The sequence below is a fragment of the Hydra vulgaris genome, chromosome 12, assembly GCF_038396675.1.
Source record: "Hydra vulgaris chromosome 12, alternate assembly HydraT2T_AEP".
NCBI classification, from domain to species: domain Eukaryota; kingdom Metazoa; phylum Cnidaria; class Hydrozoa; order Anthoathecata; family Hydridae; genus Hydra; species Hydra vulgaris.
The window spans coordinates 46,250,659-46,322,747 of NC_088931.1; the positions used below are offsets into that span (position 1 = coordinate 46,250,659).

Here is a 72,089-nt window from a genome sequence, read left to right on the forward strand (position 1 = left end):
AAACCAGTTGAATCTTGTTGTAGTTATTCTTTAAACTCTTCATATATTTCGTTTTGATTCCTTCGCTTTGGTCTTTCAGACCAAGTACATCTAAGCTGTATAGTACTTTGTAGCAATTAGGGTTTAGACAAAAACCGACTTTTTGAAAAACCGGTTTTCCAATTCCAAATTCCCCAAAAAACCGGTTTTCGAATTTTTCAAAAAAAATTGAATAACGAGATTTATTTCACTCATTGTATAATTATTATATTTATTTCACTTATCGTAATTTTTTCTAAGAAAATAAGATTTTAAAAAAACATAATATGTCCACTGAACGGTGGCTAAGTCTTGTTCTAATTTTGGACACAAAATTGCCTGCAATTGAAAATACGCATTCACTAGGTACTGACCTCGATTTTATAGTTTTAAGTGCATCAAATAATAAATCTTAGTTTTTGGTTCTTTTATGTGTTGCCTCAAATAATGAAAACTCAGCCCTCAGTGTTTTTGGGTTAGTGATGTTTTCTGCAGGCTCTTCAAGAAACTTTTTAATTGAATTTTCCATAACCTCTTTTTAAAAAGCTTTACTCTGATGATTAGTTTTTTCGATTTCCTCTTGATCTGAAGCGGTGTTTATAATAGAATTTTGAAATATTGTAGACAATAACCTTTCAGACAATTTAATAATGTCGGTTTTTGAAGCTAAAGGAAGTATACTAGATTTTTTTGCTGGACCAGAAATGTTTTCCGGATTTTGCAAAAAAAGTAAAAGAGATGCTAATTCAACTTGTCTTCTTTCTTGAATTCTTTCTTCTAAAGGCTTTAATAGATTCAAACTTATTTTAGACTTTATATTTTTCAGTTCATTTAATAGAAATGAAAATATACCTTCACTAGTTAATAAAGTGGCATCTCGTCGCTCTAAGCCTTCTATTGCTAGACGAATGGGTTCCAAGACTTTATGAAGTTCCAAAAGTGTAGGATATTGAGCTTCATTCCACATATAAGATGAACCAAGATCATTCAATGCTAAAACTACACATTCTTTTACTGCTAAAAAATCTTCCAACCATTTCCTCTATACTATTCCACCTTGTTTTGCAGTCAAGAATTAAATTTAACTCTTTTCCTTTTTTTAATTTTATATAATTTTGAAGAATGGTATTTCTTACTGGAGATTTTCAAAAAAATTTACAAATTTTTCTAATTTGTGAAACGGAATGTTTGCAATTGTCAGACAAAATAGGAATAGAATGCTCTTGGTTACAAATATAAGAAAAAGGTTCTTCATATTCGTCATATTTGTCTTCATCTTCATCATCTGATTCCTCACTTGAACCATTTACTTCGGATTCAGCTTCAACCATTTCTCTATGTTTATATAATACATCAGTAACTGCTAGGTGGATTGCATGTGAATAGTATAGTTGATTGATTATACATGATAATTTGTTAAATTTTATCATAACAGCAGCACCATCATTTGTTGCAGCAACAATGTCAGTTTCTAGATTCAAATTGAATATTTTAAGTCTTCCAGATATTAATTCCAATGTTGTCTGAGCATCACAAGAACCAGCTATTGGAGCTAATCCTAAATTAAAATCTTCTGCTAAGTGATGTACATTAATGTTTAAATATCTATGATTTTTTTTTTACTTTTCCACTCGTCTAAAGTTATAGAAAAAATTTTTTCACTCATTTTATTGAATCTAATTCTGTAATAGTTTCAAGTTTTGCTTCGTCATAAAATGCATGAATAAGGTCCATTACTCTAGAGTTTTTTTTTGGTAATGAATATCCTCGTTGTTGAAGAGACTCTCGTATGAATGAGCTTTTCGTATTGCTATTTATAGTAAACCCATCCATTGCAGCAAGTTTTGATAAGATTTCTTGTAAGCTACTCTTTTTTACTTGCATAAAGTTTAAAATATTAGTTTTTTCTTTTAAAAAAAATGAAGGACCAGTATCTTCTTTGCTGAACGTTTCTGCTTTATTTTCAATATCAATTTTATGAACTGATTTTAAGTGATTACGTAGATTACTTGTTGATGAACCTTTGCAACTCAACATTTTATTACAATATTTGCAGATTGCTTTTTCTATCCCTGACCTTTTAAAACTATTCCAAACTTCTGACTTATTCATTTTTTTTTATTATCTGGAAATTAAATTAAATTATTGAATAAATATTTTTGAAACAAAAATGCCTTACCTTTTTTAATTGTAACTTTAAATAATATTACCACGTTGATAAGAGCTTAAGCTCATATCATAATTATATTACCATAACATAACAAAATACTTAACAAACTAATCAAGGGAAACTATTTACTTATAAATTATAATATAAAACATACTTGATTTTTATAAGTAACAAATTTGATTTTACAAGTAACAAATTCCAAAAATCTAATTTGCAAAATAAAAAAACTTAGTATAGTATACACATAAAAATAAATACTACAACATTATATTTAAATAGATATAAATATCATAGTAGTATTATGTATACTATTAATATATAAACGATTTAAATTAGTTATTTATAAATACATAAACACAATATAATATCTTACACGTAAATACATTTTAAAAATGAATAATAAATCCTAATTATTTGAGAAGCATATGCATTTTTCGGGAAGCCATTTTGGAAAAACTTTCTAAAAATTTGTGTCAACATTGCGTGTATTTTCAGTCAAACAACTGTTTCTATTGGGTAATTATTACGTAATATTTTACAAAAATTATAAGGGATAAATTTGAAGAAGTGTGTTAAAAAAAATGAAACAGATTACACAAATAACGTAACAAAATGCTATTGTATAATAACAATATATAATAAAAATGGTAAAAAATAGAAAACCGGTTTTCAAATGTGTCAAGTTTATTTGAAAAACCGGTTTTTTAAAACCGGTTTTGAAAAACCGCCAAACCCTAGTAGCAATCATTGGTTGACATAGTAAAGTATAAGCAGTCCGAAGTACTTTGTCCTGGACCCATAGTCGTCCAACCAAATATTTTTTTCTTTTGCAATAGCTTCTCCATTGTTTCCAGTCCTAAAGCCTTTTAACTTGATTCTTGCAATATCCCCAGCACCAATAATAAGATGAATTTTATGATCATCATAGTTATCTTCATTGTCAAAATGTAATCCGTCTAAGTGTTTTTACTTTTTTTTTAAGACGGATATCATTGGATTTTGTAGCACTGTAAGCACAGTTCACTCCAACTTGTAAAGTTTTGTATCAAGACTGCTCTGTCCATTCTTCGAGTGTAGCACTGTGTTGAACAATGGAAGATTTTGGTGGACTGAGCTAGTCATTGTTTCAATGTTTTTTGCTTCACACTTGTTTGGCTCTAATTTTAGATACTTAATTAGCATAGGTGAAGCGTAAGAACTATCAGCTCTAGTGTCTAAGAGTGCTTTCACATTTTATTCACCAACCTTCACAGCAATTGTCGGATGAATAGTTTTTCCTTTGTACCCAACCATAAGGATGCCTTTTTTTGATTCATTTTTATTAACATCAACGCATATAGATGAATGATGCCTTCTTTTGCAATGATAGCAAGAACGGTTACTTCGGCAGCTCAATACTGCATGATTTGTTGAAGTGCAGTTAAAACAACGATGGTTTTCTTTAAGAAATTGTTTTCTTTGCTGAGTTGATTGGATTTTTGTACATTCGTGACTTCATTGATTTTGTGAACTGCAATAAATACACTCTATAATAATAAGTACACAATTTTCATTATGTTGTGAACTGCAATAAGTACACTACAATAAGTGCACAATTTTTATTATGTTGTGAACTGCAATAAGTACACTCTATAATAATAAGTACACAATTTTCATTATGTTGAAAATTCCATTTGATGTTTGTGCTTCCAATTAACGTGAGGTTTTGTAGTTTCGTTTTCTTTTCTGATAATCTTACTTGGTCATCTAATAGATAATTCTGGATTTTATAGTGTATAGTCACATAGAGTTTTGATCAGCTGTTCAAAACCCCACTCCTGCCATTTTGGATCAATTTGAGTAATATCCGCTTTAACAGAGCCAAGTTTGTCAAGAGTTTCACATACCAGTATTTCTGCTGTTTCCAATTTGTTTAATGTATAATGAGTTCACACTGACGTTTAATTTTCTGCAAAACTGATGTACCCACATTGGTATTTTTTATGAAGGGAAGATCCATAATATCATGACTAGGGTTTCTCAACCGGGATCCCGTTTTCCCGAGATCCCGGAGGTAAAAAACCATCCCATTATCCCGTGATTTCGATGAAATTTCCCGGGAATCCCGGTAATTATTTTATACATATTTTAAACATTTGTAAAGATATTAAAAATATTATTACTCAAAGTTTGAGTACTATTTACTTCCTTTTCCTTTTTGTAATGAATTTCTATAAAAATTAGGAAGATATATTATAGGGCAATTAAATCATCAATATTTTGCAGTTTTGGTTTGTGTCTAAGATTGATAAAATAATATTATTGAAATAGATTTGATTTACTTATTTAAGTTTTATATGTTGTAACTTACAGCGTATAAAGCTTAAATAAACAAACCAAATCAATTTATAAATCAAATTCAATAATAATATTTAATCTATCTTAGACACAAACCAAAACTGCAAAAAATTGATGACTAATCTTTTAAATAATCACAATTGCAAGAAATTACAATGAATAAAGGGTAGTCCTTGATATGTTAAATATAAAATAACCACAGACAAGTTACAAATACGTGCAAAAAAAGTAATTAGTTATGCATAAAAGTTGTTAAAAGAAAGTAATTAGTTACGCATAAAAGAAAAATAATAATTAGTTACGCATAAAAATGTGCGGCCATGGCGCAGTGGTTAGTGAGCTTCCTGGTTAAATGCACATCCGCTGTGCTCTGTGACAAGACTGTTAGGTCTTCTTGGGGCACCTAAATAACAATTTAAAAAAAAAAAAAAGTTGGTAGTTAGTAAGTAAAGTAATTAGTTACGTTAAGAAAGAAGTTAGTATGTAAAAAGTGAAATAAGTGAAAGACCAAGTAAGTGAAGTTTAAAATATATGTTTAGTAATTACAACTAATTTAAAATAATTTATGTAAATCTACTATTAGCACACTATTTCAGGATTTAATTGTAGGTAATATTGTTTTATATTTATATAAAATTTTAATCTATCTAATTAATAGGATAATAAATATACCGCATTATGTCAAGTGGATCTAAGGCATGGCAAAATTTTACAAAAAAAAAAAACACAGAATCTACCACTTGTAATATATGTAAAACAACAATAATATGTAAAGAATTTTCAACAAGTGGTCGAAATTGAAGTCACGAAAAAAAGTCCAAACGAAGACATAAATTTTGAAGTTAGAAATGCTCAACCTAAAATTACATCATTTATAAAAAATGAATCTATGGAAGATTTTGTTTCAAAATTGGCGGCTGTAGATGGCTTTTCTACTACTGCAAAATCTGAATTTATAAGAAAATCTTTATCTGATTAAGGAATGATATTGCCAAAAAACCCTTCACATGTAATGATTTTGGTAAAAAGTCAATACCATCTAGCAAAACAAGGAGTGGTTATGGAAATGACTATGCAAATTCAAGGTGGCTCAAGATTCTCCATGGACAAATACACATCTTTTAAAAATTATTGATATTTAAATTTAAATGTGCATTCATTAACTTGGCTTTGGAACTTGGGCATGATTTGAGTAGTTGGGTGGCTTCCAGCTGAAAAAATTATTGATATGGTTGAAAATAATTTATCCGAATTTAGTTTATCTACAAAGAAGGATATAATTTCTAGTGTAACTGGCGGTGCATCAATTATAAAAAAATATGGAAGATTATGTGAGATGGAACTTAACTTTGTTATGCACATGGGCTATATTTAGCAGTTTGTGATAATCTCTACAAAAAACAGTGATTTCAAATTCATCGGGCAGTGAATGTAATGCATCAAACAGTCAGAATTCTGATAAAAATAATAGTGAAGATGACGAATCTGAAGAAATTGATTTTGCAACTTCAGTGGATTTACAGTCCAGCCAAAACAACAATTTATTAAATTTACGAAATGTTGAGATCACTGACGAATTATTAGGCCGCATAAGTATTGCACAAACAATTCAAAAGGTCCGGAGAGTTGTACGAATGTTTCGTAAATCACTACTCAAAAATAAAATTTTACAAAAATACATAAAAATTACATACAATAAAGAACTCAAGTTAATACTGGATGTAAAGACAAGGTAAATTAGTCTTTGTTCAATGTTGGAGCAATTTATTGCATTAAAAACATGTATATTAAAAGCATTGATAGATTTTAAACACAACAATATTAACAATATTTCGGAGGATAAATGTTTAGTGGTGCAGACTGTAGTAAGGGTGTTACAACCAATTAAATTGGGAATTGAAAGACTTGGCCAAGGCAACTCATCCCTACTTGATGCAGAGGGTGTATTAGTGTTTATAATAGATGTTTTACGCAAAAAAAAAATTGTTTTTTGGTTAAAATGCTGCAGTGTGTGCATCATAGAATTATTGAAAGACGGAATAAAAATTTAGTTGGCTTGCTAAAATATTTAAATAATCCATCAAAATATAAACAAGAATCGTACATAGATTTTGTATTATTATTGCCTTCCAAATCAGTCCTTCAAGCTACGGCTAAAAAATTATTTTCTAAGCTATTTGTTGAGGATATAGATGGTGGTGGAAATTCCACTGAAATTGAAGAACTAGAATGCAGTAATGATGGGACTGAAACATTATTTATGGCCGAATCAATTTTGAAGACAACACCTGAATTAACACTTCATCAAAAATTGGATGCTGCCATTACCAACGTTAGTTGAATTGAGAGTCCAGAAGATGTATTATATGGCGTTAAAAATATTACAAAAGAAATGGATATTTTTGATGCAACGAAAAAGCATATAAATAATTTAGAAAATTTGTATAATGCTCTATTAACTATCCCACCGACATCAATCAATTCAGAAAGACCTTTTTTGGCGGCAGGTCTTTTTGTTACGAAAATTTGGTCATTGTTAAGTGATAGCGCTATTGACAATTTATGTTTTTTAAAAAATTAAATGGGTGTTTTTTTTGTATTTGTTTGAATTTACACATTTCCCCCACCTAATTGGATAAATTCTTGCTTGTTACCTAATCCCGGGACTTCCCCGAATCCCAGGAAATTAATCATTTTGTCCCGGAATCCCGAGAATTAGATTTTTACGGGAAATGAGAAACCCTAATCATGTCCGTGTTGACCAATAATTTCAGAAGTGATTCCATATTTTTGGTTCAACACAATTTTGGCTTTTTCATAACCACTTGCATTAAAAGGAAGTCCATCAATTTCTTCTTTTGGAATGCTTGATAAGAGTTTGCATAGGTATGATAACTTTGTTACAGGAGCATAGTTTGTGTTGTCAATTTCAATACAATTGCTAAAATAGAAAAATGTCCACAAAGACTTGTTTCCATACACAAAAAAAAATGTCAATTAAAACTTGCCTCATTGTTGATCAACTTGCATGAGACCGCGAATGACATCAACAACAACGACAATCAGTGACGCCAGAACGAGGCAAACAAACCTACGAGTATGATTGACAACAGCATGTGAAACAGCGCCTGACAGATTTAGCTGAACAGCGGCAGAGGCGATTGCAAAATGATCAAGATTGACATCAACATTTTTGACAAATTCAAATTTACCGCCAAATTGGCTCTTTACAGCCAAGTGGTAGCAACATGCGTCAATATGCAAAATTTTATATTCTCGATTTGACGGTGGCAGCAGATGAATTTAACATTTTACATATGAATTAAGCACGATTTTAGTTATGATTTTTACAGGAATCATATGAAAATCAGTTTTTACAACTTAACAACAGTTTTTACAACTATAAACTTCCTATACAAATATTGTAAATAAAGAAATAAATATTAATTTAAATTTGCAACCTTATGAATAAGTTCAGTTAACAGTTCTAAGTTTAAACCAATTGTATTATCACAGATTTTTTCACACAAACTTTAATCATTAATGGTTTTTATTAATTTTGAAAAAATCTTTGAAAAAATTTCTTGTGATTGGTCAAACTAAAAGTTCAATTAAAATTTTTTAAAGGCATTGTGGTGTCAGTCCATTACTCCTCACTTTAAGTTGTTTATCTGTTTGGCAATTCTTGAGCGAGAAAAAGATATAATGATGAAAAATAATTACAATTTCAACGAAATATTAAGGGTATGTGTTTTACATAACTTTTTTTTATAAAAATAAAGATTATTTTGCATACTACACAAACACACACGCGCGCACACACATGCACGTATACACACACATATATATTAACTATAGATATTTCTAAAATATATACTTATATATAATATACATATGTATGTATGAAAATTTTGCTTTAAACTCTGATGTTGCATATTGTTGCTTTTTTGTTATTTCAGTAATTGTGTACTATTTATGCAAATTACAAATCAAAAATATTTAGGGTTGAACATTTTTTGTCTTTTATAGTTTCCTATCTATTGTTACTTGATAAAAAGTTTATTATAGGTTTTTAAATTTAGCATTCAAAAAGGAAAAGCTTTAAAACAAATGAAAAACTTTGGTATCTTATAATATTTATAAAAGCAATGCGTTAAACATTCTAGTTTTTGAGTTCTTGATTTTACATTTTTTGTTATACGGCGAGGATCTAAAAGTGAAAAACGAGTTCACATTTTTACAAATTACAAAATCTTTATATACCTGTTTCTTTGATAGTTTTTTAAAATAATTACCAAAAACAGCTTTAGTAAGTTTAAAAAATTAACATTTTTAAGTTTAAACTTATTTAAGTTCATTTCATTTAAATATTAAATGTTTATATCGGTCACATTGTGTGATTCATATAAACATTTTGAAGATAAAATATATGATGCATATTTACAAATTTATATAGGGTAGGGTGGGGCAAGATGCCCCTCTTAACAAACTTTAGCGTATATAACAAATACTTTTACATTTTCTAGTAATTTTTCTTTTTAATATCATAGTTTACTTATAAGGGAAGACATTGGTAAGACAAAATAACTACTTTATTACTGGTGATAAACTTAAAGTTAAATAAAGTTAAAAAAACTAATAATTGTGCAAGGAGACATCTTGCCCCAGCCGTGGGGCAAGATGCTCCAAGAAGTGCATTTTGCCCCAAACCTTTAAAACAGTTGTTAAAAATAACTATCAGTTAAAATTAAAGCTAATAATAGTTCTTTATAAAAACTCTTTACATTTTATTAAAATAACTGAAGTATAAACACTGCAATTATTCTATGCAATTGTCTTGAAGATAAATAACTTTTTTTAATTTATATCACTAACATAAATGTTCAAATAACATATACATGATTATGATTCACAGTTGTAGCATAAGTCTGAATCATCTGGACCACATGAAAAATGGTACCAAGATGTATATTTAGTACATTGTGTCCAATCATCAAATGGTGGCACATTGTATGGACAAGAGCATATGGTGCATAGAGTTGTACCAGTGATAAAACTTTCAGAGGCAGAAGCCATATCTTTCTTCCTTTTCATTTGTTTCTTTATTCCAATAGGTCTTTCTGCTTTATGATTTTTAGGCTTCTTCACCTTTTTTGTCTTCAAATTTATTGATTTCATTTTTTGCTTGATCACCTTATTAAGTGCAGCTTTTTCTTTACGCAATATGACTGTTTTTTGCTTTTTTTATATATTGTTTTCATGCTCTTCTAGTCGCTTCTTGAAAGGTGAAGAAGTAAGGTTTTCAGCTGACTCTGTCTTTCTCTTTCATTGTCTTAAAACAGGAATTTCGGGACGCAGAGAAATCTTTTCCAAAATTTTTAAGGGAGACTTAAGGCCAAGATACTCATCAACAATTGGAAAAACTGCATCATCAACAGCCTTCAATTTTGCAGCAGTAGTTGTTATGCTCATGACATTTGCCAACTGTATAGGTGCAACAAGAGGCAAGTTAGGCAATTCACTAGATTGCTAACAGATTTTCAATGGCTCAGCTTCATTAGTGAGCAAAGCTGCATCAAAGGCTTCATCATTAAAAATAATGTCATTTATTGGGTATAAACCAGAGCATCTAAACCCATTGATTGCTTTGTCAATGTTTGCAGTAAAGTTGTAGGCAGTTGCAAAAATACCTGCCATGTCAAAAATGAAATTCTACGCCAGTTGCTTGCTGCTGTGGTCAATGGTTTAAAAAATATACGATCTAAAGGTTGCATCTTGTGTGTACAATGAGGTGGAAGAGTTATGAAATGGATCCCATTGTCACGACAAAAGTTAATGGCCTCAAGTGTTTTGTGACTGTGTTGACCATCAAGTACAATTAGTTGCTCATTAGTTTTAGATGCATGAGTCACAGCAACAAAATGTGTTAACCATTCAATGAATAAAGATGAATCAGTCCATCCACTGGAGCTAACTCTAATAATTGAGCCTGAAGGTGCACCAACAGCCAGCCTATCAGTCATTCGCTTATGGGGAAATATAAATAAGGGTGGGACATAAATGCCACTTGCCCTCATTGCACACACAACTGTCACAGTAGCACCTCCTTCTCTACTAGTTATTTTTGAAACTTGTTTTTTGCCTTTCGTTGCAATTATTTTTCCTGGCTTATGGACATTTGTGATTCCAGTTTCATCCATATTCCAGAGCTGTTTGGCTAAAAACTTATATTCCTCAAATAATGACTTGTATACTGAAAAAAACTGATTTACTTTTGGTTTATTGAAGCCAATGGCTCTGCTTATACTGGTGGCTTGTGGAGTTCGAATAGAAAGTTGTGGATTGCAAGACATGAATCCTCGCAGCCAATTCACTCCTGCCATTTTTTACTCTTTGTTAAAAGGATTATTGATTCCCATTTGTTTAGCAAAATCATATGCTAGGCGACGCACATCTATTGTTGTCAAGCCAAATAATGCTGTTTCCATAATCTGAACTTGTCTAACAATCTTTAATTCAAATTCTTGACTAAAAACAGGAAATTTTCCACCCAGAGACAAACCATCAGCTACTTTTACTTTTCCATCTCGATGACATTGTAATGTTTTTTTATTAATACTAAATTCTGATGCAACATTCTTTAGACTGCAGCCCATCTTTATTACATCTAATGCTGACTTTATTCTATCATTTGTTGCACCTCTCTGTGTTTTTCGCACATAATTTCTCACCATTATTTGTAATAATTAAAGATGTATCTAAAGAAATATTAAAACCTTAAAATTTTAATTATATAAACATACAAACACTTACACAGTATTATATAATTATTTAATACATTATTATTTTATACATTACTTAACATCTATAAATTAACTCTCTTTGAGTTAAATAAGAACTTACTAAAGTTACATGTACATACAAAATTACTCAAGATTATTAACAATAACACAATGTTGCATGCTAAACACAGCTCCTTTTAGTAAAAATTGTATTACGCGCATGTAATAATATATGAAGTTGTATTAATACAACTTCATTCAGCTGAATGCGATGCATATTTGTAAAAGTTTTACAAATATGCATTGAATTGCAGCAATAGCATGTGATAAAGCTATTTATAAATATGTACAATAGTTATCAACATATAAACCAACATATAAACATTGTCAATAACTAAATTAGTAAACGTTTTTATGTTCTAAACACACTTTAAAAATGGTAGAAATTCCGTAAAACCACGACGCAAGAAGCCTTTTGAGGGCATCTTACCCCACGTAACCGAGGACATCTTGCCTCATCTGTAGTGAGTGCAAGTTTAATACAAATAAAATTAATTTTATTGCTCAGTTATAAACTTTCTTTACTATATATTATTGTGGGATAAATTCTCTATAAAGCAACACATTTCTTACCTTAATCGCATAAGTATTGCCAATCCAATAAACATTCAAAATTAGAAGCTTACTAACAAAATACTCCAAAAAGTTATAAACAGATTTAAACCTCACCTACCAGTAATATAAAAAACATTTTTTATTCCACGATTTTGTTTTAACTTTATAAATAATATTATAGAGGGATAAAACATTACCGTTCTATGATACTCTCACATAAGAAAAAAGACTCCTTGCCCCACGGGTCATCTTGCCCCACCCTACCCTAATATTCTAATTTAGCCGATGGAGAGTGAAATTAAAAAGTTCATTGAGCATTCAAAAGGCGGAGATAAATATTCTGTTCGGTTTTTCTTTCTCAAAGATGAAAAAGGGCATAGTGCAAAGTGGTAAGTTAGTGCAAAGTGGTAAGTTAGTGCAAAGTGGTAAGTTAGTCCAAAGTGGTAAGTTAGTGCAAAGTAGTAAGTTAGTGCAAAGTGGTAAGTTAGTGCAAAGTGTAAGAAGTGAGCAAAAATTATAAAAACAGCGATACACATTTGAAAACAAAGCATGATGTAATATTATGAAAAAGAGATGCTATTGAACCTCTTGGTGAATCTAGTTTAATATCTGATACGCCTCCTCCAAAAATAACTAAATTTTAAAAATCTTATCTAGAATGACAGCACTTGATGGGCTTCCATTCAGAATTTTCATAACATCCGATGATCTTTGAAAATCATTAAAAGCATTAAATTTAAGTGATAAACTTCCAAAATCCGCCACGACTATACAAAAAATTGTCACTAGTTATAGCGAAACTATTCGAGAGTTAGTAATTAAAGAAATATCAGAATATAAATTAAATGGAAAAGGTTTTAGTATTACTTTTGATGAGTGGACTTCCTTAAGGAACCGGCGATACATAAACGTGAATCTTCACTCGGAGTCAAAGTTTTGGAATTTAGGACTTCTCGAATCAATGGAGGTTTACTTGCAGAAAAATGTGTCTTTTAAGTGAAAAATTGAATCAGTATGGTTTGTCATTAGAAAAGAATATTGTTTGTTTAACAAATGATGGTGCAGCAGTTATGCAAAAAGTAGGCAAGTTAATATCGGCTGCTCAGCAGTTGTGTTTGGCCCATGCAATTCAACTTGCAGTTGTGGATGTTCTATATAAAAAAGAAACAACCGAAGAAAGAACCTTTTGCTCGAATGAATCAATAGACTTTGACTATTAAAAAAAAATATTCAAAGGCACGAAAACGATGGTTCCTTTGAAAATATTTCAAATACATACGAGGAAAGATTAGTGATGGATTACGATATACAAGAACAAGATATAGAAAAAACACATAGTCAAATTGGTCCCCATATACAAAAAGTAAGGAAAATTGCGCAAATATTTAAACGTTCACCATTAAAAAATGAGGTGCTACAGAATTATGCAAAGCTTGAATTTCGTAAAGAATTTTTCTTAATTGTAGATTCCAAAACTAGATGGAATAGCCTATTAGCAATACTCGAACGTTTTTACAAATTAAAGTCATGCATTCAAAAATCAGATATAGATTTAAAACTTAATATAAACTTTACAGAAACTGATTTTGAAACGGTTTTCAGCTACTATCTCAGCACTTTTGCCGGTAAAATTAGCCGTTGAGTCACTTTGTTGCAAGGATGCTAACTTAATTACAATGCGGATGCAGCATTGACATTTATGTTTGACAGGCTATGTGAAATTAAGTCATCATTGAGAATTTATGAGTGCTTAAAAACAACGTATTATTGCAAGAAGAACGCAGTTGTCCGATTTAATTTCTTAACTGCATAAAGTTCTAGAAGATGGTATTAGAAACTCAAACTTATTAAGTTTTAACTTTCCACGTGCATCAAAAGCGAGTAATCTCAATTCACTTTTGGGCATTGTAAATCAGAAGGGACTTTGGAATAAAAGCATTGCTGTTGAAGAACGAGCCCGGGAAGTTCTTCACTTTGAGGTTAGCGAAGTTGAGATTGACGAATAAAAAAATTCTGAGAAATCAATGAAAAAGACATGTACAAGGCCATTTGTAAACAAATAAACTATAAGGTTGTAGGTAAACAAACACAACGCGCTAGTGATATAAACAAGTGCAATTAATTTCTTTGTTTTTTAAGAGGTTACTTTCATGGATTTAAAGATAAAGGTTCTACAAAATAGATCAATAAATTTGCATTCTTTTCAAGTTTTCGTGGTTCTTAAATTTATTTACTTTGCTTTAAAAGTTTAAAATATTTAATACCGGTTTTAATACCGGTATTACTGTATTATATTTTTATAATACCGAAATACCGGTATTGATTTTTTGACCTGTATTGGATACTCTATATATGAGGAACAAGAATGGAATTTGTAATACCCCAAAAAATTTGTAACACTCCCAAGCATGAACTTTAACGAACAAGGTCACTGCGTGGAGAAAAATTTTGAGCGCAGTACTATGAGGTATATGATGTGATCGAATTTTATCAAAAGTTTTTAATGATTCTTATATAGTTCTTAATAATTCTTCAATAGCTCTTATCTCGCCGGTTCCTTTTAATTTACACAACTTTTAATTAACTTGTATTATTCAAAAAAATTAACTTGTATATTCAAAAAAACTAGTGGCTAAAAAAATTTGCTGCTTTGTGAGTCGGTTCTAATTAAAATTGTTAAGTCGGTTGTAATTAAAACGATTTAATCTGCTGATTTTCATTGCAGGAGGAACAGCTCTTGATTTTTTAGGTTTGACGCTTCTCGTACCAGTAAATTTTTCTGGAGTTATTAAAGTTTTAGCTACTTTTTTACAAAGTTTTGATGATTTAAAACCCTGTTGTGGAAACCATTTTTTGGTTTTTAGAATTTTTGCGCGCCACCTAAATTTTTTTTAGATTTATAAAAATCACAACAACAAAAAAAGTTCATATAAAATCGAGTACAAAACTTATTGAGGAACATTTTTAAACTATGTCTTCGATCCTGTTATATAAAGTTTTATAAATAATACCTAAAAATATGTAAGATAACATATTTTTTTTATACAGAAAAGTGTGCTAAGTCATAAAAAAACTAAGAAGAAATTTTTTTTTAATTTTAATTTTATTATACAAGAAAAACTATTTTAAAATTTTAAAATAAAGACTTCTCGAAAGCGTTTGATAAAGTTTCTCACCGTAGACTACTTCATAAATTGAAAGCATATGGGATTAATGGCAATGTTCTAAAATGGATTGAGTCATTTTTGATTAGTAGAAAACAGCGAACTGTTTTAGGTGAACACTCTAGCGACTGGACTGATGTTCTAAGCGGAGTTCCTCAAGGGTCTGTACTTGGTCCAACATTATTTATCATTTATGTAAATGACTTAACAGATAAGTTAAAATCAGTTCATAAAATCTATGCTGACGATACTAAACTGTTACAAGAAATAAGACCTAAGTTTCACGATGCTGATTGCCTGATCCTACAAAATGATTTAAACATTGTCACAGAATGGTCAAAGGAATGGCTGATGGAGTTAAATGTTCAAAAATGTAAAGTTATGCACCTTGGTTATGGAAATAGTAATCATGAATATGTAATGAATGATGGAAATGCATCACTTACTCTTGAGGCAACGGATATTGAGAGGGACCTGGGTATCTTCATATCTAATGATCTAAAATGGAATCAACACATACAGGTTGCAACACGTAAAGCGAGTATGATACTTGGCCTATTAAAAAAGACATTTAGATCAAGAGATATGGAAGTTTGGAGTAAGTTATACACTACGTATGTTAGGCCGCACCTGGAATTCGCTATTCCGGTATGGTGTCCTTACTTAAAAGGTGACATCAAAGAAATCGAAAAAATTCAGCGCAAAGCAACAAAAGTACCTCATGATTTAATAGGATTACCTTACGCTGAAAGGTGTCGTCGGCTCAATTTTATTACTTTGGAAACTCGCAGGAGACGTGGCGACTTAATCCAACAGTTTAAGCTAGAAAACGGTTTTGAGAGTATCAATTGGCATAATCCACCAATTCGCAGATCATCTTCCAATGTCCTAATGCGTGAATTCACATATAATAATGCTCGTCACAATTTTTTTACAAATCGTATTGTCAATGATTGGAATAACTTGCCGTCAGCATGCAAAAAGGTTCCGTCAGTTAACGCATTTAAGAATAGAATTGACAAGTATTTTTTTTCTCCAGCTGCAAACAGTACATCTTTTACTGAAGATGAGCTGCACGTTTATTAATTAATTCGTGCTTTAGCAGCTACAAATATTGGCTTTTTAGATACTATTTGTCATAGATGTAAACTTGAATTAAATGAAAGCAATCTTTTTTCCCTGTTCCCAATTTTGATATCAACTTACTTGCTATGAACAACAATTGCTTTTTTTTTACTTAAAGTTTATATTTCACAAACCATAAATTTTTGTATAATTTTGTTTGTTTGGTTTTTAATTATTTGTCATTTTATCTACGAGGACTTATTTAAATATATTACTATTACTATTACTATTACTAAAATATAACTTTATTGCGTAATTATATTCTTTATAATTTTTCCTCAACTTTTCATTTTTTTTTTCACTTTAAAAAAATTTTCTTTTTGTAGCATATTAACGATTTGGCTTATAAAATTGATTTGGAGTATATACTTTCAAGAGCTGAATCTATATGTTTACAAATGCAGAAAACAGAAAATCTACCTGAAAATCTGCGACAACTTTGTTCTTTTACAGAAAAAAACACTTCGAGCAAGAATTTGGTTGAAAATAATGACCAGGATTTTTCCTCCTCTGTTATTGGTACTGAAAAAATAAAAGATAGAGCTAAAAATGAAGAAGTTGTAAAGTTGCTTAACGTCACAAATGTTGTATTTTAAATCTTTTATAAAATTTTATTTTGTCATCTTGATTTTACGCAAGTAGAAAATTAAAAAATAAAACTTGAAATATTTCTAAAACTCAAATTATTGGCAAGTTCAATTTCAAATAATTTTTTTTTTTTTTTTTAAATTTAATCTTTACACTTGTGCAGTTCGGTATGTTTTCATTATGCTATTTTCTTTTTTAAATATAGCATAGAAGAGTTAATTATAGTTAATTAAATATAGCATAGAAAAGTTATTTATTTACAAGCAGATATCCTTACCAAACTATTTTGCTGATCAGGACTGAGTATTTTTATTGTGTTACGATCACTAGGAAACCATCCAAAATTTACGTGTTCTTCCTACAATTAGTTAGAGTTTTTATATCAGCTAAAGAACCCCTCTTGATCCAATGTAAGATCAGTTTAACGGCATTGTTTTATTTATTACAGTTAATTAAGCGAAAATGGTTCGAACAATTTTCCTCCAATCTCTCAGGTGCTTAATACGCGGAAGGGCACGTTTATTAATTTTCGGAAAATTTTCTCACACGCCCCGAGCTAATTATGAGCGCGGGATTGAACTTACTGTCAGGGTGGGATCAAATTTTATCAAAAATTTTTGTTAAATCATGAGTAATAGCTCTTACCTCACCACTTTCTTTCCTCTCGTTTATTAATTTTTGTTATATTTAATGCAGGTAATTTGCGGTGCTTGAACTAGACTGAGCAATGAAAGCCCATAGAGAAATATGAAACGTTTCTATTGAAAAAACTTTTTATATAAAGGAGGATGAGTAATAAAAACAAAGAAAAACGAACAAATGTTCAGAATAAACACAGATTTATTTTAAAAAGCTTATGGACAATCATAGTCAACAGTAATTTTATCGTTAAAGTACACCTAAAACAAAACAGGACTCATAAGTAAACATGAATCTTCATTAAATACAAATGTGTTTTGTTTTAAAACAAATATGCATAAATATATCACTATTTAAAATGAATAATTATAAAATGATAGGAGGTATAAGATAAAGAAAAATTATTATTGCTTTTGTGTAACCATAATTTATGTAGTGGTGGTAATAAACCTCACCTTAGAATCTCGTTTATTATTACCGGCGTTTCTAAGACGCTCAGCACTAATACCTAGTTTATATCGTTAGATAAACATCATCGCCATTTATGCTTTGCCATCCGTTTATTAATTTTTTTTTATCTATCAACAAAATACTTTTCTATCAACAAAAAAATCTCTCAAAACTTTCATACGGCTGCTTGTTTTAATCAAATAGCGTTGGCTTTCTTTAAAATCTGGAGTAAATAATTGTAAATATACTTAATAAATATTTATGATAATAATCAGCAAACAAAGCTTTAAAGTTAAAATTATAAACGGAGTAAATATGTCTTAAAAATTAAAAAATATTAATTTACTAGTAAAAACTTCAACTCCCCCCTTTTTATCAGATTTAGAAAAAAATTTCCACCCACAGCCATCCCCACTCCTTTAGAGGAGAAATGGTGGTAGAGTTTTTTACACTTTCTCAGCTTTTATGTTTAGGGTACATTTTTTACATCTTAGTTTTTTATAAAAAAGCCGAAATTATTTTTGTTAAAAATAATTACTTGAAAAATGCAGAAAAATTTGCTCTATGATCTTAAAAAAACGTAAACAAGAAAAGTAGCCTAATAAAATTTGTTATAATATATAGTCAGAGGGGTAAACGAGTATATTTTTTTCATGAAAGCGTAAAATACATGAGAAAACAACTGTTGAGCTCATTTGTTCAGATGTGCTATGGAAAAACTCATAAAAAAAGAAAATTTAATTTAATTTACGTCATTTTAGTTGTTTTATAACTCTTCTAAAATAGTGCAACTTAAAATACATCTATTTCAAAGTGAAGCAAGTTGGAGCAGCTAACTTTTTGGCAACTTAAAGACTGATACAAACTCTTAAAAAATAATTGGCTTTGCAAAGGAATCTAGATCTGTAAAGACCAGAAAAAAGAACAATAAAATCACAACTCATATAAAGACATATTTAAATATTTTCAGGAATTAAAATTGAGTAACCATCTTTTTATGTAAAAAAAGCTATAAAAAAAAAAATAATAAAAAATTTTGTTGAAAAAAAAGGTATTTTCGGTCACTTTTAAACATATATAAACATTTTAATCTGTTAATTAAGAGTCATTTTATGCACTTTTTTGAGGTACTAAGTTTTGTAAAAATATAAGCACACAAAAATATCAATATGACATGGTTCTAACACTGATCCTAAAACTGATGTGATCTATAAGTATTAAGTTGCAAAGTTACGTTAAATTAGTAAGCAAGTAAGTAGTTCTGCATCTTTTCTCTGATCAGTGATTTGGGACGGTTTTAGCTTGGCAGCACAATAAACTTCTGTTTTCCGAATTTAGCATTTCGCATGGGAGAAAACGTTGCACGTATTGTTAGGAAGCATTTAAACGTTTCTGACCTTGATATAGAAATCACAACAATTGAAATAATAAATAATAAAATATGACATACCATCAGAAGAAGAAGTAAACAAATTGTGGTGATTGAACGCAACGAAGAATCTCCGATATCACGTGATTATAAAAATTTTATTGAGTAGATATTTTATTACCGGTATTAAGTAATAAGGCTGCATAAAAAGAATTTGTTTTTAGTTTAATAAAGAACAAAACAAAGCATTGTATGAAAACTGTTGTTGCTTTTCGTAAGGAAATTCTGGATTGTTCGAAAAATATAAAAAATATATTCAACTGAGTTAATTGAATAACGAGAAATTGCTGAGAAATAATAACATAAGAAATTTTATCAAAAACATAATCGGACAATAATTTATAAGCAAAGGAAAAAATTAAAAAAAGAGGTATTGCTTCAAAATCCTTCACATTTTCTCATCAGAGCACATTAGTATTTTGTTGGATATCCTCAAGATTTTGTTAGATATCCTCAAGCAGTATTAAAATACTGCTTTACAACGACGATGTCTGGTCAGCTAACTAATAATAATCATAAGGATATTTCCCCAACAATTTAAAAACATATTGAATAATCAATTTTTATTGGTTAGCTTTTTTTCTTTCAATAGTCGATCAAAATGTTCGAAAAGACGTTCCGCTAAATTTAAATCTGGGTTTTGAGAAATCTAAAACTTAAAAGTTTTTGATAAAATTTGCACGGTGCTTTACATTGATGTCTTGCTGAAAAATTCAACCACCACTCTTTCCAAAGAGTGGTGGCCTAAAAAACTCAACCACCACTCTTTCCAAAGAGGGGTCGTTGAATTTTCCATTTAAAAAGAATTTGAAAATAAAATACTGTTTTTCTCAGTTTATATCCACATAGACATTTAACTTGATAACATAACATAGTGTTCTGAGTACTATCTGTGCTTTGAGTCAAGTAACACAAATGTCTTTAACACAAATGTGTTAAAGACATTTGTGTTAACACATTTGTGTTAAAATGACTAAAGTACTAAAAATTACAAAAATTTAACATGTTGTTAAACACAAATGTTGTTAAACGTTGTTAAATGTTGTTAAACACAAATGTGTTAAACATAAAAGTGTTAAACATAAATGTGTTAAACACAAATGTGTTTAACACATTTGTGTTAACACATTTGTGTTAACACATTTGTGTTAACACATTTGTGTTAAAATTACTAAAGTACTAAAAACTATAAAATACAAAAAACCATCATCATTACCAAGCTCTCTAAACCTATCATTCACTAATACTCGTCGTCTTCGAAGTCAGTTTTCTTCTATTGAGTTTTATCTCTTGCAAAGTTCACCAGACCTACTTGCTCTCTGTGAGACTAATTTGAGTTCAGCTATCTCACCTTGTGATCTTAGTGTTGATAGTTATCTTCCTTTAATTCGTAATGACTCCGATCTTCTATTTAATTTCAAATATTAGGCTCTCAAAACTTCTGAAGAATCATTAACATTGTCTATAATAAGGACAAATCTATTATTCCACCACTCTTGCATGGCTCTCGTTTTTTTACCTCATCAAAATACAAAGCTGACTTATTTTCTTAGAACTTTTCATCAATTTCATCTTATTCCACCAATCACATCTTACCTCATTTAGCCGTCAAACAGGTTGGTCCATTTTTTAACATTCTTATCACTCCAACCTATGTATCTAAAGTAATTTCCTGCTTAGACTTTTCTACAGCTTGTGGTGTGGACAACATGCCTGTTATAGACTTTCAAAATTGTTCTCCGAAGCTGTCGTCTATAATTTTAAAACCATTTAACAAGTGTTTACCAGATTCTTGTTTTCCACCTTGCTAGAAAACAAAACTCTGATAAGCACTTGTTAAAAGGTTTACTGATTTGTTAACGGTAATAACTGATAGGTTTTATAGTACATTAGATAGATGTGGAGAGGTTAAGGATATCGCTCTAGGCATTTCTAAAGCCTTTGATAAAGTTTGACATGCTGGTCTTCTCCATACGCTCTTTTCTTACGGTGTATCAGGTAACATTTTTAAGATTATTGAATTTTTCCTTACCAATTGTAGTATAAAAGTAGTCTACGATAGACAGCACTCTTTCTCATTTCCTGCAATTTCAGGAGCTTCTCAAGGTTGTTGGCCCAATACTTTTTTAAATTTATATTAGAGATTTTCAGAAATTCTCACACCTAATGTGGCATTGTTTGCTAATGATACTACCATTTATTCTTGTCTTGATAAGAAGCCAACACTCTCTGATTGTTTGGAGGAAGCATTTGAGCTTGGAAAGTATCTCATTTCTGCTACAGCATGGGACTCTGAGTGGCTGGTAACATTTATGGTAACGATAATGTACTCGGTGAGTCATCTACCTTTTTTCTTCTAGGATTAACTCTTACTTAAGATCTTTCTAGGAAACCATATATCAAATTCATTGCAAAATTAGCATCTGCTAAGGTTCCATCTTTTTATCGTGCTTGCCACTTTCTTACTCCAGATTCTTATCTTTATCTACATTAGTCTCAAATCCATCCTTGTATGGTATACTGTTGCCATATCTAGAGCGGAAGAAAATGAAATAAAGATTCTTTTATAAATTATTTATTCGAGAAGTATTTTTCTCTTTTAACTTTCTGAATTATTGTGCATGGCCAACTTAACTAATTTAGGTATAAAAAAGTGTTTTTTGTGAAACAATTATAAGTTCTTTTATAAATTACTCGTTCGAGGTGTTTTGAAAATAAATAAAGTATTGATATTTTGATTGATAAAAAAATTAACAAACCATGATCTTGCCAACCTAGTTCAGTGGCTTTGTTCAAATAAGTCTTCTCTCAACTGAAACAAAAATGAACTAGTTATATTAAAATCCAATAAACCAAAAAATCAATAAAAACCTAAATTTTTGATTAAGTGGGCAGAAAATCAATACTGTAAAACATTGCTCCCACAAGGGGGTGGATAACGGTACTGTAGCACTGGCGGAGGTAAAGAGGGGCCAGTGCTAGTAGGTAGGTGGTAGAAACCGGAAAAATAGTAAATCCGAATAGTAACCGGAAAAATAGTAAATCCGAGTAAAATGTTATTGTTTTGAATTAAAAATAAAAATGAAAAAAAAATAAACTTTTGAACCAAAATCATTGTCTAAAATTAAAAAGTAGAAAACTGATATTTCAACAATTCGGGTAACCATCTTGTTTTTTTACTTATTTCATATATGCCGTTTTTACTTATTTCATATATGCCGTTTTTTTACGCTGATTTCGTTGAGCGATTCCTGTTCAAACTCACCTTCTTTATGAAATATAAGTTATTAGTCGTTAACGTTAGCAAGTAGACTAACATTTATACTTGCGCTAAGATCGCTATGGTCTTAAAACTGTTATGCGGACCGTTGTGTAAACTAATTCCTGCATTTTTTTCAAATAGCTTTTTTTTTCGTTAATTTAATTCATCATCTTTCACTTTAATCATTTTACATTAGTTGAACTTTGTTATCAAATCAATAAACTAAAAAAGGCAAATAATTTATTATGAAATTATTTGAGTTCCGACATATATATAATCCGATAATATTATGATTCTGATGTTCCAAAACTAAACTTTTTCTTTCTAAAAAGATACATTTGTTGTGTCAAAAAGGAAAATTATTTTTTTAGATTGTCAAATTAATCAAACACTATATCAAACTCAAATTATAAGCATAAATCTGGAGCTCAAAAGATAAAAATAAAAAATAATAAAATCAAAAGAATCTCTTGGTAGTCAATCGATAACCAAGATTTTCTAATATGGAAACAAAAATTCTTCTGATGGTAAATTTGAGGATTGCAGAGAGCATAACTGTAGCATTAATGTCAGAGCTGAAGATCATTTTGAAATAGATTCAATAGGTGAACAATCGGATGAAGGAAATGCGCATGCATCCACTGCTTCTAATGGACAAGACACAAAAGATAAGTCTAATGATGGTGGGACAGAAAAAGAATTAAATGCAGGTGATACTACTGATTTTAACGTAATCAAAAACACTGAGATAATTTTTGATGACCCTGGTACATGCCCCAAATTGATTTGATGGACAGCCCAAATTGATTTGATGGACACCAATGTATATTAACATCTTACAGGTTTGGGAAAGTTAGGCAGATATATGAAAAATTACCAAAAGATCTAAAATGAAGAAAGCTTTATGAATCTTTGTTTAAAAAAATGATAGATGAACGAACACAAGATCATTTTCAAAGAGAATGGTTAGCATGGAGTTTAACAAAAGAAAAAATTTATTGCTTACCATGCCGTATTATTTGTAATCAAAATAACTACAATTTAAGCAGTTTTAGCCCGTGAAGGATTTTCCCCTAAAAAGACACCATGGAAAAAGTTGTATAATATTTTTACCAATTATGAACTTAGTGCTGAACATCGAAATCAATATTTGGCTTGGAAAGTTTTTTGGAGTCAATAAAAGGAAATGAAATAGACAAACAATTACAGCTCCTAATACAATACGCGAGAAATAAGTGGAAAGCAACCCTGAAACGAATTATAGATGTCACATTATTTTTATCATCTAGAGGTTTAGCATTTCAAGGAGAAAAAACAACAATTGGGGATGTTCATAATGGCAATTTTTTAGGGATCTTAGAACTGATTGGAAACTATGATAAAGTGACACAGCAACATCTTGCCAAAGTAAAACAAAATCAGTTAGAATCGAAAAGAATGAAGGAAAAACCACATTATTTGTCTTGATACTCTCAAAATGAATTTATCAAGTTATGTTCAGACAAAGTTCTACAAAATATTCTAGATCAAAGATAAGATGCATTCTTTCATGGGTTGACAATTGATGCAACTCCAGAAATTTTACATATCGAACAAAATGTTCTTATTCTAATGTATGTATCTCAAAATACGAACATTAATGTATTTGAAGTAACCGAGCGTTTCATAGAGTTTAAGAACTTTAACTGGAAAACAGGAGAAAAATAACAGAATATATGCTTGCAACTCTAGAAAGACACTACATACCACTTCAAGATTGTCATTCACAAGGTTATGACAATGGTTCAAATATGTGTGGTAAAACAAATGGTGTTAAGGCCCGCATCTTTAAAAAAAAACAATCTGCTTTATTTTCTCCATGTGCCCATTCATTAAACCATGTAGAAGTCAATGCAGCAAAATTAAATCCTGATGTAAAAACCTTTTTTGGAAGCATAGAAAGTTTCTACTGCTTGTTCTCTCAGAGTCCTGCTCAATGGGATTTGTTGAAAAAACACATACCGTTATCTCTTCAAAGTCTTTCAGAAACAAGGTGGAGTGAAAGAATTCAAGCCATTCAACCAATCGCTCAACTTCCTACAAAAAAAAATTCTTTTACTGAACCAGATCAAGATTTCAAAACTTCTGTAGTTTACCCAGTGTTGGATTTTATAATTAATAATTTGAGCACACGATTTGAAGAAACCAATGCAATATGTAATTTATTCTCACCCGTTTTGAATTTGCAGAAAAATGAGGATGTAGACCTAAATTTAAAAGAGGCCAAACTTGTAAATGCATACAAGAAAAATTTGTCAGAAGATTTAATTAGTAAAATACTTCATCTGAAAAGTATTTACAAAACAGTTTTTGGTATTGAAAGTTCTCCCCTTCGTCTTCTGAATTCAATTTATGACAAACAACTTCAAGGCATTTTTACCAACATCTGTCTGACAATGACTTTATCATCAGCAAAAAGATCATTCAGCAAACTGGAAAATAAATTAAAATCATTGCAATGAAGCACAACCAGTCAAGATTGTTTAAATCAACTTGCCATATTATATATTGAAAATAATTTAGCGAGTTGATTTCATTGATGTCATTGAAAAATATTTTGCGAAGAAAAAATAGTTTTGCGGGAAAAAATTTTTTCCCGCAAAAAAAAAACGGGCCCAGCACAGGGCCTTGTTTTAGAGCGTGGAGGTCATGTTGTAAACTCAATCAAATATCTTGGTAATAAAATTGACTTCAACTTATCGTTTGTATCCTATCTTAGCCATGAAAATAATTTAGCCATGAAATAAAGCAGATCAAATGGAATACTGGTTAAAGTTCGCCATTACGTCAATCTAGAAACACTCTTAAATATATATTATGCTTGTCAAATATGGGACAATCGCAACACCGCATCTTCAAAACAAGGCATTAAAGATAATACGTTTTCATAATTACAAATTCAAGCCTAGTATGCTTTATCTATATCTAAGATTTTTAAACTTTATGACCTTGTTCAACTCCTAAATTGCCTGTTTGCCTGGAATCATCGATACAAAAACCTCTCTCTTACCTTTAACATCTTTTTCCCAAAAAGTACAAATAACCGTTACTTTCTTCAATCCATTAATCTGAACCTACTAGTCTTGAAACAAAGCAACTTATTTCACTTTTTTTAAAATCAACTTTTTCACTTCTTCCTAAATAAATATAGTTAGGACATTTTAATATATGAGCATGTATATAAGTGTGTGAGTGTGTGTGTGTGCGTGTGCGTGTGTGTGTGTGTATGTGTGTATGCGTGAGAGTGAGTATGTGTATTTATATATGTGTATAAAATACTAGTGTTATTATATTATTATTAAAAATTAGGAAATAACTTATCAGTCACTAATAAGAATAAAAATTTTTAGTGCAATTTTGACTTTAAAAATCGTCGACAACGTAAATCTAAAAAGTTTATTCTACACCGTAGTATAAAACTTATATAAGCGTATTAATATAGTAATAATATTAGTATCTTATTGAATTTATGATAAAATAGCTGTTAAAAAAAGCGCTGTTAATTTGACCGCAAGCCATACTAGAATTAAATTGTTTGTAAAAAATTCTGACCCACCCTTTCCCCGTTTATTCAATCTGAACTGACTTTCACACCTACCCCTTATTGTTCTCCCCCCCCCCCCCCATCCCCTCTTTTATTTGGCACGCGAGAGTAACGTGTTCCATAAGCAACCGAGAACTTTAGAAATGTTTTTATGAAAAAAGGTGGTTGTGGTTTATCGTAGGATTAGAAAAAGCGCGATGTCTGGATCATGTAGACACAGTCAACATGAGCACTTTTGTTCTGAGGAAGAAGATTTATCAATTGTTTATTCGTTATATAATAAAATAGATAAAGATAAGTTACAATGCTTGAACGAAGCTGTAGATGGTTCGGGGAAAACAGTGTTTAAATCGTGGACTGAAAGATTAGACACAACTAAAGTGTGTTTTCTTTTATAAATACTAATTTAAAAATTACTTTTTTACTTTTTAAATAATTTGTTTAATATTCTTATAATTACTAGTTTATTTTTGGGTCTTATAGTTACTAGTTTATTAGAGAATTTATAATTTTTATGATGTTTATACAACAAGAACAACAATAACAACAACAATAAATTTACTAGAAATAGGTTTTGTTTGTGTAAATAAAAATCGTATAATACTCTATATACCGGATGTTTCACTCTCTTATAAGAGAGCTAAATTATGGAAAGTGACTTAAAACTAAAAAAATAAAAAGGAGAAATAAAATATTTCTTTTTATTTTATTTATTTTTTGCTATGGAAATTGCTCCACCTTATAATAAGGTATGAATAAGGCTTATTCATTATGTAGTCTGTATAACGACTCTTAAATTGAGGTTTTTTTGCTTGTAGGTCTAAAAATTTTAGTGAAATATTTGTTAAAGATGTTGCAGATATGATGGGATTTGTTATTGTTGTATTGTTTTGGCAAGTATAGTTAGGGTTGTGTTAGCTAACACAGCTTGTGTTAGAGCCAGCACATAGCTCCAATTAGAGCTAGGTTTAATATTGACTATATTTAAGATGTCTTTCTGGGTTGCTTTTATATTTTTACTATTTTCATTGGTATATCTGTTATAATAGATTTCTTACTTTCCCTTAATTTTGTTTGCAGTATGTTGCAGAGATTTTATATTCAGTAATGTAAAGCTTTTTATTAATTTCGTTTGAAGACTTTTAATAATTTTTAAAAAGTTTATTTTTGCATTGAATATATTTTTATCTCATTTGGCATTCATAGTTTTGCCTTGAATTTATTATCTTATATTTTAAAAGGTATCAGTTATTATTATTTTCAATTGTACTTTTAAGCAACAGCGTATAATGAAAGAAATGCTTGCTGCCCCATGCCAAACTCTGTTGATGTAGTGGCGCTCCTTTGCAACAATAGGCTATAAGATAGTTGATATATGAAGCCCCCAAAAGCAGGCTATTTCAATGTGACACAGAGATGTTTATCTGAACATGCATTCATAGTTGTGAAATGTTGAATTTTGGCTGTTGTTTTTTAAATAGTTATATTTATTATTATTTAAATTTATATGTATATATAAATATATATATATATATATATATATATATATATATATATATATATGTATGTATATATATATATATATATATTCATCCTACTTCAGTGTGATGTCCTCCTATATATATGAATATATATATATATATATATATATATATATATATATATATATATATATATATATATATATATATATATATATATTCATCCTACTTCAGTGTGATGTCCTCCTATATATATGAGTGTATATATATATATATATATATATATATATATATATATATATATATATATATATATATATATATTTGAGTCTTATCTCTTACAAAGTTCACCAGACCTACTTGCTCTTTGTGAGACTAATTTGAGTTCAGCTGTCTCATCTTGCAATCTTAGTGTTAATAGTTCTTCCTTTAATTCGTAAAGACTTCAATAGTCACATGCTTGGCCTGGGCATTTACATTCGTAAGAATTCACCCATTTGTCGTTATTCTTTTCTTTTTGTCGTTATTCACTCTTTTTGATGTTATTTCTGATCATATTAACCAAGCCCTCTCTCTTTATCCATCAGCTAATATAGTTGTTGTCGGTGATTTTAATGCTCACCACTCTGAATAACTTGGCTCTAGTGTCAGTGATTCTGCAAGCATTAAAGCCCACAACTTTTGTCTTTCTCAATCCCTAACTCAAATAGTCAACTTTCCAACTCACTTTCCAGACAACCCGAATCATTTACCTTCTCTACTCAACTTATGTCTTGTTTCTGATCATAGTCAGTGCTCAGTTTCTCCACATTCACCCTTAGGTGCTTCTGATCACAGTTTGATCTCTCTAAAACTACTATCTCATTCTTCTTCATCAACTAAATCTCCCTATCACCGTACCTCTTACAACTACCTTACCTTAAAGCTGAATGGGACTCTTTTCGTGATTTTCTTCGTGATGGCCTTTGGGTAGAAATCTTTCGTCTTCCTGTCGACAAATGTGCTTCTTACATAACTTCGTGATTCAGGCTGGCATGGAATCTTTTATTCCCTCTCGACAATTCCAGGTCAAGCCTCACTCTCCTCCATAGTTTTCCTCACACTGTGCTGCTGCGATTGCCAATCGAAACTGTTACTTCCATATCTATCAGCAAAACAATTCTCCAGAAAACAGACGTCTGTTTATTACTGCTAGAAACCATTGTAAAAAGGTTTTGTCTAACGCCAAAGCTCACTATTCTTAGGTCATGAAAGTGCTTATCAAGCCTTGTTTTCCAGCCTGCTGGAAAGCAGCATCTGTTATCCCTATCTTCAAAAGTTCTGGATAGTGATCTGATTTATCTAACTACCGTCCCATTAGTCTTCTTCCTATCATAAGCAAGGTTTTTGAATCTTTAATTAACAAACACTTAATTTCTTATCTTGAATCTAATAACTTACTTTCTGACCATCAATATAGATTTCGATCTTCTCCTTCTACAGCTGATTTGCTAACAGTAATAACCGATAGGTTTTATCGTGCATTAGATAAAGGTGGAGAGGTTAAGGCCATCACTCTTGGCATTTCTAAAACTTTTGATAAAGTTTGGCATGTTGGGCTTCTCCATAAGCTTTCCCCTTGTGGTGTTTCTGGCAACATCTTTAAGGTTATTGAATCCTTCCTTTCCAATCATAATATAAAAGTTGTCCTCGATGGACAGCACTCTTCTTCTTATTCTGCAACTTCAAATTCTTATTCTGGTTCCTCAAGGTTCTATCCTTAGCCCAATACTCTTTTTAATTTACATTAACAACTTTCCAGATATTCTCACATCTAAGGTGGCATTGTTTGCTGATGATACTACCATTTATTCTTGTCATGATAAGAAACCAACACTCTCTGATTGCTTGGAGGGGGCATTTGAGCTTGAAAAGGATCTCACTTCTGCTACAGCATGAAGCTCACAGTGGCTGGTGAACTTCAATACAGATAAAACTCAATTTTTTTCAGCTAATCATTTTTGCAATAACTTAGATCTTCTAATAGTTATGAATGGTGATGTACTTGATGAGTCATCTAGCCTTCATCCTCTAGTATTAAGTCTTCTGATCTTTCTTGAAAACCATATATCCAATCAGTTGCAAAATTAGCATCTGCTAAGGTTGCATCTCTTTATTGAGCTCGACACTTTCTTACTTGGGATTCTATTCTCTATCTCTATAATTCTTAAATCCGGCCTTGTATAAAATACTGTTGCCATATCTTGGGCGGATTTCCTAATGATGCCCTTTCTCTTTTAGACAAGTTGCAAAAACACATTGTAAACATAGTTCGACCTGCTCTTGCAGCCAACCTCCAACCATTATCACTTAATTGTAGTGTTGCTTCTCTTTCTCTTTTCTACAAATACTTTAATGGGCACTGCTCTGAAGAGCTAGCGTCTCTTGTGCCATCTACTAAAATTTATTCTCGTGTTACTCGTCATTCAATTTAGTTTCATCCTTTTTCTGTGACTGTTCCTAAGTGCTCCTTATTTGTCTATTTTTATTCCTCGAACATCAGCTCTTTGGAATTCGCTTCCTTTATCTTGCTTTCCTGATTCATATAATTTGCAATCCTGTAAGTCGTCCGTCAATCGTTATCTTGCTCTACAATCTTCATCTTTTCTCTTCCAGTAACTTCCAACTTTAGTTAGTGGTTGCTTGCAGCCTTGTTGGAAGCGAAGATGTTTAAAATAAAAAAAATATATAAAAATATGGGTTATTCCATATGAAATTCCTAGTTTTTTAAAAGTGCCCTAGGGTACCACCTTAAATCTGCTTCAAATTCTGACCACCCACAGCTTTTATGAAATAAACACAATCCTGAAAATTTCAGCTTGATTGACCAAACCATTCCAAAAGTTATAGTTGAATTATTATTGACCAAAATCTGGAAAATTTGAGTATCTTGAGCTTACAGTAGATTTTTTTGAATTTTACCAGTTCATAACTTTTTAAATAAAATATCTATTTTATTTAAAATAGATATTTTATCACCTGAAGTTTTTAGGGTAATAGTTTTTCACCCAAATTATCTATTTTTGTAAATGTTTTTGACTGATTTTAAACAGTTTTTGAGTTCTTGTACCTCAAAGTTAACGCTAAATAATGCAATATTAGAAAAAATTTTGGAAACTTTAATGGGCTACAGTTCAATACCAGCAGAAAAGCTGTGCCAATATTTTGTTACTTTTGTGTACTTAGAGTGACCACTTGTGGAAAAAATTAAGTTTATGTGTTAAAAGTTATTTTAGCACTTGCAGCAGTCTGTTAAAAATCATGTTTTTAAAAAAATACGATAAATTACATTCACTTTATAGTCATAGAAAGTAGCTTAGACAATTAAAATAAATTATGAAACATTATACTGACAAGGTTCTATATATAGACAATCACCAAAAAAAATTTAAAGACCTATACTCTATCTTATGGCATAATTTTAGCCTTTTGAGTGCAATGCTTTTTAGTTTAAAAGGATAACCTAATAGTGCAAGTTATATTATACTTTAAAAAAGTAAAAAATGCTGAAAGAAGAATTGTATATACACATGAAACACAAGTACACTAATTTCTCTCTGATTTACATGACTCATAATACTTTTATAATCATTATTAGTAAGTTTATAGTCACGAGCACTTCTACCCTTTATGGATGGGGGTACTTATTTGACATATTACTTTGTCAAATGGAACCCAACACTGATTTAATTGTGCATTGTTGATCTATTTTAAATATAATTTGTTTATATGTATGAATTTTGCATTAACATCTTGGTTTTCATTACTAATCTCAAGTACAAGCCCTATATACCATTCATCATCGTAAAAGCATACAATGTATTTACCAGGTTGAAAGTTTGAAGGATCTTTTTTTGCCAAGTTAGTATTATTCGCTAGATATTCTCCGTACAAATAATTTCTCTTCACCTGGTACAAAACTGTGATAGCTTCTTGTGTGCCTATGACTGTGTTTATCTAAATATGAAGAGTCATATCGTTTCTTTCAGTTAAAATAAGTTTCATGATTATTGATATCATCCCTTGAAATGTAAAATAATTTAACACCTTTAATGTTTTTTTCAGCCCATGTAAACAGTTCATTTGGTGCGAGAATTTGGTTTACATTTGCTGCTCGTAGACTTGCTTTTGCTGCTTCTCTTTTTATAGTTCCTCCTATTTATTTATTTATTTATTTTTTATAATTTCCCTAAGGCTGAGAAGGCCACTACAGATGAGGAGGCTACTTGTGATTATAACCCTATCTCAACTCCGAAACACAAACCTTGGTGAACAATACCGCTGGGCGTAGAAACAAGTTGATAGCAAAAATGCTACATCACTTCTTTGCTACATCCCATGGCAAAATTCTATGTGATTCCATCACATAGACTTTTGTCATGAGATGTAGCAGAGAAGTGGTGCTCAGCATTTATATTGTGATCTTCAAAGTAGTACATGTGTTGATCTAATGTTCCTAATTTTTCCTCTGATAAGTAGGAGGATTGTGCTTCTTTGATAAAGTGGTGGTGACAAAGATCATACAAAGTTTCACTTAGAGTTTCAATAAACTCAATAATGCTTATTTAGACTGTGACAAGTGCAGTTCGTCAGTTGATACTCATTGTTTGTATATGGTATGATTATCAAAATCAAAATCATTATTTTTAAACACATTTTCCAAGTAAGTCTTTAAATTTACTTTACCAGGAGAGTGGGAACATAGGTGAAACATGCAGATTTGACTATATATATTACAAACACATACTTTCATCAAATCTTTGTAATATATTAAATGGCTCTTCGGTAAAGCAGTGCACATCAACTTAGCATTTTGATGATGAGAACATATGCAAACTGAGTGACTTCCACTATTGTTAGCTGTGATGCACCACTTTGGCCTTAGTTCACAGAACCTGCTGAATCCAACTTTGTGTGTACTCAACTTTGTGTGCACACAAAGTTGAGGTATAACTATATAAACTTAAGATAAAGTTCTTTTAATCGAACTAATATTAATTGTTTTTGTTTATGAGCTTTTACATTATTTATACGCGCAGAATTAAAGTCTTTTTTCCTGGACATTGTCTCATAAACTCTTCAGATTCATAAATTTCAATAAACTTTTGTTTAACAATATTTTCCAATTGCTGTCCTATTTTAGCCTCAGGTTTAGCAAGTATTCCTTTTTCATTTTTTTAACTTTTGAGCTTTCTTAGCGAGATGTTCTGGAACTGAAAATGTTTTGCAATTTTTTTACATTGACCAACTATTAGGAGTTAGTGTTAGTAGTTGAACTTTTTCTTCCTTCAAACAATTTTTATTTTATTTTTTATTGCATCTTACAGTGTCTAAATCATTACAGTTTATACATTTTTGCCCATTTTCCCGATTCTATATCTTTTGGGTCTATATCAAATGCTGACAATACTAGTTTTGTCATACTTGTTGCAATTTTTTTAGTCTTTTGTTATCCATATCCTAATTTGTCGCGCCTACTTACATTTTTGAGTGAAGATATCTCCAATAAAGACACACTTTTATTAAGAACTGTCTTATCAAGGTCTAAACAACTAAAATCTTCTTCAGCAGCTTCATCTTGACTAATCTCTGTAGTTTTTTCAAGTTTGAATTCATTTAAACAGTTAGTACAAACTTTTTGACCAGGTTTGATCCTTAGTTGATTTGCTATTGATATGTTGACTTTAAACAATCTCTTGATAATTTTTTTCTTGTGGACTTTAAATGGATCACAGCAGCATTTTTGAAGTGCTTCATATCTAGAAATATAGGCTTTTTCATGGTGAAAACATATCTCCTCATTTGGTTTGAAAGTGTATCTTATCCTTTGCATTAAAACTTTAATATCAGTATCTTTTAGTCTTGTTCTTACTACCATTCTCCAATATGACATTTTATCACAATCTTTATTTAAAACTCTTCCTACGCAACATTTCTCTGACATTTTTTACTAATCTAAAAATATTAAAATCGAGGGTTAAACATGTAACATTATAATTATTTCTACATATAACTGTTTCTGCATACACAAAACTTTTACTTTTTGGTTCTTCCAATATTAAAAACTAAAATAATAAAATCCAGAAAATACTGTGTAGATTTAGATTTTAATACAAACTCTTGAAGCAATTGAAGTATTTTGCACTCAAATTATAACCATCTGAAAATTATATCATTATAATTATATTACATGCATAAAAATCAAAAAAAATACATATTATAAAATCATATCAAATAAATTAGGTTAAGACATTGATAATTGTATTTTAGGAAAAACTGATTATATTGGTTTAGGAAAAAAATAGAAATATACACCTAAGTCATAGGGCTACAATCATGTCATAAGATAGAGTATAGGTCTTTAAATTTATTTTGGTGATTGTCTATATATAGAACCTTGTCATTAAAAAGTTTCATAATTTATTTTAACCGTCTACCCTACTTTCAATAGCTACAAAGTGAATGTAATTTATCGTATTTTTAAAAAAAAGTGATATTTTAACAGACTGCTGCAAGTGCTAAAATAACTTTTAACACATAATTTTAATTTTTTCCACAAGTGGTCACTCTAAGTACACAAAAGTAACAAAATTAAGACACAGCTTGTCTGTTGGTATTGAACTGTTGCCCATTAAAGTTTCCAAATTTTTTTCTAATATTGTGTTATTTAGCAACTTTGAAGTACAAGAACTCAAAAACTGTTTAAAATCAGTCAAAAACACTTACAAAAAAAGATAATTTAGGTGAAAAACTATTACCCTAAAAAACTTCAGGTGATCATCTATTTTATTTAAAAAGTTATGATCTGGTAAAAATCGAAGAAATCTACTGTAAGCTCTAGATACTCAAATTTTTCCGATTTTGGTCAATATTAATTGTTTTTTTCTTCGGTTTCTGAAAAATTAACTTTTACTTTTTGAATCCACTAAAAAGGTTTCTAAATAAGTACACTATCATGTTGATATATTGTTATACAATATAATATAGTAGTTCTTTTAATCAAGCAAATAAAATATAAACCTTGTTATTTCAAGCTTCATTTGGTTTAAGAATTTGTTTGGTCCAAATTTTGACCTAGGGTAATTTCATGTAAAAGTAAGAAAAAAATTGAAATTTTCAGTCACCACTAGATCACCACTCTCTGATTTCTTTCAAATTTTAACCAGTGGTACCCATCAATATAACAAAAAAAAATGTAAAGTTTGAGCTTCCGAATCCAAGTAGTTCAAAAGTTATGACATTCTAAAATTCAGCCTAAAATGTCCTATTTTTTTCCACATCTGCTATTATGGACTTTGTAGTAGTAGTTCTTAATGAATAATTTAAGATCTAGTGGGAGAATGTGGCTAAAAGTTGGTACCTGGCCATTTTTGAAGATGCTGAATCCAAATTAGAAAAGAAAATAACCTAATTCAAAATGTTTGATAACTGTTTTTTATTTCAAAATGGTCAAAATTACTTTATCATAAAATGGGGTAATGTTTTCTCTAAGTCCTGAAGTTTCCTGACTCTTATGGATTCAGTTGTTGTGATGTGTAAAAACAGTTTTTTGAGGTTAATTTTGATACATAAATAAAGTTTTGTGAAGTGAATTGTCATGTAAAAATATAGTTTTGCAACATCTGCTGTGATGTATAAATATAGTTTTGTGACGCCAGTTATGTTGTATAAATATAGTTTTGAAACACCAGTTGTATAAACATAAAAACTATTTTAATTTTAGATTAAATAATTATTTTTATTAACATTTTTATACATATTAAAAGCGTTCTTCCTTTTTTCAGGCAGTCTTCGTGAAATCAACTTGGATACAGCAAAGTACCTATAAAAGGCAAATTTGTTGTGCCAGGTGAAAAGCTTGACTATGATTATGCAGACATAAATTAGCATCAAATGAAGAATCAGAAGAAAACGAGTTAAAGATTACCTGAACTATTACCTGAAGATAAAATGGAAAAAGATAAAGCAAGTTGAAGAAGCAGTTATTAAGAAAGTTGTAACTGCTCTGGATATCACTGAACTGATCTAGTTGCACCAAACAACAATGAAGTTCTGAAGGAAATTCAAACCAAAGCTGGTGATCTAGACTTCCTTGTTAAATGCATGAAAGAAAAACTTTAACTTTCTAACAGAAAGCAGCAACTTCAAATTTTGACATTGACCCCAAAATCTTGTTCTATCAGAAAAGCGGCAAAAGAGTTTTCAGTTTTCAAACACAAAATTTAAAATGCAAAGTTTTTACGTGGCCAAAAAGGCATCGTAGCATACCCTGATGTGGTTGAACAACATTGAATCAGCAAAGATATTATAGAACTTGTAAAGCTTTTTTACTGTAATATTGAGTATTCAAGGCAAATGACAATAGTAACCAGACAATAAAATTGGATTTTCTAAATTTTGGAGTCTTCGACCTAAATGGTGCATTCTTGCTGGTCCAAAAGGTACACATTCTGTGTGTGTACAACACACCAAAATTTAAAATTAATGTTAAGTACTGTAGGCCTTGAAACATCTTACCATGAAATCATTGAAAGATTGTCTGTAGCAGAAAATCAAAAGTTTGTATGATTCACCAATGCAATAGTTGTCCTGGCATACAAGCTGCCCAAAATTATTTCCAGCATTATCTCATACAAAATGATGATCAAAAAGTGTTATGTGATAGTAATGAAAATGAACAGTCAGTGGATTTCAAACAGTGGACAACGACAAATAGAACTGAACTATTAACAATAAAACTTCCATCAATGAATTCATAGAGCTCCTGTGTGAAAAGCTTAATAAAATTACTTTTCATTCATTTATAGCAAAATCACAATCTAGCTATCAGATGCATCTCAGAGAAACAATTAGTATTGATGAGGCTATTGTGCTTGCAGATTTTGCAGAGATTTACACTTTTGTAGTACAAGACGAGATACAGAGTTGGAGCAAGAGTCAATGTTCTCTTTATACAGTTGTCATCTACTACATGAAAGTGATATTGGAAATATCTTCTTTTTGTGTAATTTTAGATGATTTGAATTGCAATGTTGGATTTATCAATGAAGTTATGCATAAAATCATTAATCATATAAAAACTCATCTTTGTCCCACAACTACAAAAATTCGTTATTTTTCTAATGGCTGTGCAGGACAGTATAAAAACTGTAAACATTATTACAATTTATGTCACAGCACTCAAGATTTTTCTGTTTGTTGCATTTGGAATTTCTTTCCAACAAGCCATGGCAAACCTCCATGCGATGGAATAGGTGGCACTGTTTTTTTCTTTTTTGGCTATAAACAAAAATATAAAACTATTAAAATTGACTATATTAGGATGTCACAATACCTACTTTGAAAATACGGCGAACTTGACTGGCTTGGTATGGTTAAAGAAGTTGATAAAGAGAATGATTATTTTATGGTAAAGTTTATGCATCCACATTATGCATGTCGATCGTACTACTGGCCAAAACGGGATTATAATTGCTGGGTGTCAAGAATGAATGTCATTTCTTTTGAAACTCTATTTGAACAGCTTTTATCTTGTCAGTGAAAGTTTATTAATATTTTACTTTCATTATTTAAGTATCAACTTCAACTTCAACTTTAGTAATATTGGGTTATTGGGTTATTGATGCAAATTATATTTCCATGTATACTTTTGAAATTGTTGATTTTAAATATGCAAATTATATTTCCATGTATACTTTTGAAAATATTGATTTTAAATATGCAAGTTACACAAAGCAATATAATTTTTTTTTTTTCAGAGACTTTTCTTAGACCTCTTATTTAACATCTCAACTCCAAGAAACTCCAGAAATAAGTCAAATTTAAACCATGGTTATGAAACAAAAAATTTGACTGTTGATATTTAAGAATTAAAAATTTATTTTTAAGTCTTAAATATCAACATTTATTAAGAGTTAGGTTATTTTCTTTTCACTTTGTATTCAACACCTTTAAAAATGGTCAGGTAACAATTTTCAGTCATATTCTTCATCTAGAACTTAAATTAATCACACAAAAAGTATCCTATAAATTCTATAATAGAGAATAGGGGCCAAAAAAAAAAGAAGGAATTTTTTATCCTAATTTCAAAATGACATATCTTTATCATGCTTTAAGAAACTAAAACCTTCTTTTTTTTAAAGATGTCCTAAGATCTAATACTTCATTTAAAAAAAAAAATTAATCCATAAGACTTGGGCAATTCCGGGAGTTAATGGAAGCGCAACCCATGGTATCAGAACAAAAAATTTGACTGACCATTTTAAAATCAAAAAATAACTATCAAAAAATTTAAATTTTATCATTTTCTCTACATATTTGAATTCAGCACCCTCAAAAATGGAAAGGTACCAATTTATAGCCACATTCTTCCACTTGTTCTTAAAATATTCATTAAAAAGTACTACAAAATCCATAACTTGATTTGGTAATTTTTTTTTTATAAAGATTTGGTAAAAAAAAAAACAACATTTTAGGCTTAATTTTCAAAATGTCACACTTTGAACCTTTTGGATAAGGGAGCTCAAATTTTAAATTTTTTCATGTTTTATCAACACGTACCACTGGTTAAAATTTAAAGAAAATCCAAGAGGTAACTGAAATGACTGTTGCACTTTTACATGAAGTTACCCCCAAAAGTCAAAAGTGAAGAATGTTTTAAAGTTGTGTTTTTTTTAAACTAAGTGTAACCCATCGGAGATGTGTTTGTGTTCTTTATTATCCTAATTCTCAAAATATGTCAAGTTGTTTCTAATTTTTAGTTTAAGTTTTTTTTAATTTTTTCTGACCATTATTTTATTAATGATAATTATTATAATGACCATTTATATCTTTTTTATTGCTGCCAATCTTCCTCAGACATCAATTTTCTTTAAAATTCCATTGATACAAAGGATACAATATATTTTTAAACTAATAATTTCTTATCATAATGTTTTGTAGCAGGAATAGAATAATTGTTTAATTTTTTTTTATTACTATAGTTTGTTGAGAGTGACTGCGATGAAGAACTCCTTTTCAATATTCCGTAAGTTTTACATTAATTTTTTTTCAGTATAAATTATACAATATAGATTAACACAAAAAATATTTCAGATTAAATAAAAAGTATTTTAGATTTTTATAGATTAACATAAAGAATATTATAGATTTTTCTGAATTATCTTAAGGAATATTATAGGTTTTTCTTAACTTAAAGAATATTATAGATTTTACTAGATTAACATAAAGAATGTTATAGATTTTTCAAGATTAACTTAAAAAGTATTATAGGTTTTACTTGATTAACACAAAGAATCTTATAGATTTTACTAGATTAACATAAAGAATATTATATGTTTTACTAGATTAACATAAAGAATATTATAGATTTTACTAGAATAACATAAACAGGGTTGCCTCTCAACCTGGAAAACCTGGAAATAGCATGAATCCCAGGGAAAACCTGTAAAACTCAGGGAATTTTTTATTTTTTTTAAATCAGGGAATACTCAGGGAAATTTTTTTCTCCCATTTTTATAAAATAGTTATTTATCAAATTATTTACAATAGTTTAAGCTAGTTAAAATTCATAATGTATATTATTAGTAATTTTTTATAAGGTAAAACAATTTTTTTTAAATTTGGTTTGGCTTAATCTCACAATGATGTTTGAAACTGTTACCACACTTTTGAAAAATAAAATAAAAAATATTATCTCAAAATAACTTCATAAAAACATTGACATAAAAAATCTAGAAAGTGACATCCTTTTCTAATAACCCCCTTCCTTTCCCTTGTGCTTTTATTTTCCTTTTTATTTTGACCACAACCCTATTTACGTGATGTCCTTTATGTGTGGACCCTAAATAAAATAAGATAAAAATGTATTATATTCAATTTTCTAATTTGTACTCATTTTATCTATAAATGTATAACATGGTTGTAAGAAGAATGCATTTTTTTAGAGTTATAATAATAAATAAAATGGATCAAACATTTTTTTCAAATGATTGGCTTACTCACCCAGAGTATAAAGAATGGTTTGTAAAGACTAATGACAATAAATTTGCTAGATGTAGCAGTTGCTGCAAAACCTTTAACCTGTCAAATATGGGAGTTCAGGCAGTTAAGAGTCATAATGAAGGTAAAAAGTACCAAGTTAATGTTTTAGCTAAATCCAGAAGTCACTTTTTCAAACCTGTTGAAAAAAATTCTATTATTACACCAACAGTACCCCTGGCAGTAGGTCAAAGAACTTTAGAACTTGTTGTTGCTTCTAATGAAAAAACAAGATCTGAAATTAAATGGGCTCTTGCAACTGTTATGTATGGGTTGTCAAACAATGCTTCTGGTAATATGAGCCAATTATTTACTAGTATGTTTCCCGATAGTAACGTTGCAAAAGGACCAACATTAGGAAGAACAAAAATAGGGTATATGATTAATTTTCGGTTAGCTCCATATTTTAAATCGTTACTTCTTGAAACCATTAAAAGTTCACCATGTTATGTTGTCTCGTTTGATGAAAGTTTAAACAAAGTTACACAAAATTGTCAAATGAATATTATTGTTAGATTTTGGAATACTCTAGAAAACCAGGTTAATGTGCGATATTTGAATTCAGTTTTTCTTGGACACTCTTCTGCAGCGCATATACTAAAAAATTTTAATAAAGAAATAGATTGTCTGGACTTATCAAAAATGATCCAAGTATCTATGGATGGGCCTAATACAAATTGGAAGTTTTTTAAAGAACTTTCTTTATACCGAAATGAGTGTGAATTAAATTCTTTATTTGACATTTGGAGTTGTAGTTTGCATTCAATACACGAAGCTTTTAAGATTGGTTCTGAGTCTACATTATGGAGTTTAAAAAGTATTCTTAAGGGAGCGCATATCAAACATTGCATGATACTCCAGCTAGAAGAGATGACTATAGCAATGTCACTGGGTCAAATTGCTATCCATTAAGTTTCTGTTCAACTAGATGGATTGAAGACCAGGTTGTTTCAGATTGTTTAATTGAAATATGGAACAACATTGTAAAATTAATTAGATTTTGAGATAAATTATTAAGTCCAAACAGCCTTCCTCAAAAAGTTTTTTTAATGTTCAAAAAGTGTCGAATGACTTCAGTAATTCAAAGTTGCAAAAAAGTTAGTGATTTAAAAAAGTTAGATATCTATAAAAAAGATTATTTGCTACACAGGAAAGATGTTATTATAGGTTTTGTCGCTGAAGTTTCAATAAAAAAAACTTTTAAAAAAAGATAAAATTACTCTTAATGAAGTAAAACAGTTTAGAAATGAATGTGTTTTATTTCTCACAAAAACCATGGAAAATCTGTTGAAACGTATCCCACTAGACTCTGCAATCATAGCAAATGCAAGTTGTTTTGAACCAATCGAACTCAAAGCATCATCAATCGAGTTTAATCAAAATAAATTAAAAAGGTTGTTACATTATCTTGTTAGTTTAAAGATTATATCTGCAACACAGTGATAAAGTCATGCTTCAGTATTCTATACTTTTAAAAAATGACATGAAAATAAATATAGAAAAATTTCTTAATTTTGATAAAAAAACACTAGTTTTGATACCTTCCTTTTTCATCAACTGGATATAGCCAAACCTAAGGAACTTTCTTATATTATCAAAATGATTTTAACTGTAAGTCATGGTCAAGCTTTTGTAGAAAGGGGTTTCAGCATAAACAAATCAATTCTAAACAAAAATATTCAGTCAGACTAGTTTCGGATCGCATTATAAGAGATCATATGAGTTCTCAAAAAGTTCAAGCTGACACTATAAATATCACAAATGCATTAATGTTATCAATTAAGTCAGCCAGACAACAGTACCAAATGAGTTTAGCAGAGAAAATTCAATAAAAAAAGAGTGTGAATCAAACAAAGAGCAATCTTATTAGAAGAAATTGAAGAAGTAGAAGAAAAAAAAGAATTTACAGCATGTTGTATATTAAACAAAGATCTTATTCAATCTGTTGAAGATGCTGACAAAAATAATGATTTAACAATGCTTAAAAAAGCAACTACTTTAAAAAGAAAATGTGACTAAACAGAAAATGAATCAATGGAGTTAGATTCAGTTTTAGAACTATTAAATGCAAAGAAGAAACTTATTGATAAAGTTTATTACTAAAAACTGTTTTTTGTGTTCAATTTTAGAATTAAAAATTTTCCATTGTTTCACTATATTTAGTACTATATTTAGAATCTATTTAAATTATTTATTTATATATAAAGATTATATATATATATATATATATATACAGAGTTTTCTAGGTTTTCCTTGTCTAAATGCAAGGGATTCCGGAAATAATATGGAAAACTCAGAGAAGACATAGGTAATATAAAAGGCTAAACTCAGAGAAAAACGTTATTTGATTAACACAAAGAATCTTATAGATTTTTCTATATTAACATGAAGAGTATTATAGATTTCTCTATATGCATAACATAAAAAATATTATAGATAACATAAAAACATAAACATATTATAGATAACATAAGAAAATAAAAAATATTATAGATTTCTATAGATAAACATAGAGAATATTATAGATTTTTCTAGATTAACATAAAGAATATTATAGATTTTACTAGATTAACATAAAGAGTATTATAGATTTGACTTGGTTAACACAAAGAATATAAAAGATTTTTCTATATTGACATAAAGAATATTATTGATTTTACTAGCACTGCTTGATTCTAGGGGTTTTACGTTGAATTTCAAAAGACATGAGGTTTTTCTTCAGATTCTATTAACATGTATAAGTACGAGCTGGAATGTGTTGAAAATAAAATCGAAAGCGTTCCTTCTCAGTCCGAAATTGATATTTTCTGATTTCCAGAAATTAGCGTTTAAAAAACAATATTAATTTTATTATTTAAGCTTACCTTTATTACAAAAATCATAAAAAGCCACGTGACATTTCATTTTTTTGTCTTCAAAATGTGGTTAACTTAGTATATAATAATACCTTAAATAGTTTCACTAATAAAGCTCTTAAAGTGGTTGATGACTTGTTAAGAAATATAGTAAAAATTAATACAACTTTTTTTATTTTGTTTTGTAAAAGTTATAACTACTTTTTATAACATGTTTGATTAATAAACGTTCATTTTAAATAACAATAAAAGTAGATAATAGTAGAAAAGTGGAAGAGAGTTACTTATAAAGGTAGAAAGGGTTGCTCCAACTGAGGATCAATGCTTATGTCCGATTTGTTGTATGGTATCAGACAAGCGCAGCCACAGGATTTTTAACTTAAGAGTTTATATCATTGAGTCAAATGAAAATCTCTGCATTGAAAGATTAAACTCATTCTGCACAGATTGTTTTTAACTAGTTGAAAAGGGCATTAGGCACCCATGCATGAGAAAATCAGCTGTTCAAAATGCTTATTCTTTCCAAGGATCTTATTCTTTCCAAGGATGAAAAGATGTCAGAGCAAATGATCAAATGTTTTAAAGTTTCAAGTTAAGAATGGAAATTCGTTACAATTATCCACTGGTAGATTTTTATTTATTTTCTTATTTATTTATAATGACTTTCTGCAATATTTTATTCTAATTTTAAGAGGATCATTCTACCTGTAGTACTAAAACCAAAGCTCCATAAAAATAAAGTAGTTTCTACTGATACACTATTTGATATCAAGAAAAATCATGATCTGCCTGAAAATGTTGTTTGAGTTGGAATTGACCGAGGACAGGGTTCACTGAAGGTTTAATAACTTAACCTACTTTATATTACTCAAATAAAAGAAATAAAATTAGAATTATTATAAAATTGTGAATAATTTTCAGATTATAATGAATATTTTTGATGAAACAAAGTTAGAGGAGCAAAATAGAAACAAGAAAGACACAGGAGTGAACAAGGTGATAATTCTGACTTTGGCACGTAACGTCAAGGAGAATAACCATAATCTTGGAATGTCTACTAAATTAATCAATCTAAATCAGCTCAAATTTTTTGTGGCTTCTGACCTAAAGCTCATAAACGTAGTTTTTGGCATATCAGTAAAAAATTTTGCTTAATTTTATTAATTTTTACAAGTAGCTATTAAAACATGAAATCTCAGAATAATGAAATAATTTATTAGAGTCATGGTGGAAAACATTCTTGTTGTTACTGTACAATAAGCTCATCAGGTGACTTGAGAACTTTTGCCTCCTTAAGTTCAGATTACTATCTGTACCAAGATGCAGGATATCCTTATAAAACTATGCAATTATTCAATAATGTTATTAACCCATGTTTGCTTGAGGAAGATCCTAGAAAATTTATTCTTGATATCATCCCTCCTTTGGAACTTCACATGTATGAACATGTTGTGACAAAAATTGTTGACATTCTTTTAGTTAATGAGGACCTGAAATCCTTTTTGGACAAAAATACTCTAATGTGGCATGGTTATAATGGTGGCGGATTGGATGGACCCAACTGTGGTAAAGTTCTAAAATTATTAGATGAAATGATGCTGGTAACACCAGTTCAGTTATACCCCTGCGTTGAAACCCTGCAGAAGTTTAGAAAAGGTAACAATTATATATATATGTATATGTATATATATATATATATGTATATGTATATGTATATGTGTATATATATATATATATATATATATATATATATATATATATATATATATATATATATATATATATATATATATATATATATATTCCAATCATATACTTAAAATTTTTCAGTTGCAAAAAGTTGTTTTGGCATGATGCTAAAACCTTCATACAGTAAAGATATCTCGCAGTTTATTGAATCTGCTAAATACTTAGAATACTATTGTAAAAATGTGTTTGACAAAAACATTGTCACTTGGTTGGAAGTCCCATATTATTAAATACCACCTTATAGATTTTCGAAATAGGAGTCCAAAAGCTCTTGGACTTTTTTCAAAACAGACATCCGAGGCTGTACATAAAAATTTAACAAAAACATTGAAGCGCTATGCTGTAGCAGGCAGCATAGAGCTTCAATGTTTTTGTTAAATTTTGAGACTAATGAAAACTATGGATTAAGGCTTGAAAAAGTTGCTTCCCCCTACAGCTCTATGAGAATTTAAATTAATTAAATACAAGTTTTTTAACTTGTTTATATAATATATATGGTTTTATTGTTTAATTAAAAAAAGAAAAGTTTTTCGATTTAATTTTATTTTGCTTTGAAACCTGTAATGTAAATAACGGACCCAAAAATACTAATTCTAGTTGCACGTAAGCCGTAAAGTCATCAAATCATTAAAGGTATTATTATATATTAAATTAACCACATTTTGAAGACAAAGATAATGGATGTTCATGAAAGTTTCTATGATTTTTTAATGAGAGCTAAAATAATACAAATGATATTGTTTTTTAAGCACTATTTTCTGGATTTCGGAAAATATCAATTTTGGACTAAGAAGGAATGCTTTCGATTTTATTTTTAACACATTCCAGCTTGTAAATATACATATTAATAGAATCTAAAGAAAAACCTTATGTCTTTTGAAATTCAACCTAAAACCCTTAGTATCAAGCAGTGCTAGATTAACATAAAAAATATTATAAATTTTTCTAGAATAATATTAGGACTATCATAGTTTTTACAAGATTAACATAATAAATATTATGTTTTACTAGTTTGACATATAATATATTATAGATTTTTCTAGATTAACATAAAGAATAGATTTTTCAAGATTAACATAAAGAATATTATAGATTTTTTTAGATTAACATAAAGAATATTATAGATTTTTTTAGATTAGCATAAAGAATATTATAGATTTTTCTAGGCAAAAATAAAAATGTTAGTATGATAAAGAATAAACTTGTATAAAACGAAGAACAGCAGAAAAATACTCGAGAAGTTTTTAGAAATTTTCTTATAAATATTAGTTTTAAAAACATTAATGTAATGTGTGTTATTAATTTTAAATCATTTTTCTCGTGGGAAATTTTCTTAATTGTTAATCTTCCAACATTTAGATAAACATATATATATATATATATATATATATATATATATATATATATATATATATATATATATATATATATATATATATATATATATATATATATACATATGTATATATATGTAAATCTATATGTAGGAAGGTTGCATATATATAGTATGTTTTTGTAGGTTACATATACATATAGTAAGTTTTTGTAATTGTTGTAAATCGTGTTACCAAAGTAAATCGAATATTTGTGTATTTGATTAAATAAAGTAAAAGTAAATAATTCTTCTTATAAATCAAACTCAAGATTCAAATATTGTAATTGTAATTGTGGTTAGTTGAAAACTGCAATATTATTATAAAGCGTTAAAGAATTTATCTTTTAAATACGCCGGAGTTAAATTTTTGTAATTTATTTTTGTTTTTTGTAATTTTTACTGTTTTATTGTTTTACAAAAACGGGTTAGGTTTAATAGTATGTTAAATCCATTATCACAAAATAATAATATTATTAAACTGAAATAATCCACAGTCACAAAACTAAGATATTAAACTATTAGTAATCCTTAGTCACAAAACTAAGATATTATTAAATTGGTAAAAAAGGTTTTAGTTTTAAAATCATAATTATTTTTCAATTTTTTAAATATAACTTCGCTTCTTTTGAAATCCAGTTTGACATACTTTTAAAAAACTTTTTTTTTGCTAATATTTAAGACTTGTCCAATCCTTGGTCAATATGTAGACCTACCTCCTTGATCCTTATGCAATCAAGGAGGAAGGTCTAGATATTGTTTGATTTAAATTTTTTTTTTAGTTTTCAAACTTTATTGCCATACTGATTTGCATGAATTTTTTTTTATGAACTACCCATATATATATATATATATATATATATATATATATATATATATATATATATATATATATATATATATATATATATATATATGTGTATATAAATTTGAGAAATTGTATTTACAAAAGGAACACAATCAAATGTTATCAAGTAGCTTAAAATAGTTTGGTTGATAAAAAAAACTAAAAAGTGATGGTATTTGACTAATTTGCTTTTAACTTTGTTCTTTCTGAATTTTAAACGAATTTTTTAATCTTAATTTAGTGCTCTTTTCAATTTTTTGTTATATGTGTTACAATGTTTTCTACTTATTTATTTTTTAGAAAGTTTTTATTCACTTTAATTTTATATCATTTATAAATTTTACACAGGTTTACTGGAAGTATAAAGTTAAAAAGTATATTAGTAATTGGTGGTGAGGACAACTTTCATCCTTCTCATATGAAACTTTTCAAAAATCGACCGTATATGACATTTGATGATACGTTATGTGAACCAGATCAAATTTTTAATATTGTACCAGATCATGAAGGAAATATTGAGTATCATACAAAAGTTGCACGATTTTCTAATGTGGAACATTTAAGTATTTATTTCTCTTCAAACTTTGGAGAAAATACAACTAAAATATATTATATTGGATTAAAAGGTGACTATATGGAATCCCACAAACACGGTGTAACAATATGTAACTATGAGGCTAAAGCTAACCCATCTGACCATTTAAAAAATGAATACGTCGCAGCAGAATATTCTGTAAAATGAATACGTCGAAGCTGAATATTCCGTGAAATGTGAAATACGTCGCAGCAAAATACTCTGTGAAATAACTTTTTTTTGTACTTGAACAATATATAGTTAAATGTTTTATCTTGTTTAATGATACAAATTTTTTACCAGTTTCTCGTGATTTAGTGAGGGCTGTTAAAAGCAGATTTTTGCTTTTAACTTGTTCTTTAGGTTAAAACTAAAAAGAAAAAAATGGGTGCCAAAAAATTTTTACAATTGGGACCGGGACCCATGACTTATTACAGTCAACAACAAAAAAAATACCGTTACTTTAAAAAAAATATGTTCTACGAAAGAACTTGTCAAGCGGAACAAAAAAAATATCTATAAACCATATGCTGAAAACGTTTCCTTCCCAAGTAACACCACTTTTAAGAATGTATAAAACACAGACCCCGAATTTACAGACTCGCATAGAAAGACTAAAAAATGGTTCTTTCATCCCATTTGCCATATATAATCAATAAAAGAGTCGTTATTGATATGAATTTTCTATTAAATAAAATTATCTATTATATACAACGAATGAAAAATGGCAACTTTTTTCAATACGAATAATGTTTTACGCTAATTTTCTCAAAAAGCGAGTGATTTTCGTCTTTTTTATTGAAGCAAAGTAAGCATCATCATCTTGATACTTTAGAATTATATGAATAATACAAAAGATAAAAAACTGATATGGAGGATGTTACTAACTGTAAACAAAGGGAATCAAAAATGAATATTCGAGATGCATTATTTGTCAAAAAGATGATACTAAACATAAGGTCAGTGCAATCTAGTTGCAAATTTTCTATTTTGTAAATTTAGACATTTTATTAATTCAACATTAGTCTGATTTGTAATTAATTGTAATTACATCTTCAGACTTGGTGAACTCCATGTTGCATTTGTCTTTTTTAGTAATGGGCAAATATATACAAGTGGACTTGACGCAGTCCTTATATACGAATATAACGCTAGGTATATAAGAATATACAACGTTACGTCGAAAATGTTAATGGAAAGCACAAGCGATTGATTGAAGCGCATGTGAATATTCATCTTTCTTTTAATAAATTTTATTTATCTCATTACAACAACATCCACAACTCATAAATGAAATTCGAATTGGAAAAGTTAAATTTGTTAATGATGTAACTGATGCCGAGTGCAATTTGAAAGTAATTACTGAAAATTATGTTTTAGGTAGTGGTGTAGTGGTAAAGCGCTCGCTTCATATGCGAGAGGTTCCGAGTTCGATCCCCACCACGTCCCTGGTAGTACCGCGCTCAACTTGTTTCTCCGCGCAGCGGCCTTGTTCGACGAGGTTCGTGTTTCGGAGTTATAGAGTTGAGAGAGGGTTATAACCACTATTAAGTAGCCTCCTCATTTGTAGTGGCCTTCTTGGCCTTGAGGAGGTGAATAACAAAAACAAGAAAAAAACAAAAAAAAAAAAGGTTTCAAAGATTACGGGGTTTTTACTCTTTTTAATGAATTCGATAAAAATCACAAAAACCACTATTACTGCGTAACTTCATGTTCATTTGTAAAGCTTTGTTACTCTTTGTTCGTTCATTTCGTGAAAAAAACTGGTCATTACATCTTGCTTCACTTGACAATATGGTAAAATATTTCTTTGTATTCGACGAGATAAATTACACTTGACTTACACCATTGTATTTGGCAACAGTGATTAAACTTGAGTCCAATAATTTACAATCTTGGAATTATCTAAAAGAAAACTTTGCAATCAGTATAAGTGAAATACCATTCACAAGCATTAATTCTGATCACGCATTGGAGCAAGAAAACAAAGGGATGAAAGTAACTGGTGGTGTTATAGCCTTGACTCAAAATCTTCTGGTTTGCAACGCTTTTTTTTTTACTGCTCCAATACTAAATGCATTGTGTACAGATTTCTGTACTAAGAATATTATTAGTTCTCAAAGTCGATCTTGTCATTATTAACTAACTGAATTAACTACATGAGATCGAATCGTTATCAAAAGAAAAGCATTCAATCGTACTTAACCACAATATGACAAGCAATACCCAAAGAGTAATCATTATTGACAGAATAGCATTGGTAAACAGAGTTCACAAAGGTGCTGAAGTAAAAATCCAGAAGGTGGACCCTTTTTATTCTAAAAATAACATTATTAAAAAGAACAAAATACTTTAGTATTTTAAAATATTTAAGCATAAAAGAATTATTTAAGATTTAAACATTAAAAGGAAAATTGTTCATTCAAATCTTTCTTTAAGACTTCGCCAAACATTTTGTTATATCACTTATGAAAATTGTAAATGGTTACAACGAAATGAGACTTGTATTTGATTGCTAAATCAGTTAGTCCCTTAAAATTAGTACAAGATTGAAACGAACATCTGGAAACAATATAAAGTATAAGGTTTCCGATAAAGGAGATATTATCAATTTGTCATTAAAGCATTTGTTTAGAAACTAAGCGCAACATAACTATATACCTATCAGAATATACTTATGATGCACTCAAAGATCAAAAAATATAATTTTCAATAACATACGAATTAAAAACAGCTACAAGTATCTCCAGTTTTGATATTAACTTGCTAAGTCATGATCATGAAGAGGCGGACAATCTTCTCGCACTCCATGCCATTGATATTACAAGATGTAATCCATTTTCGAAATGCAATGTTCTCTCCCTAGATACAGACGTACTTTTGCTGCTAATATTTTAATGTGAATACCTACCTCTTGCAGCATACTTACAAACTGGAAAAGGATCAGAAGAATGCGACATCAGTATCAAGAATTGTTTTGAGTCACTTGGTTCCAAACGTTTAAAAGCTTTGCTAGGCTTCCATGAGTTAACAGGATGCGACCAGCAGACCGACCGGCTGCTTCTATGAAAAATCCAAATTAACATGGTGGAAGTCATTCATGGTTGCAGATGACAAGATTCTGTGTGCATTATCAATGTTAGGTAATACTGAGTCATTGCCGAATTAGGTTACTCTTCAAAGTATTGAGCGTTTTGTAGTCAACAAATATGGATTAAAAAATATGCCTAATAACATATCAACCTTGGCTAAGCTGAGATGATTTCTCTTCTCAACGTATCATTAAGGTGCTGCGCAGTTACCACCTACCATGAGCGCTCTAAAATACAAAATATTTAGAACTCATTTTGTATGTCTAGTGTTAAGAAGATCTCACAAACCTTTAAAAAATCTTCCTTCTTCTGAAGGCTTTGCCTGGGAGATCAATGGTGAATCTCTTGCGCCAATATTAAAAGATTGTCTTCCTGCTCCATTGGGTTTAACTGAATTGAATGTTTGTGGAAGTAGTGATGATTGCAGTACAAAGAGATGCAAATGTTAAAAAAACAACTTTGTCTGAACGGATATGTGTAAATGCACAGGGTGTTTAAACACCGATATTCATACAACCGATATAGAAAACTAATATTTATATTTATATTTATAATATTTACATTTTTAAGTCAAATTTTATTAGTTTTACTTATCACTAATAGTTTTATTTTTTTGATTTTTTCATAAAAAATATATTCTTATCTATAGGGGAAAGGGGGGGTAATTAGTACCGCTGTGCGATTCGTACCAGCGTCATTGTTCTTTTTCTGATTCGTTGAAATTGGCCGAAACACGATAAAATCAAGCCAGCAGATGAAATATGTATACTGACCAAAAAATGGCGGAATCGAACGTTAAAGAAAGGCGGTAAGTCTGTTTCCCTTTTTTTACACTATTTGATATAATAATTACACTGTCCTACTAGTCGTACCTTGCAGGCGTGGATATACGTAACTTATTTATATTTTTTTATGGTGTTAGTCCATCCATTCTTCTTCATTAAAAAATGCGTTTTTTTCCGATTCACTTTGCCCATAAAAAACACTGAAGTAGAAAACTATGTTTAGTCATAGTCGGGTAAATCGTACCTGTGATGGTGGGGTAAATCGTACCTGTGGTACTAATTACCCCAACCTCTAAAGATAACAATGGGCAGCGTTGGTACTGCTTCATGTGTGATGAGGACATTGAGGAGGATATGATCCAGTGTTTAATTTGTGGAGCATGGGTACATGTTGCATGCTCATCATCTGAGTCTCAAAATGGGTCACATGATAGTTATATATGTGAATTATGTCAATAAATATATTTTACAAGTGTAGAATGAACCAGTTATTATTTTATTTATTTCTTATTATTAGTGCTGAGCTTTTTTTTTCTTCATACCCTTTGGTACTTATTAGCCTCTCGACTATTTGAACCTTCTTGTGAGTAATTAGTACCACCTTGTTTATTTTTAGTTTTTATTAGTGTGCTCTTTATTTACATCTTGAAATCATGATTGTTTACATCTTGAAATCATGATTGTTTGTTTTAGTTTCATTAATGCTTGTTTCTATCTAAAAATAAACTTTTTCCTACATTAAGTTTTATTTTTATTTATTTTTTTCCTATTTAGCCCCCTTTCCCCTACGTAATAAGTCATAAACATATTTAAATGTTTTTTGTTTTACTGGACGAATTCTTTCAAACCACTTTTCGCTTAAATGGAGAAAGGGGATATAGATTTTTTTTTGACAAATATATAAAAGTGATGCCATTGTGGTATACCAATAGTCGCGAGCCTTTTTTAAAAAAAGAAATACAGTTTTACCTTTTTAATAAAAAGCACTTAAAATGACATTTGTCAATACGAAAAATCAAACGAATTAAACAACTTTAAATTCCAGTAAAACAATCCTTCATGCATATATTCAATAGATAATTGCTTTGAACATAAATTTACATTAATAAAAATTCTCTATTATTCTCTTAAACTCATCTGAATATTTAACAAAACTGGAATGAAAAATCTTTCTTTTTTTTTATCTTTTTGTGCCGGCCTGTAAATTCTGAGTCTGTACTTTATATACTCTGTAATGCGCTATATCTTGGTAAGGAAACTCTTTTGGCATATGGTTTTTACATATATTTTGTTCCGGTTGACAGGTTTTTTTTTGCTGACTGTAATAAGTTTGACGCCATGGTTCCCGGACCCAAATGTAAAAAATTTTTGGCACCCATTTTTTTCTTCTTACTTTTAACCTAAAGAACAAGTTGAAATTGCTTGTGCACAGGGCACACGAAGAACACAGACCTTCACTATCTCTAAATTGGTAAGAGTTTTAAGTTTAAAAAAAAGTTTAAGTTTTAAAATGTTCAAACTGTTTACTTTGTTTTGATTTATGACAATTGATTAAATAAACTGCTAAGCAGTTTCTTAAGTATTAAAAAAGTTTTTTAAATAACTTAGGTACGTTTCATAAGTTATTCATACGTGTACGCAATTTTTAGCAAAAAGTGCGCTGTCGCCATTTTAAATGTTGATATTTGAATATTGCATGACAAAATATTAGTTTTTAAAGTAATCTAAACGTAACTACGAATATCAACGTATAAAAGTCAAATGTTTGTTTCTTTTTATTTAACTTTTATTTTTAAAATAAATTTTTGATGATAATTTTTTGTTTTGTGCGTAGTCCCGCAAACATTTTTGGCGGTTGAACGCCCTTGATAATTTTCACTAGATTTACTAAATGCAGTGAAACTTGTTAAGTATTTCAGTTTTTTCAATCTCAATTATAGTTTCAAACTTTTTTATTAAATGCGCAATTTTGAGTAATTAGGAAACGAATTATTTAACATTGAGTAATTAGGCAACGAATCATTTAAAATAAGTTTTTAAAAATACCATTAAAAAAAACACAATAATTTACGATAACTTTTTAAATAACATAAATATACAAATCGTTTAAATAAATAACTTTTTAAAATAACATAAGACATTTTTTATAGTTTTAAATAAAAACATTTTCATTAGTTTCACATTCAAAGATCACGCATTACAAATTTCACACCAGAAAAGACATCTCTTATCGCAAGAATACTTTTCTCACATTACGAAAAAATACACCACAAGAACACACATATTACTTTTTATTTTTAATGTTAACAAAATGTTTTTCTATTTTCGTTGTTTTTGGCAAATCTCAAAACATAACACTTCTATTTCTTGTTACGACAATCTTCAAAACATGACTCTTTAGCTGCACGACACACTTGAAACTGTTGTGCAGATTCATTGAAAGTTGATTTAAGAGAACGTGAAGTATTTAAACAAAGATCAAAGTTAGTTGTGCAATCATCACATTTTAAAGCATTGACTTTACGATCTAACACGGTGTTAAGAACAATTATAAGGAATATGATCAATATTTTGCAGCACATTTTCATACCTAAAAAGAAAATATAGTTTTGAATTGTCTCTTTTAAATATTTACGAAATTCTGAACTTTACTCTTTATTTAATTCTGAACTTTACTCTTTACAAAAAGTAAGCTAGGTGTAAAATACCAACCTGAACGTAGTGTCTGAACTTCTTAAATTACCTGAAACTAACGGAATATTTTGGTTTAATAGCGAAACTTTTTTCATGCCTTCCAATTTATAGTTGCCATTGTTTATTACCACCGCAACTGTTTTTTTGTTTGTTGTTATGCGGTGAAATACAAACAATTGACAAACTGATTTATCTGAACTTGTCCAAACAATTTGATTTGTTTTACATTTTCACAATTTGTACAGCGCCATTGTTTTATTTTGATGACGAAAAAATATTTGTTACTTAAACCAAAGGATGATTAATTTTGGCGTATAATATACTCCAAAATGAATTCAATGTTAATCTGCTTTTGGATGAATTGAACGTAAATTTGATGACAAAGTGTAGGAAGAAATTCCGAAAATTTTTTCTACTTTTATTCCTTTGTGATGTTTTTTCAATAAAAAAATAGCGCTTTAGTATTTCTTTAATGTTAATTTCTATAAAAAGAAACAAAGAGTTTCGGTTTAAACGAAATCTAATTTAATTATTTAACTATTTAGTTTATTTAAAAATTAAAAAGCAAATTTACATTACAATTTACGTCTTTCCTTTTTACTAATTTCATTAATCAATGTAAACGATGGATAACTAACGCAGTTCTAAATTTACTTTTCCGCTTTTTTTCTAATTCATAAGGAGTTACGAGCCGACTACATTTACCACAAAACTTTAAAAATACTTTGAAGTTTACCGCTTGATGAACAACTGTCTTATACTTCCACGGTCGTTCTTATAACACGAAATAATATTGACATATTTTTATACGATTATATTTATATTTATTTATATATATATATATATATATATATATATATATATATATATATATATATATATATATATATATATATATATATATATATATATATATATATATATATATATATATATACACAGTGCCGGTTTTAGCACTACCAGCGCCCTGGGCGAGATTTTTTTGGCGCCCCTAGCTCAATTTAACCCCATTCAAAAAAAAGGCAAAGGGTAAAATAACCAATTAGTTTCGCCCCTTTATATTCGGCGCCCTGGGCCATCGCTCAACTCAGCCCTACCCTAACGCCGCCACTGTATATATATATATAGACCCACCGCAACTCTTTATGACGCCTAGGGTCAAAATTTCGCAAGCGTCCTATCATATCCCATTATTCAAAAAATATTTGATTACCAATACAAATTCTAAAAGAATATATTTATATATATATATATATATATTTTTTTACTAAATTCACCTTCCCAAGGCTAAGGAGACCACTACAGCCAAGAAGGCTGCTATTTTTTACACCTTGTCTTTTTTCATTACGTTTTAAGTATGTCCGAATTACACCAACAAAAATGTTTTTACCATTTTTTAAATAACTAACGTTTATAAACACACCTCTAAAGTCAAGGTTGTGTGATGCTAAAAAGAGAGTTATATCTTTATAGTAAATAAAATAGTATTTTAGGCACCGTAGAATTTCACGCCACTTGGCTGCTTCATTTCTTATTCACACTGATTTGCAAAACTTTCGAACGTTGTTATTCACTTAATGTAATATTCTCGATGATTAGGATAGTCTTAGTGGCTTTTTACTTTATCAGGTAGCTTTCTCCAGTTTTCATTGATGCCACTATTTCAACGTAAAAGATGCGAATGATTACCAGTTCCCTAAGCTTGCTTGCTTCCAAAAAGTGAGCACGGAAAGCAAAGAAATAATTTAGAAGTTGCACTCTAAATAAGCCAAACTCGATTCATCTTTTCTCCATTGCGAGGTATTTCAGGTACCTTCATATTATACAACTCTCGTAAAAAACTTTGAGAAGGCTCTTCAATAACTTCAGCATTGTGTTTTACTCAGATTACTAATCTACTGCAACAGATTTTCAGGCCATAAAGCAGAATCGTTTGTAGTAAATCATCCATTGGCATATCCTAGTATTTCAAACAAAAAGATAAGTAATCATCTTTTATTCAGAACTTCACAATAAAAAAAAAAATAACCCCAAAAAAATCCTCATAAAGCAAAGGTTACCAAAATATTTTTTTTATTTTCAACTCTTGTTACTTCTTTGAACATTTTGCTACTTTGTTACTTTTTTCAACATTTTGCTACTTTGTTACTTCTTTCAACATTTTGCTACTTTGTTACTTCTTTCAACATTTTGAAAGAGACAAATGTTCTTCTGAACTCAACAAGATTTCATAAAACTCATTTACAATACTTTACATAAAGTCAGATTTTCCAAACGTCTTGATTTATATAATAATAATGTATTGGGGAAAACATTTTTGAAAAAGAAGGGAGCGTTTGGATAAATAAACTTTTAAATATTTTAACAGCTTGACATATCTAAGTGGAATTTGTAGGAACAAATCTAAAAGTTATTGAGTAATTCCCTGCTCCAATTTTTTGTAACTAATATACCACATTCTTCAAGTGTATGTTAATTTTTTTGTTAATTTTTTATTTTATTTGCAGCATTTTTTCTGTCTTGAGAGCCAGAATCTTTTCTCCTGAAACTCAACATTTTTTTGTTTTAAACGTAATCAATAAAATATGACCAATCAATAACTTTTTGATACTCTTTTATTAAAAAGATTATATATATAAATATAAAAATTAAAAAATATTAAAAATAAATTTAAAAGTTTATACTATATATTTATTTTACTTTAATAATAATTTTTACTTACTCTGATTACTCCAAATAGAAAAATTTATTTTTCAAACTTTAATGTAAAAAACTAAAAAACTATTTTTATAATATTTAGCAAATCTAAATAAAAGCTTAGAATCTCAATTATGCAATATACATTAATCATTGAGTACTATTTTGTTAAATACATAAACACAATATATATATATATATATATATATATATATATATATATATATATATATATATATATATATATATATATATATATATATATATATATATATATATATATATATATATATATTTTAACAACTTTAAAAAGTATTCTACACAATAGAGTGCTCAATGTTTTTAAAAGAACAGAGCAATTAAATTAGTAGAATAAATTATATTAGTAGAATAAAAAAATAAAAAAAAATAAAAATTTTTGTTAAGTGATTTTCTACTACTACTAATATATATATATATATATATATATATATATATATATATATATATATATATATATATATATATATATATATATATATATATATATATATATATATATATATATGTATATTTATATATATATATATATATATATATATATATATATATATATATATATATATATATATATATATATATATATATATATATATATATATATATACAGTATCGGACAAAACGAGTGCAACCAAATAATGCTAATTTAGTTTTTTTATATAAAAGTGCTGCATTTTTTTAATTTAGAGAAATAACTATGTAACTGTTTAGAGACAAAGTTCTTCAAGTTTTATTTATCACAAAGTTCATTATTTGTACACGAAAATTAATCAAAAGTATTAAAAAAAGTTGATTTCCTTCTAGACAAAACAAGTGCAACTCGACAAAATGTTGACCAAGCTGTATTTTGCTATCAATATTTCGTGGCGAATCCTTTGTTGTCGATGCATCGACACGCCTTGCATCTTCGAGGCATAGATTCGATCAGGTGATCAATGAAACTTTGTGGAATCGTTGCCCAGGTCTTTTGGATTTGTTCAAACAGTTGATCCTTATTACGAACACCTTCACGATTAATTCTGCGGTTGACAATCTCCCACAGGTTCTCGATAGGGTTGAGATCCAGAGATTGAGGCGGCCAATCCATCACCGATAGGTGGTTGTCTTGAAACCACTGCTTGACTACTTTTGCAGTGTGTTTCGGATCGTTGTCTTGCTGAAAAACCCATTTTATTGGCATGTTCCATTCAGCATGAGGTAACATAACATCTTTCAGGATATTTTTATACATGAAACGATCCATTATTCCATCGTTTCAATGTATTGGACCTAGACCGTTAGCAGAAAAACACCCCCAGACCATTACATTGCCTCCACCATGCTTCACGGTCTTATGGCAGTAACGTAAATCGAGGCGTTTTCCGGTCGGTCGACGTACACGGCAAATGCCATCGCTCCCAATGATGTTAAACTTCGATTCATCACTGAACAGGACAGTTCGCCATTTCTGCACATTCCAGTCAATATGAGATGTAGCAAACAGGAGTCTTTTGTTCTGGTTTTTTAGTGAAATCAGCGGTTTCTTTGCAGGGCTTCGAGAAAACAATCCGGTTTCAACAGCACGTCTTCTGATTGTTCGGTCCAATACAGGCAGCTCTAATTGCTTTTGTATCTCGACTGATGATATCCAGGGATCCTTCTTGATGGATCTAAAGATCATAGAATCCTCTCTAGAAGTGGTGGAACGTGGTCTTTTACCTTTGATACGGTCCATTTTTTCACGCGATATTTATCACAAATACTTTTTTGTGACACTCCACTTACGTAATCGCCAATAATTTTCTTTCTTAGTTCCAATCCAAGATTGTCGGGAGCCATTTTTGCACTTGAAGTCATAAAAATAATAAAAATAAATAATCACGCTTCTCAAGGCTTACCGTGTTACATTTACCTTGTGATAATACAATAATGCTCTGTGGAACACAACGTCTTGGTTGGATGTGGACTGTATTGATGTAATGAAACACTTGTTGTATTTCACTTCTTGTATTGATGTTCTTCGATAAAACACTTTGATAAAACTCACTTCGATAAACTGTCTTGAAAATAATGACTGATTGACTTCCATATACTGACTGAATTACATGTCGATTTACATGTCTCTTATATAGTAAAATGAACCTGTGTGAACCTGTTCTGGAAGATTCTAGATGCTTCTTTTCGATGCTTCTGGATGCGTCTGGATGCTTCTGAATGTTTCTGGATACTCCTGGATGCTACTGGATGCTTCCAGATGCTTCTTCTGGAAACTTCTGGAAGCTTCAGCATGCTTCTGGAAACTTCTGGAAACTTCTGGATAGTTCCTTAATTTATTAAAAAACTTCCGTGACGTTGACACGGACCAGACTTGAGAAAATGAAACAAACCAAAAAAGTTACACTTGTTTTGTCTGCTGCAAAATGGCACTTGTCAACGAAATTCTGCCTGTGTGCTGTCACCTGTCAGCTGATTGCTCATGAAGACATGTAAAATTGGGAACACACACACACACACACACACACACACACACACACACACACACACACACACACACACACACACACACACACACACACACACACACACACACACATATATATATATATATATATATATATATATATATATACAGTATTGGACATACAATATATATATATTGTATGTTTCTAAAAAACAAAGCAGCCCTTCTAAATTTTTATGCCTTATATAAGACATCAATCATTTCGTTTGTTAAGCTCCTTATATTAAAATTAAAGTTACTTAGTTACCTGAATAGTCATTGGGCGCTCTTTCTGATATTATGAAAATAAAGTTAATTTTGATGATTTTTGGATGTAATTAATATATTATAATATTTATAACTAATAAATATAAACAAAATGGTTTTCGATCTGTTTTTAGCTACTGCTGTTTCGCCCAGCAGGCCCAAGTCGTTTAGAAAGCTCAAAACTTTTGGATGAACTCCGACATACTTTGCCCATCTTTATTTAAATTTTGCTTCTTTTTTCTGAAATCTAGATTTATATTTGCAATACACCTAAATAAAAGTTAGATTATAATGATATCAATAAACAATTGCTTATAGTTACAAGTTACAGTTACAAGTAAATTGAGGGTTATGTTAAGGCATTTTATTTTTGACGTTTTTAAAACAAAATTATTAAGAAGTTGTCTTTAATAATTTGTTAAGTATTTACTGCAAATGCACACGAAAACAAAGTTTTCAATTAATTATTGAAATTCATTATGACATTTTTAAAATCATAGTAACTAAATTTATTTTTACAAAGTAAATCTAGTAACTGCAGTAAACTAATATAACTAACTTACTAATAAGTGAATTTTACTGCTAGTTAACTTTAAGTAGCTAAACTATCTATATATTTTTATTTTTCCTGATTGTTAGTATATTAGCTTTACGACTAATGATTTTTAAAAAGTTGTGTGGTTAAGATATATACAGGAGGCAGAATACACAGTAGAATATAGTTCATTTTCAGGAACAAAACTGTTTGACAAAGCAATGATGATGTAAAAAAAAAAAAAAAAGAGACAGTGTATTTATCATGTACTTGTATACAATGTATCATGCAATAACATGCAGCTTAGGCCAGGAAAGTGAAAAATGGATGTAGTATTTATTGTAAGGTATGTTCAAGAAAGATATTGGAAAAGAAAATCTATAGTTGTTAATTTGCTGACCTAGAGAAAGCTTTTGACAGAGTATCATATTTGTGATATTTAGGTGTAAATTAATGGCTGTTAATGGTTATCATGGCTATGTTTAAAAATGTCGCAGCAGCAGTCAAGACTAGTCAAAATTTATTTAGTTTCAGAACTCAGTTATTTGAACTTTATCATTATTTTTTAAGCTTTCCTTGGGAGCTATTGCATGCAGATGATTTGTAGCTGATTGCAGAGTTAGAAGAATTAAAATTAATACTTTAGTGTTGAAAAGGTCGAAATTAATACTTTAGTGTTGAAAAGGTCGAAATTAATACTTTAGTGTTGAAAAGGTCGAAATTAATACTTTAGTGTTGAAAAGATCGAAATTAATACTTTAGTGTTGAAAAGAAAAGAAGCTAAGATGCTTAGAATAAATATGACGAAAGTTATGCATTGTAAAGTTGAGAGTTAGCAAATAGAAAAGAGGTGCAATCTTAAAGTTTAATCTAATTCTAATAACTATTAATATTCAATTCAACGCCGTTACCCATTTTTGAGTATTTGACACGGAACTCACAGTAGCCATTACACTCGAGTTAATAGCGAGAAAGAGTCGCAGCACTTTTTTTATGAAAAAATATGAACGTGTAGGGGAGAATGGTGTACCGTGGAGATGTGTTTACCTTGGAGGCACGTCAATTGTGCTGCCATTTTGAGTGATGAATTCAAACTGAAATATTAGTTCCATGTATTGGCCATTAGAGGCTTATAATAAGTTATTATACTACTGCTTAACACGTGTTGTTGCAATAAAAATAAAAGTTTATTTCCGGTACCAAAAAGTAACTTTTTTAGGGCGTATTCTTTTTTTTCTTAAACTGTAAGGATAAACTTTATTTTAAAACTGATTATCAAAATTTGTAAAGAATGTTTTCAGCTACATTTATGCATTTTTGAACTGCTTAACTCCTAACCTATGAATATATGGTAGCGATTTTTAAAAACTGTAGTAGTGATGTACCTTGGAGGTAGGTAATGTTGAGTAACATTTACATGATTTTGTAAATACTATTATGAGTAAAATTTTTATGAAAGTATTTCTTTAATGTAATATATTGTTGTAGTTTATTATGATTTTATTATGTGTGTATTTCTTTGTTGTATAAAATATTGTAACATGATTTGTGTATTATCTTTGTTAAATTATAATTATTTTTGTAATAAGCTTATAGCTTATTAATAAATACTTTAGTAATTAAAAATAGTTAAATACTATAAATAATTAAAAATAGTTAAGAACATTTGCTTTAAAAACTATGTTGTCCTTCCATTTTACGAGAAATAATTAATAACAGATATTTAATAGTTTTTAATCTCTTTCAATTATTTTTAGAGAAACAAAAAAATAAAAAATTGATTAGATCCATAAAAGTTAAAATGGATTTAAAAGAAGACCTATACGAAAAGAAGATATAGAAAGAGCTGTAAACCTTTAGTAAACAATCTACAGAGCTTCTATGGACTTTGGTATTCCTGAAACAACCTTTAAAAGAAACAGAAATCAATTCCTCGAATCAGGTTTAAAAACATTTTTGTTACAAGAAAAACAACAACGTTAAGCAAATCTTCACGGTAGAAGAAGATAAACTTCTAGTTGATTATTACATTTTGAAAGCTGCTGAACTTGGTTTGCTTTGCATAATTGGCTCACCAATTTTGCAAAGCAAACCAAGTAAAGTACAATGCATCTTGGGATAGAAACCAAATGGCAGGAAAACCAAGATATAAAAAATGAACAAAATCAAGGATATTACAGCATTTAACATATGAAATGTTGACAAAACCAGTGCACTGTCCAGAATCCTCCAAAATCTTAGTAAAAAAAGGTCAAAAGCAAGTTGGCGGAATGACTAGTGGTGAACAAGGATATAGTATAACAATGATTTAGGGCAATAAATGCTGAACTAAAAAGGGCCCCAGATATAGTAAAGGTACACTTTGTGAAGACTTATTACAACAACTAAATGAAGGATTGGATGTTGAAACCAGGCAATGCTGGAAAACCAGCAACAATCTATAATGTAGCAGAAATTGTTGGACAACTTTTTCTCTAAGCTTATACTCCAAGTAACATTTTAAACAGTTTTCTAGTGAGTGGTCTTCATCCACTTAATAAAAACATTTGCAAAGATTATGAGTTCTTGCCATCCACTATAACAGATCGACTGCAGACTGTGTCTGAAGACCAGCCTGGAGACAAAAGTAAGCATATTAAAGACTTTTTGAGCAGACCTAGACCCTCGATCAATATAAGGTGACAAACTGTAGTCCTGCTTCTTTTGAAAACCAGATAAGCACTAACATTGTGTCTCCTAATATTATTCAACCCTACCCGAAAGCTCAACCACGGAAATAAACTGGAAAAAGAGCTTCTAGAAGTTGCTGACACATTTTTCAAAATTTAGTATTTGAAAAAAGAAACCAACTCACAAAGATTTACAAGAGAAGATAAAGCTGTGCATGATTTGCACAAATCAGACATGTTCTTTCAGTTAGCTCTATTACAAGAGATTCATTATTTGGCATGAACTTTGATTACCTGAATGTAGAGTAGACAGATGCCAAATCAGAGTGAAAGACCTAATATTACTAAACTTTAATGTAAACATTTGTTATTACTCTTTTCTTAATCAACTTTTTTTCTTATGTAAGTTTTTAATACTTCTAATTTTAAATTAGTTTAAATTTATAATCATATATGGCTAAATAAATTAATATATAGTTTATATAAATCTCAAATGAGACTGATGTGAAGTCCAATTATCCTATTAGTAACAATTATATCAAATATCTACCATGTTGCGTACTTAATCTGTTAAAACAATAATACCTCTAAGGTACAACATACATACCTCCAAGGTACACTTTCGGTGGTGCAACTTGGCTGTAGTGTAAGCTATTTTTAAAATTTAAAAAAGGGATGAAAAAATCTATAATTAAAAATCGTAACTGATATCATCAAGATAAAAAAAATATATTTTTACAAAACAAAGGGTAAGTATTTTTTTAAATTTGTAAAAGTTTGAAAATACCTCTGAGGTACGCCACTATACTCTATACAAGTATCTAACTTATGTAAACTTTAAATTATGTAACGTTAAAACAAATATCAAGTTTTACTTTTACTTGAAAACTGCATTGGCAATGCAGTTTTCAGTACAAGTCAAAATTAAGGTGATGTTTCCGCAATGCCATTGCGGCACCATCTCTTTAATTTTCATTTATATAATTTAGACTTGGGTAAATAAAAAAAAAGCAATTGCTTTTACTTAGCGTTTTTGGAGAAACTGCTCATCTGTACGTGAATACAAATTTGAGCAAAATCGCTGAAATTATTATTCACGTAAAGCTGAGCAATTTTTAGCTGAGCATAGTTTAAAAAAGCAATTGCTTCATTTTATTCGGCCTGCCGTTATAAAAAGTTATTTTGTTTATTGAATAGTATTTAAATTATTTCCGAATAATACGTCTTTGTGGCAGATGTGGTTAGCTCGCAGCATTCTAAATGGTATCGCCATGGTTCAAATCCAACTTCTGGCACCCTTTTTTGTTTTTGTTTTTTTTATCTTTTTTAAACGATTTTTTAAAATACAAAATAAAATACTTTTGAAGTTTTATAGATAGTATATACATATAACACGTTTATGTGGCCAAAGTGATTAGCTCGTAGCGTTCTGAAATGCATCGCAGTCGTTCAAATCCTACCCCACTAGCACCTTTTTTATAAATCTCTTTCAATTTTTTAAAATACAAAATAAAATACTTTTGATTTTTATTGATACTGTATACATAAAATATATAACAATATTATATACTATAACAAACGAAAGAGAGAGAATTTTGAAAAAGCGTATTTGCCGTTTTACAAAGCTCTTTGTTTATTAAATACTAATAAAATTTTCTACAAACAACATGTGGCCAAAGCGCAGCGTTCTGAAGTTTATCGCCGAGATGCAAAATCCAACAACTGGCCCCTTTTTTTTTTCAATTTTTTAAAATGTGAAATAAAACACTTTTGAAGTTTTATAGATATCATAAAGATATTATATAATAGAACAAACGATATTATCGTCAAAAATGTGGTTCTCACATTTTATTACGTGCGAACCACATTTTTAACATTGTTTTTTATTTTGGACCAGACATTTTCCACTGGGACTGTGGATGTTAACAATTGGACTGTGGATGTTAACAAATTTGGTGAAATAAATGCTTGCACGAAATCAATTTAATAACAGACTTTCTGTTGTATTGTATTGACAAATAACACAACGATCTTTCAATTCCATTACTGTATTCCTGTATTGCTGGTGCATACAAATGCTAAATTTGATGTTATTAACTTATTAAAATGTCCGAGAAGATTTTTTATAAAGTCCGAGAAGATCTTTTATAAAGTCCGAGAAGATCTTTTATAAAGTCCGAGAAGATCTTTTATAAAGTCCGAGAAGATCTTTTATAAAGTCCGAGAAGATCTTTTATAAAGTCCGAGAAGATCTTTTATAAAGTCCGAGAAGAGCTTTTATAATGTCCGAGAAGATCTTTTATAAAGTCCGAGAAGATCTTTTATAAAGTCCGAGAAGATCTTTTATAAAGTCCGAGAAGATCTTTTATAATGTCCGAGAAGATCTTTTATAAAGTCCGAGAAGATCTTTTATAAAGTCCGAGAAGATCTTTTATAAAGTCCGAGAAGATCTTTTATAAAGTCTGAGAAGATCTTTTATAAAGTCCGAGAAGATCTTTTATAAAGTCCGAGAAGATCTTTTATAAAGTCCGAGAAGATCTTTTATAAAGTCCGAGAAGATCTTTTATAATGACCTTTTACGCTTACATTGTGAATTCGCAATTACAAATAAGATACTCTCATTTACATATTATAATTCTTTTTTACACCTTTTTTTCTTCTAATTACATATTGCGATTTCTTATTTACATGTTGGGTTTCTCAATTTCATTTTAAAATTTCCTAATTACATGTTGTGTTTCTTAATTACATAGTGCGACTTCTAAATTACATGTTGTATTTCTCAATTACATCTTACTTTTCTTAATTATAACTTTCAAGCTCTCAATTACATCTTGAAAAGGTGTAGAAATACACAATAGTTAAAAAAAATTACAATTTTGAAACAAAAGTTAAGAGTAAACAATTACAAACTAATGTTTATACTGGTGATAGCATTATATAGATTTATCAGCTCTTTAAACTTTTTCTTTTTCTTTAAACCACTCTTACTGTATTCTGACAAAACATTCTCTGTTGTCACTCTAAGTATACAAAAATATATTTTATTGGGAGTAATTAGAAATGATAATAACATAAAAGATTAAACAATTATATTCAGGCAAACAAAAGTACTGTATTGAATATCCCCCATCAGCAATTATTTTTTCTAAAACATTAAGTTCCTCTGAACTTTTACATTGTTAAAAATTTTCTTCTATATTATAAGAGAAGTGTGTCTTTCTATCTACTAACAAAGGACCGACGAAGTTGTCTTTTCAAGACCCGAATTTAAATAAAAGAGCAGGTGTTGAACCTTATACCTTTCGGATCTGAGCCAGAACTCTAACCACTGCGCCACGGCTGCGTTATTGTGCATTAGCTTAACTTATTATGGATTAGCCAAATTAACATTTTTGAATAATATTTACAGAATGCAAGTACATTATTAGCAAATAGAAGAAAATATTACAAGTTAACTACATTGTTGGGGTTAAGATTAGTTCAGACCCAAATGACAACTTGCTCAGCTTTCTTTTGCTTTCTTTTGGAGATGAAAGATATTTTTCTAGTTCTGCTTCAATGTCTAAAGTCTTGAATGTCATTTCGATTTGAAACTAATATCATCCTGAGTTAGTGTAGCCAGAGTTTTGTAAGAATTCTAGAACATTAGAAGGTACTCGCTCCAGAAGTAACTTAAGAGGCCAGTTTTTTTACGGCAAATGTTTATTTTATTAAAATGGTCGAGGAATACCTGAGATTATCATCATGTAATTACATTATGCTGTACAATATTTTTCGCTAACTGATTCCCTGTTTCAGTATATTCCAATAACATATGAAATACTGAAATAGGCTTTCAAATAGCAATGTATCAAAATGCTACTAAAACAAACTTACATATTGCAAAGACTACTTACAACTCTTATCAGGAAATAAAAATAAAGGTTTGTAATTTTATATGTATTATGGATTTGAGAAAAAATCTTTTATTAGCACTAGCTATCAGTTCTTTGTCTTTTTTAAAACTCTTTTACCTGATCTTTTCTTACAGAATCTGTAGTTTCTTTTTGTAAATTATTATAAAAAATATTAATGACAATTCGAGATCCATATTAAATTCCCCATCCTTGGTGATTCTCGCATGTAAAATCAACACTGCTATAATAAATCTTAAAAATTTGTTTTGCAAAACTTTTGATTGATAAAGAATAACTGCAATGTTTGATTAGAATAGGAGAAATAATATCTAGAATACTAAAAGAAAGACAAATAAAATCAGACAAAGATTGACTTGGACATATAAGTTTACCTCTGGATAATATTTTGAGATATTCGTTATTAAGAACATATTGGTCTGTAGAAACATTTTTTGACCACAAGATAAACATTTATATCTTTTTTTTAATTTTTTAGCAATGTAGCCTGCTATAGTAACAGCGACTTCCTGTTATCTTCATAAAGCTGACACTCTAATATCTCTGAAGACAACAATGCAATATCTTGCATAATGTTTTCTAAAGTAGAGTATTCAAATGTTTGATAAATATTTTTATCCCAGAAATTAATATCTTTCTTTAGAAGACTTCTTACTGCTAAAATCTTTTCACTGTTGCAAACTTCTAAAAGACTTACAAGAAATGGACCACCGCTCATTTGTCTATACTTACTAAAGCGTAGCTCCAAAGGATCACTTTGTAACCTGGAAGTAAGAACAAATGTATAGCTTTCTTCAAGCAAATCATCAATAAGAGATGCAGTTGCTCGTAATGTTGTGATAAAAGCATAAGAAGTTTGTTTGGTTAAAGTAAAATATTCACATGTTGACCAAATTTCAATCCAATTTGCAATTTCTCTATAAAATGTGTTTTTTTTTATCTCCTTTTACAGCAGCATTGCCGAGCTGATTGGATGTATTAAACATCTGCTTTGAATTAAGTGTGATAAATAACTTATGAAACAATGATAAAAATTGTACAGCATCATTACTTTCAGAAAAATAACTTAGTATCGCAGCTGTAGTTGTTTCATCAAGAATCGCTAATGCAAGGTTAAGATCTTGTGTATTGTTTCCAGGATGAGTGACCTGATAATTAATTTTCCTCGCTTTTTTCAAGTTTCCATTTAATAATTGGTATTTTTCATAAACTTTATGAAATAAATCCCAAGTAATAAAACCAGCTGGAGCTTTAACTTTGTCTCTGAAGAAATCAAACAAAAAAAAAGGAAAAACAAATTTTTTTCCATTCAACAAGTTATTTCTAACATTTTTTATTAAATGGATTATATCATACAATAGATATGTTTTTAAAACTCCAATATATATTTTCTTCACCAATATATTTCCCACTTTGATATTGGGCTGCTTTTTGCAGATACATTTCATCCATAAGAAGCACACAATCACTTGATACACAATGTTTTTGTAACGAAACTGTTATAGCTTATACGCATTTATATCATTTATATTTTAGGGTAGTTGTTCTAACAATAACTTATAAGACTGTGCTGAAGTGTGATGTAAAATTAGTGCATAATGTATAATGGATGCAGAATATGGAGGTCTGCCTCGAGGAGAATAGTATCTAATTTCATTTAACTCTGTCAAAATTTAATTCATACCATTGGCTTTATTTCTAATATAGACAAGAAAATTTTCTAACATACTACAGTTTGTTAATTTGCAACTATGACCACTACGAAACCATTCAGGTAAAGAAATATGATAGCCTTTATATGACAATGAAACATAAAGATCATTATTTACAGTTACTGACTCAAAAACAGTTGGTATGCCTGATTTTACATCAAAACTTAGTTTATAATAAACAACACTATCAGGAATTTTTTTTAAATGTAAAGCCTGGCAGAGAATGTTGTTCTGTCAAAGAATCAAGATTAATTATTTTATCAACACTTTGAAAATCTTTAAACTCATCTTTTCCTAAATATATCAAAATTGGTTCTTTTTGGGGCAACTTTGGAACCCTTAGAGTCGACGACCCACTTATTACATTGGTTTGAATAGCTGGAACTGGAAGAAGATTCCATTTCAAGGTGCATCTTTTTCCGTAATTAATAAATTTGTCATCAAAATGATTCACACAAATAGCTGAATATTTTAATGGAACCCAATCTAATCTATTAACAAAGTATATCCATCATTCTCGCAAATCAAATTCTTTAGGAAAATGAAATGTTGACTTTGTTGGACCATTAGAGAAACCAGTTTTACAGTTTGTAACAACACATTTATTAACCATTTTATTACTAAAACGAATCAAAAAAATGTAATAGTTATATTTAAATATAAAGTTTACTTACATTTATTATTGGAATTATCTCCACTTAAATAGCATTGCATAAAAAAGCAGTTCGACTAAATACAGTAATAATAAAGACTGTCTGTGTGTTTTTTTCATTATTCCACTCTCTAATGGAATATAATGAAACAGGCAATCAGTTAGAATACATTTATATATTAATCAGTTCAGAATACATGACATATTAAATGACTATAAAAGCATGAACCAATGCATGCAAGCAAATATTTATATAGTAATTGTCACAATATTATAGATCAATATTTTATTCAACATCTTTGTATAATAATCACTGGTAAATATATTGTTATTGTTGTTGTTGTTAATAAAACCTTGCATACATAATTTAAAATTTTAAAATAAGCCGTAAAAAAACTGGCCTCTTAATTTTTTACGGAAAATGCAACAAATCAGCCCGTATTATTATACAGTAGGCCATGGTCTACCATGCGAGCAATCGCATAGGTGGTGTTTTCCATGCCATTTTCTTTATAATATTTTGTAATTAGCTCATTCATAGCTGTTGCTAAGTGTTTCATATATTCTTCGTTCTTTTAGTTAGCATGTCTGATATTGACATAGCTATAAGATTAAAAAATAGTAAGTGAGTTGATGCATGTGATAAAGACGGTCATGTGTTTTTAAAGTCTCTATCGCAAGGGAGGAAAATATGCCCTCTCATTGGGAAGAACTGTTCAACTTTATCAAACCTACCACTGTCAGGAAAGTATTTACAAAAACGTGATAGAGTTTGATTTTTATTTTGTCCACTACAGTTATCACAAAACAAATGTAATGTATTATACTTTGGTGGAACTGAGATCAAAAAAACATTTAAAAAAGTTGCAACTTCATTAGGTCCTTTTCTTCCTTGATCCTCACGGTACATATATACATGACTTTTTTAATGTTATGAATAGACTTCTTTAATGTTGTGAATCGAAAAAACATCGACTGATAGCTGTCTTATGTAATAAAGTTGTTAGATAGGTATTTTTGGCAAGCTTATCGTCTTCATATAGTCAAATGTCAATGATAGAACGTGCTCCTCTTTTGAGCCATCTTCTGATGTTTCATGTTTTAAAGCATTTAAAAATTTTTTTACTCCTGGACTTATGAACGTCTAAATCAGCCTGCGCTGCTCATTTAGTTACATCATCAAGATGTGGTGATTTCAATTTTAAATTTAATTCTTCGCACTTGCACAACAAGTGTCCACTTGTGGGCGCCCAAACTGAAAGTTAAAATTTGTTTTAAAATGGTTCCAGTAAAAACACTCTTAAATCTGGATTTTTTTCACAAATTTTTGTCTTTATATCTAAACTGGCATTGAGGTAATATACTTGCCTGAATAATGCGATTTCTTGTGTGGAAATGATCTTATGTGATTACTAACAACGTCATATTCGATCTGAGAAAGACAATTAGTAATACCTTTTCCTCTTTTATCTTCAGGGGTCATTCCAATAACCTTAAGATTCCTTATTCTCCATAATCGTTTTTCACTAATACTTAACGGGTGATGCGGAAGTTATCGGACAAAATAAAAACGTCAACAACTTATTTATAAATAAAAAAACAAACTACTATTATATTTTTTTTAAATAAAGCATTTATCTTTTAATAAAAATATAATATTTTTTATATGAAAAAACACCACCATCTGCAATTGATCTCAATTTTGCTCTGACGCCTTTCATATGCGACTGTAAAAAGTTTAAATCAATTTCTTGTAGTTTTAGTTTAATGCGATCAATCAAAACTTGCTCTGTTGAAGCTTGCCAATCTCCCTCGTAAACCTACTGTGCCAAATGTCCCCAAAAATTTTCAATTAGTCGTGCTTGAGGCACATTTGGGGGATTGGATTCTTTATCAACGTAATAGACATATTGCTCCATCCAATTTAGAGAATCTTTAGAATAATGAGAACTTGCTAAATCTGGCCAAAATAAATAGTTAAAGTCTTCATGATACTTGTGAATAAATGGAAGAAGTCGTTTTTCTAAACATTCATTTATATAGATTGATGAATTGATCGCTACAGCCTTGGAAATGCGAAACAATGGCTCGGACATACCACGGTCAAATATGGCTATCCACATTAATAATTTTTTGGAAATTTCTCTTTTCCTATAAAACGAACACTTTCTGGGCATGTCTTTTTGTTGTTTGTGTAGTATCCAGAATTTCCAGGCATGTCGTCCCCTGCAAAACAAAAGTATTTTTCGTCATCGATGACTAGAAGCGATTTTGTGTTATAGAGTTGGTTAACTAGTTTCCTGCTTCCTTTCTTTGCCTTTATTTGTTGTTCTATAGTGTATTTTGGAGTCTTTTCACGTTTTCTATATTAATTATTCTTTTTTTTTTTAACTGACGACCAACAGTCGATTGATTTACACCGAATTTAATACCTATTTTTCTCTGACTGACCCCTTTTCGATTGTTGACAAGTCTCGTTAATTCGGCTTTCTTTTCTCTAGTCCAGGATGTCGGACGACCAGGGTGCTTTTTATCAGAAAACGATTGAACAGTTTTAAGTCTTTTTAGGTTATCATATATTGTACTTCGAGCAAATCCTTCCTTTTCAAAATGATTTACGATTTTTTTTTTTTTATATCAGATTTTTTTACAAAAAACATTTTTAGTCGCTTTCGAAAAGATTCTCGTTCAGCTGCATTTAACCTCATTTTAAATAATTGTGTTTCAAATAATAAAGTTTACATTTTAACGCATAAAACTACATTTTTTACGCATAAAACCACAAAAAATTTGAGCATAATAGTTATATTATGCTCAAATAATGAAATTAGGATTTGTCCGATAACTTCCGCATCACCCGTTAGGACAGATAAAAATGCACTAAAACATATCTCTATGTGTACATTGCCTAAAATCACATGATAGGAGAAGCTATTTGGCTACTTTGGTTTTTTCAAAATTCTTTTGATGTAGCACTCTTCTTTTAACTTTAGTGACATCTATTAATAGAAATCTTGTTTGTCTTAGCTTTTTATATTGTAAAATTTGGAAAAGATATCCACACAGTTAGACTCTCCAAAGTTGTCCAAACACTTTTTATTGTACCTTAAAAAATAATATCGGAATTAATGTACAATTGATACAAGCTGGAAAAAATTTTTATTAAAATACACAGCATTATTTATAATCTTAAACACAGAACAAAATTGCCACAAAATTTGTAGGGATCTATATCCCTACAAATTTTGTGGCAATTTTGTCTATACCAAATCGTGTTAAGAGTTTTTAACTTTTTAGTACTTTTACCTATGTTATACTGTCAAGTATAAATATAGGCCAAATATAGGCTAAATATAGGTCAAGGTTTAATGTTACAAGGACTTAGCTATTCAGTGTATGTTAATAATCTGGAAAAAAATCATAATAAAACTTT

General features: G+C 29.5%; 2 protein-coding genes and 1 long non-coding RNA gene across 3 annotated transcripts in view; 2 read left to right on the top strand and 1 right to left on the bottom strand.

Annotated features, from left to right (window-relative positions):
- Nucleotides 1-16,894, top strand: part of LOC100198864 (TBC1 domain family member 15) — a 158,659-nt gene extending 141,765 nt beyond the window's left edge. The window contains exons 13-14 of the mRNA XM_065813453.1: nt 8,153-8,269; nt 16,538-16,894. Of these exons, the coding sequence (XP_065669525.1) occupies nt 8,153-8,269; nt 16,538-16,807 (387 nt within the window). The 3' untranslated portion in view covers nt 16,808-16,894. The remainder of the gene's footprint in view (nt 1-8,152; nt 8,270-16,537) is intronic.
- A 9,405-nt stretch (nt 16,895-26,299) lies between these two features.
- Nucleotides 26,300-47,420, top strand: LOC100210774 (PITH domain-containing protein 1). The gene is made up of 3 exons (XM_065813454.1): nt 26,300-26,542; nt 38,665-38,708; nt 46,893-47,420. The coding sequence occupies exons 1-3, from the start codon at nt 26,360-26,362 to the stop codon at nt 47,284-47,286; spliced, it is 621 nt and encodes a 206-aa protein (XP_065669526.1). The 5' UTR covers nt 26,300-26,359; the 3' UTR covers nt 47,287-47,420.
- A 5,641-nt stretch (nt 47,421-53,061) lies between these two features.
- Nucleotides 53,062-53,865, bottom strand: LOC124808170 (uncharacterized). The gene is made up of 2 exons (XR_010642067.1): nt 53,708-53,865; nt 53,062-53,585 (listed from the first exon to the last, which is right to left on the bottom strand). It is a non-coding gene; the product is annotated as an uncharacterized LOC124808170 (long non-coding RNA).
- Between the last annotated feature and the right edge of the window lie 18,224 nt (nt 53,866-72,089).

Excerpts from the sequence above, each read along its gene's own strand:
- LOC100210774 (XM_065813454.1), top strand. The coding sequence starts at position 26,360 with ATGTCTGGATCATGTAGACACAGTCAACATGAGCACTTTTGTTCTGAG. Across the intron at positions 26,543-38,664 it reads AAAGATTAGACACAACTAAA|TTTGTTGAGAGTGACTGCGA; the intron begins GTGTGTTTTCTT and ends TTATTACTATAG. Across the intron at positions 38,709-46,892 it reads GAACTCCTTTTCAATATTCC|GTTTACTGGAAGTATAAAGT; the intron begins GTAAGTTTTACA and ends AATTTTACACAG.